We start from the raw sequence: 56,345 nt of genomic DNA on the forward strand, positions 1-56,345 counted from the left end.
GCGTGTCGGGCCCGGTGGCGACCCCCGCACGCCACGGTTGGGCGGCCAGGTGGCACCACCGGCGGGACCGGAACGGCGCCGCGGCCCTAGGATCTCTGCGCCGAGGCCCGCGGCGGGAGTCACGATGGCCATGACCACGCTGACGCCCAGGCTGCGGACCCCTCGCCCGGGCGGCCGCCCACCCGGCACGCCGAGGTCGCACCTCGGGGTAGCCCCACCCGCGACACCGGCCGCCTCCACTGGTCACTCGCGGGCGTGGCCTCCGCGCCCAGGCCCCGCCCCCGCGCCTCCATTGGTCAGTCCAGGGATGGGGGCGGGCGACACCGACGGCTGAGCCGCGGCAGGGACTCGCGGGAATCGCGCCCCGCGGGTCGCTGCCGGAGCTCGCCCGTCGGCCCTGCGCTGCGCGGACCGCGGCCACAGTCGGACTGGTGGGGACGGCGGCAACAGACGAATTGGCTGACAGTCCCAGTTCGCAGAGTAGTCCCGGCCTTGAGGCGGTGGCGTCCGAGTCCTCTAGTCCCGGAGCTAGGACAGGTGCCGCGCCGGGGGCCCTCCAGGGACTGTGCTGAGGCCGCGGACGCGGCCCTCCCCGCCCCGCCGCGCCGCCCGCCAAGCCCAGCCTCCTTGCCGTCGGGGCGTCCCGGGGCCCAGGGGCGGCCGCGGAGCCGATGCGCGCCCGCTGAGCGTCCCCAGCCCGCCATGGCCGCGCTTCCCGGCCCGCTCTGGCTGCTGGGCCTGGCGCTGTGCGCGCTGGGCGGGGGCGGCCCCGGCCTGCGACCCCCGCCTGGTTGTCCCCAGCGACGTCTGGGAGAGCGCGAGCGCCGGGACGTGCAGCGCGAGATCCTGTCGGTGCTCGGGCTGCCTGGGCGGCCCCGGCCCCGCGTGGCACCCGCCGCCTCCCAGCTGCCCGCGTCCGCGCCGCTCTTCATGCTGGACTTGTACCACGCCATGGCCGGCGACGACGACAAGGACGACGCGCCCGCGGAGCGGCGCCTGGGCCGCGCCGACCTGGTCATGAGCTTCGTCAACATGGGTGAGTGCGGCCGCCCGCGCGGGGACCCTCGGAGTAAACTGGCTACAGGGGAGAGTGCGCGCATCCGCCGGGCCCTGGCCGAACGGGGTGTCACAGACGGTGAACGCGAACCACAGGGGAGTGGGACCGCCGTGGATAGGGAAGGTCTAAGGGTCATGGGGCCCCCTGGGCTGCGGGGTGGTCAGGAGCAGGGTGGGGGGAACTGTGGACTCCCAGGCGCTGCCTTCACCCTGCCCCAAACACACCCAGGAGTAAGAATCAGGTGATGTCCTTGCCCACCTGGGGTGCTCCAGGCAGACAGCCTGGTCCTGGGGAGACAGGTGAGTAAACAGAGGCCGGGATGCTGTCACTGTGATAAGGGCAGTACTGAGGAGAGGGACAAAGTTCAGCGTGGAAACCTGTGGTCACATCATCAGAGTGACCAGAGCTAACTCGCCTGCCCTGAGTCCCCAGCAGGCTCTTCCCTGTGCGGAGCCTGGGTGAGGTGCGGCTGTCAGGGGAGCGGCTGGGGAAGGAGCAGGCTCAGTTCAGTGGGGCAGGGACTGTGGCCTTGTCACCCTGGGCCCAACACCTCGGATGTGATCTGGTATAGGGTGAGTGTCCGGGCCTGTGGAATGGCCCAGTGGGTAGCTGGACCCACTTTGTTCTCCGAGGCAAAGCCTGGCTTTTCCTGTCTGCAAATATCTTGTATCAAAGCCTGGAGCGATTTATTTCTTAAGATCTCAGAGATTTTTTTTTCCAGTACTAAACTCTTTGGTCTATGGTCGTGTAGTTACCGTTGGTCAGGTCCCCCATCTGCTTTGCCTCCTGTCTGTGGCTAGCGACAGGCCAGGGTCTGGGGGCCAAGGACCACAGCTCAGCCCAAAGTAGGGGAGCTGTGGGGCTGAGAGGAGGGAGAGGGTAACTGCCCCATTAATTCTTCATCCTCACGACAACCCTGATAACAGCCACGGTCTTCATCCCCATCTCCCAGATGAGGACAGTGAGGCTCAGAGAGGCAGCGCCATGCCTAGAACAGTGTAGCCTCGAAGCCGCTGAGCCAGGACAGCCAGGAAGCCTGACTGTCCATCCGGTGCCCAGTGAGATGACATTTCTGTTGTCAGGTCAGGTTTTCAGGGTGCAGAGAGCTTTCTGAGGAGTCTGGGCTGAAGAACACAGGGGACTGAGCCGCAGCAGGTTTTGTGGGGCCGTCAGCCATTTGCTTCCTACACTAGGGCAGAAGAGGGCATGGCCAAGCCTCTGCTCCCCACAACCCAAGAGCTGGTGGTGGAGGTGAGCAGCAGGAGACAGCCGTTCACCATCGGTGAGCGCCCAGTGCAGGCACAGGAATCTGGCTGGTGGGATCTGGATGCTGCCTTCCTAGTTAGAGGACAGGGTGGGGGATGTGGGACAGAGGAGACCATCGTGAAGCTGGGACTGGGCCTCTGTCATCAGGACAGGCTGACACTGGGCTCAGGACCAAGAAGAGCTGTGGATGGAGTCATCCAAGAATGTCCCCGGGGGGAGTCGACCATCAGAATGAGTCACCACTCAGCCCATGTCCTGCCTCCCCTGGCATCCCCTGGGTCAGGACATGCCCAGCCTGGTGGGGCTGTTGCTGGGAATTGCGCAGGGCCTACCCCTCTGTGTGACCTTAGGGAAGTTCGTCACCCTCTCAGCCTTGGTTGCTCCTTGTAAAATGAGGTGCCTGGTGATCTGTCCTCAGGGTTGTTATGTGATTGGTAGAGGGGCAGGAATGGAAAGCCTGTGCCATTCCCCCTCAGAAGGTGAACCTGGACCTGGGCACTGTTGTCCCCAGGCCCTCCCAGCTGTGGCCTAGTTTGGAGGTGACAGGAACATCTCCATGTGTCTTGTACACATGTAAAACCTAGAAATGGATTCTAAAAGCCAACCAAAAAATGTTTGTGCCTGTTTTTAGAATGAAAAGTAGCATGTGAACTTTCACAGCCTTACCATTCCTCCTTTAATTGATGTGAGACTCTTTTGCCAGCCCTGTTTCATGGGCTCAGAGAGGTTAAATGGCCAGCCCAGGGCCACACAGCACATCCGGTATGACATCCATGGCTGTGGATTCCAAATCCCAGCTTCTTCCCACCCCAGCTCTGGGCATTTCGTGCAGACCCGGGGCCTCCAGCGCTGCGGGATTAACAAGCAGGTTGTTGTTAGTGGAAGCCCAGGCTGCGGGTGGGCGTGGCCAGCTGTCAGAAGGGCTTCTTTATTCTGCTCTGCTAACTGCACTAGTAGAACTCTCTCAGTTAGAGTAGCTTTAACTGGTAATTACTGAGGCCATGGGGCGGGGTGGGGGTGGGGCGCCGATTAGACATATACCAGGATGCTTTCTCCATGTTTGGAGGCCCCTGGAGGTCGGTGGCCCTTCTCCTGCCTCAGCCTCCCGAGTAGCTGAGATTACAGGCATGCGGGCAGAGGCACAGGCCACCACGGGATCTAATAGCAGGGTCGCTGTGGTGACACCGCCCACACCCAGGCTCCCACACCTGCTCCCACCAGCTCCACCTCTCCTATCAGCCTCATCTGGCTCCTGCACAGCCAGGCCTGGTGCCCCTAGGGCCCAACTCTTGATGACAGCCTGTGGGACCCAGGGGGCAGGATTCTCACAGGCCTCCCGCCATGGCTCAGGTCTCTGTGCAGAGCAGGTGCTTTAGGAAGGCAAGCCTGCGTCCTGATGTTCAGAGTCTGCTGCAATGGGAGGCCAGGGCTGGGGTCAGAGCCGGGGCCCCGGCTGGCCTGTCATCCATATCAGCCTGTAGACCTGGGCTCTCTTGGGCAGGACAGTGATGGAGCAGTTGGATTCTGTCCCTGGTCTCTCTGCTCAGGGAGGGGAGAGCCCTGAACTGGGAGGCAGGACCCAGGTTCTTGTGCTGCCTGGGCCCGCCATTAACTCCTGCATGTCCTGGGCCACGGCCCTTCCCTTCCCTGAGCCTCTGCTTTCTCGTCCATTCTACGGTGATGGCATCCGAAAAGCAAGGTGCCTCCCATCCCTGACCCTGTGGCTCTGTGGCAGAGGCGCCTTCTCACAACACCGCCATGGCTTGGCCCCAGTGCCTCAGGCCGGCCCGGCCCCTCCTGAGGGAGGAAGGATGGTAGGAAGGACCACCTCTGCACACTCCTTCTCAATCCTTCTCCACCCATGTCAGCGGAGAGGCAGGTGCCCATGTTCCAGATTGAGAAACTGAGGCATACGCAGGACTAGCAGGCAGAAGTCCAGCCAGGATCAGAATGCAGGCAGCTTCACTTTCGTCCTGACCCCTTCCTGAACCAGACAGATTTGCTCCTGTGGTCTCCAGTGGCCATGGACCGGGGTGTTGATGAACAGAGCCGTCTGGATTTGGGAGAAACAGGACTGAGTGGGAATTCAGGACCTGGCCCGGGTCCTGCTCTGCCCTTGCCAGCCATGTAACCTGGAAGGGTGGCACCATCTCCGTGGGCCCCAGGGCCACTGCCTTTGGTTCTTTACTAGGGACCTGTTTCATTTTCCCATTCATTCATTCAGCAAATAGTTCTGTAGCACCTACCAAGGACCAGGCACAGTTCTAGTTGCTGGAGATACAACAATGAAAAAAGTAAAGTCCCTGCCCTCAGGAAGATTACTCTCTAGTTTGAGAGACACATAATGCATATATGAGCCCTAAAGGTAATTGTCGGGTGACACACACGCCCCATCTGGAAACAGGAGGGGCTGAACAATGGCGAGACAAACAGGGCTAGATTGGGGGTTTCTGACCTAAGACCCACACACACAGAATTTACATCCTGACACCGACACCTGATCTCAGTGTGATCTAGGCTTTCCAGTCAGCCTCCGCAAGCCTCAGTTTCCTCCTCTGTAAAATGGAGATACTCATCTTATGGGGCTGTTCTGGGTTGGTGTGAGATGATACCCAGCGATGCCCATGTGCCCAGAGCCTCCACGTCTGTTCCTTCATTGGTATCTCACGATTGCCGTCACATCTGTGTGTGAAAGAGAAGAGAGAGAGGCTCAGAGCAGGTTCGTGGTTTTCCCAAGGCCACACAGCGGGCTGTCTCCCTGCCTCTGCATCCTCTGCTCTTCTCCAGAATAGCAGCTGCCTCTCCACACAGCCCAGGGCCTGGCCCACCATTAAATGCAGTGTGTGCTGCTGAAATGGACTGTGTTGAATGGGAACCTGTGATGTAAACTGAGACTACTGCTTAAAAAATATGTTTGTTTTGGGATTTATAGAACTACTGCATGTTCCTTTTAGAACACTCAAATCATATAAATTAATTATATAATTTCCTTATAGAAAGCTCAGACCATATATTCAGAAACATATGATATGAAACCCCAAGTAATCCTCCCTGTACCTCAGAGAATATCAGTGTTTTAATCCTTTAATGCAGCACTCCCTACCCCCAACCAGCCATGATATTTTATCAATACAAATATTAACACTTGTATATTATTATTATTTTCAGAGACAGGGTCTCTGTCACCCAGGCTGGAATGCAGTGGCATGATCATAGCTCACTGCAACTGCGAACTCCTGGGCTCAAGCAATGTTGTCACCTCAGCCTCCTGAACGGCTAGAACTACAGGTGTGCACCACTATGTCCAACTAATTGCTTTAAATCTTTTGTAGAGATGGGATCTCACTGTATTGCCCAGGCTTGTCTCAAACAACTGATCCTCCTGCCTCTGCCTCCCAAAGTTCTGGGATTATAGGCGTGAACCACCATGCCCAGCGTTTTCTTTTCTTTCTTTTTTTAACTGCATGGGACATTAGTGCTCACTGTTTTGCAACTTTGTTGTTTTTCAATTTAACAATAAATCTTTTATCCATCTTAAAAGTCAAATATTAGGGTGACTGTATGCCCAAAGGTATTTGCCTGTCCAAGAGTTTAAGGTGGGTCCCTTTTCCCCAAAGTTCTGTCTGGCCACCAGAACGGTGCATACTTTGGATCCCTAGTGACTAGTCCTACCCATTTCTGCAGTGTTTTCTCATCCCTGGAGTAAGTGATTACGACTGCCTTCATTCACAGAGGAGGAAGCTGAGTCTCAAAGAGTATAAGTGACTGGCCCCGGGTCCTGGATGCACAGACCCACAGGAGCAGATAGCAGCTACACAGCTGTAGGAGGGTAGGCCCTGGGGGTGGGGCAGCAGAGTGGTGGTTAGTGACCCTGGAGTGGGGCTCACTGGCTTTCAATTCTGGGTCTACTGCTTGAGAGCTATGAGCTGTTGAACAGGTCATTTAAAGTCTCAGCATCTCAGTTTCCTCATCTTAAAAACTGGGATAATAATGCCTGTATCTGGCCAGGTGTGGTGGCGTGCACCTGTAATCCCACCACTTTGGGAGGCCTTGGCAGGTGGATCACTTGGGGTCAGGAGTTCCAGGCCAGCCTGGCCAACATGGTGAAACCTTGTCTCTACTAAAAATACAAAAAAAATTAGCCGGGCATGGTAGCGCGGACCTGCAGTCCCAGCTACTCGGGTAGCTGAGGGGAGAGAATTGCTGGAACCTGGGAGATGGAGGTTGCCTGGGAGAGTGAGACTCTGTCTAAATAATAATAATAATGCCTGTATCATAATACAATGATTAAATAGGTTATAGCACATAAAAACTTAGCAAGTGTCTGGCCAGGCACGGTGGCTCACACCTGTAATCCCAGCACTTTGGGAGGCCGAGGAGGGGCAGATAACCTGAAGTCAGGAGTTCAAGACCAACCTGGCCAACATGGTGAAACCCCGTCTCTACGAAAAATACAAATATTAGCCAGGTGTGGTGGCGGGTGCCTGTAATCCCAGCTACTTGGGAGGCTGAGGCAGGAGAATCACTTGAATCTGGGAGATGGAGGTTGCAGTGAGCCGAGATCGTACCATTACACCCCAGCCTCGGCAACAGGAGCGAAACTCCATCTGAAAAGATAAATAAATATATAAATAAAATAAAATAAAACCAAAAACAAAACTTAGCAAGTGTCTGGCACTGCTCAATAAGTGACTGTGGGTATTATGAGGGAAGGACCTGTGGGATTATGCCCCGACCCCCAGTCATTTACTTAGGGACCTAGAGCAGAGTAGTAAAAAGCATAGCTCCAGGATCTGACCCAGGCTGCCTGGGTGAAATCCCCATTCCACCTAGGCCTCCTTGTAGTGGATGCTGTGGGGGGCTTCCCAGAGCTTCTCTTCAGCATTGAGTCGCTCACGACCCAGCTGCCTGGAGTGCTGGCTGCTGACAGCTCACAGGGGAGTCCTTCTCTAGGTTTTGTTTGTTTGTTTGTGTTTTGAGATGGAATTTCACCCGTCACCACACCCGGCTAATTTTGTATTTTTAGTAGAGATGGGGTTTCACCATGTTGGTCAGGCTGGTCTCAAACTCCTGACCTCAGGTGATCCACCAGCCTCGACCTCCCAAAGTACTGGGATTACAGGTGTGAGCCACCATGCCTGGCCCTTCTCTAGGTATTGATTGACTGAGCCCTAAGAAGCTGCCCGAGGTTAGACACCATCCCTGGGGACACCCCACATCCAATAGCTGGTCTATGGCAGTATCGGTGCCCAGCCCCCTTGCCTTAAGGAGAGACAGCTCTGAAGGGCCACCAGCCCCAGAGCTCCCCGTGCGGTCACAGTTGTCTGAGTCCTTTGTTTTGGTTGTTTCTGAAACTTGCTCCCTTTATTCACTACAAAAAGCAGTAAAGTTTCCAGTTTTCCCAGTAAATTTTCTGACTCAGTGTCTGTTGCCCAGAGAGCTTAACCTAAGATACAGTTTATACGATTATAGTCTAATTTATTTAATGTTCTGAGCCTCAGTTTCCTCATCTGTAAAATGGGAGAGCTACCTCATTGGATGATTAAGAGTATTAAATGAGTTAATTTGTGTAAAATTATGAAAAGAGTGGCTGGTCAGTGCTCAATAAATGTCAGCTTTATTTGTTTTTAGCCCAAGGCCAGCTGGTTAGTGGCAAGACCAGAAGCAAAAGTTGGTAATTTCCTTTAACTGCTGGCTCTATCTTGAGCAGCAGCCGTTCCTTCTCAACAGTCCTGGACCCTGCACACCAGGGTTCTGGGGAAGTTGATGGCAGCAAGACCCGGGTATGGAGAAAGTTGACTCGTTCAGGGCTTTAAGAGCAGTCTATGAACACTCCTTAGCAAGCACTGCTGCAAACCTACTGTGTGCTGTTCCCCTTCCTGTTTATCTTGGGGGCTAATAAAAGCACAGCCCCAGCCCAACCCAAAGTCTACTCATTTACTGAGAAAGAGAGGCCCAAAGACTACTCAATATAAATGATCCCCAAATGGGAGAAATGTCCATTACCCACTTGGCAAACATGGGTGTGAGGGTTCAACAGTGCAGAAGACCGACAAGATCCTTCTCTCATTTTCTGGGAGACAAACAAGGCCAAAGGAGAGGAGGCATGGCTCCTGGCGGGAGATGGGGTCTCGCTGTGTCACCCAGGCTGGAGTGCAGTGGCACGATCACAGCTTGCTGCAGTCTCAACCTCTCAGGCTCAAATGATCCTCCCACCTCAGCCTCCCAAGTAGCTGGGGAGTACAGGTGCCCACCACCATGCCCAGCTAATTTTTAAGCACTTTTTATAGAGACGAGGTCTCATGATATTGCCCAGGCTGGTCTTCATCTCCTGGGTTCAAGCCATCCACCCACCCCGGCCTCCTAAAGTGCTGAGATGACAGGTGTGAGCCACTGCGCCTGGCCTCTTGCATGTTTTTGAAATGTCAGTTCTTGAAGTGAAAATCCCATTATGGCTTTTCCTGCTCAGGAGCTTCTGTGTGTCCCTTCAAGCCAGAATGGAATTCAGGTTTCCCCAGCCTGGCATTCCGAGTTCAGCGTTCTAGTCAACTGCACCGCTTGGTGTTCCCTTGACATAGCTGCAGCTTGGAGAGGCCGTGAATGAGGAGAAACGAATGTGGACTTTGGAGTCCAGACAGACTTAGACCTGAATCCCACCTTGGATGCCTCCAGTTGCGGCCTTGTGCAAATCAGTTAACTTCCGGGATCTTTAGTGCGCTCATCTATAACCTGGGATGAATAATGTTCCCTACAGGGTTGTCGTGGTGCTGCCTTCACCATGGCCTTCAATGGTCCCGCCTCCTGGCATGCGCAGAGTTCTGTGTCCCCTCCGACATGTGCCAGTGCTGGTCTGTGTGACCAATAGAATATGACCCTAGTGATAGGTCCCTGCCAGGATTAGTCTATAAAAGACTGTGGCTTCCATCTCTCAGATGCCTCATTCTGGGGGAGGTCATGAGGTGAGCAGCCCTGTGGAGAGGGCCACATGGTGAGCAGCTAAAGACAGAGCTTAGAAGTGCATCAGTCATCCCCAGCTAAGTCTTCAGAGACTGCAGCCCTAGCTGACAGCTTGACTGTGACCTCATGAGAGACCCTGATCCAGGCCTACCCAGCTAAGTTCCTGGATTATTGGCCCTGAGAACAATGTGCAACAATATGTGTTTGTTGTTTTAAACTGCTACATTTGCATAATGAGTTACCTAGCAACAGATAACTAACACAGTCAGGTTAGCATGAACAGAAAGGAGGTACCACATGTGCCCAGCATGGTGCCTGACACACAGGTCAGTGCTTCAAAAGTGCGACCTGGAACAGCATGTCCCGCCTCTCAGCCTTTCCCTAGGTGACTCTTCAGTTCTCTTCCTCAGAGTTCTTCCACCCCTCTTGAACATGTTTTCAAGGAAAGTTTTCTCTGCCTCCTTCTTCCAAAGCCCTGTACGTGACTACGACCGTCACCAGAGCACTTGTCCTGCATTGCGTGCACTTCTCTTGGGATTCCAGTCGCTTTCTGTCTGTGTGATGCAGGGGCACACCTAGCCCCCTTTCTCCTACTTCCCAGCATCCCCTGAACAACCTGAGAATAGAGACCAAGTCTGACTTTTCCCGGCACGCCCCCATGGTGCACCCAGCCCTTGAGTGGCAGGAAATTGAGGGAAAGAGGAACTCAGCAAGAGGCAGGGAGTGTCAAGAGTGGGGAGAAGGCTGGGCCTGGTCAGGTGGGACAGAGTGGGGCCGGCCCTCCCTGTCTGTGTGGGGGCTAACAATGGGTGCCACAGCTCCCTGGGCCCTCCCCTGGGACCCCAAGACCCCGCAGGGCCCCGCCTGGAGGAAGGTGGCTTCACGGGCATTCTCAGGTGTCTGTTGACAGGAGGGCCTTGTTGACGGGTGACCCCCCCATCCCAATATGTCCCATTGAACTCCAGGGCCACTCGTTTCACACTGGCCCCAAGTGTGAACATCCACATCACGGGCCTCTAATCTGACACGGGCCTCTAATCTAACCCTGGAAACCCTCTGCCCCTCCTTGGCCTCAGTTTCCCCATCTCTGCAGGGTTGCCTGAAGGCCTTTCCAGCTCTGACCGAAGAATGTGCCCACCCCCTGCCTGCTGATGGGGGCTCCTCTGGGGTGAGGCACAGGGTGGGGAGGTGCACCCAGCCCCCCTCCTCCCGGAACCTCTTTCCCACAGGCAAGAGAGGATGTGTCACTGACCACTTCTTTCTGGAAAATTCCCACAGTTCAGTTCTTTCCTGGGATTTCACTGGAGGAATTGCATCTTTCTTGCTTACATCTCCTGGGATCTATTCTTGGCCTTGGCGGGCTTGATGTGGTGGTATGTGTGGGTGTTCCCTTTTAATTTGGGGTCCAGAGCCGTCTGAGGCCTGGACTGGTAATTATGAGAGCAGCACCATTTATGGAAACAGCCCTTGAAGCAAGCCAGTGATGAGACCCGGCTGGAAATACCTCAGCATGGAGGCCTGGGCCTGCCTGGAGGCGGTGCTGAGATTTCTGGGTGGGAGAAGCCCCTTTAGGATGTAGAACCAACAGGTCATGAGTCCCACCCTCCCTTGGCCTGCAGAGGCTGTGGGGCCCAAGCCTTGTTTTGGGTCTGAAGTGGCCCCTCCCAACCCCCGCCTTTGCTGCCTGTGGGACCAGCCAGGCAGGCCCATCCCATGTGCCCTGGGCTCTGGGGGAGCCACTGTCCACCTTCAGGGGCCAGGCCGGGAGAGTAGGCAGGTCCACAGCAATGGGAATGTCGGTGGCTTCTGACGGAGTCACACGGGGACATGGTAGCCACACCCAGACTGGCAGTGATACCCAGCGCTCTGAGTGCCGGACACTGAGCCGCTGTCCTGGGGACAAGAGGCCCTTGGGAAGAAGGTGCTGGGGCACCCCCGCTCTGGGGCCCTGGAACACAGCGGCCGATGAGCTAACATGTGAGCCTCCCGTGTCCACCCACGTGGCTCCATCCCAGCCCTCCAAGGGCTCACTGTCCAGAGGAACAGCTGAACCAGAGACAGCAAGCCCTGGCATGGGGGCCAGGAGAGGTTGAAAGCCTGACCTGCCTGGGGTCTGAGGACTGGGAGGCTTCTCAGCCGGACTGAGAGGGACAGGGCCGCCTGGGGAGAGCAGCTTCCAGGAGGGACTCTGCGGGAGGCGTCTGCAGGCAGAAGGCACAAGAGGCCCGAGGGACAGATGGCAGGGCCAGCGCAGGGAGGGCCCTGGGACACTCTTCCTGTGGGCCCTTCGGGGCTGGGGAGGGTCTGAGGGGAGGTGGGACCGCTCACAGGCCACAAGATTCTGTTCTGAGCTGGAGGATGAGGGCGTCTTTTGAAGTCCCATATTTTTGGTCAGAAATAAGACAAATTTAGGTTGTCTGGGTGAGACTAAATTGCCCAGAGCACAAAAATAGCCAGAGTTCTTGTTGATGTTGGGCTGAGGGTCGCAGTTTGGCATCTGGAGGCCTAGACTGGAGTGGCAAGCACAGGGCCCCACATGTGGCCAGTGGAAGCCACCTGCTGCCCACCCGGGCCTTTCCTGGAAGCATGGGGTTGCTTCCGAAGTTTGCTTTATCCGAGGCTGGAGGAGGAAGCTGAGGGTTCCATCAGCACAGGTTGGCGATTCATGATTGTTTATTTTCCCGGGAGTCACATTAAGGTGGTTTAGGTGGTTTAGAAAGCAGATTCATTTGCTGCTTCCCCAGACAGAAGCCGGTTCAGCGTTAGACCATTTGGGGCAGCTTTTATGATTTTGTAGGAAATAAACATTTAGAGGTGCCTGTGGAACCAGGTATAGCTTGGTCTGTTTCCTGTGACCAACGAATTGCTCTCTGCAAATGTCTTTTCATATTTTTGCCAATATGTCTTTGGAATTCTTGTGTCAAAGGGTAAATTCATATGTAATTTGGCTAGGTGTTGCTAAATTCCTCCTCTACACAGCATTCCTATCAGCAACGCCTGAGAGAATAGTCTGATCTTAATCTTTTTCCTTCTCCAAGGCCATGCGGAGCCCTGTGAAAAGCACCCATTACTCGTAAGCCCATAACCTTTTCTGTTTCCTTCACAGCATTTACAGTAGAACCAAGAAACGACATCCTATATTTTACTTGCTTTTTGTTGATATTTCATGTCTTCCATTAGGCCATAAACTCCATGTGTGTGTCCATGGACACATTGTGTGACAATGTCCATCTTGTTCATTGTTGTATTTTCAGTGCCCAGAACAGTTTGTACACACAGTAAGAACTGGATAAATGTATTTCTAAATTAAACATGATGAACTTATTAGATGAGTGAAAGAATACATTTATTTAGAAAAACATAATTCAAAGTGTTATTTCTGACCAAAAAGTAAGACTTCAGAAGACACCCTCGGGTGCTGTGGAACAAGGCACGGTCATTCCTTCTCCGCCCTGGGCTGGGATGAGCGGCCACCTCCTCCTGCCCACACACGTCTGACCCCGTCCCCTGCCCTGCACAGCTGTTCGCCTGCCCATGGCTGGACCAGGTCCCCACTGCGAGGACAGGAAGTGCTCCCCACATCCGCCTCGGCCCGCACAGCCTGGTGCTTTTACAAACCTGACTGTGGTCACTGAGCCCAGTAACCAGAGAACATTTTTTAAAAGACTAACATATCATTGAAATCTCAGTGTTGGGTTTTGGGGAAGGCACTGGGCGGCTCCCACCCCTGCTTTCCGGAAACACAGATTTCTAGAGTTTGAGAGGGACAGGATGCTAAAGTGAGACTTCCCTAAATATAGCGTCCCGGGTATTTCCAGACACTTGGGGAAATGTGGGCTTTATTCCACAACTGCAGCCTTTGTTTGATTGGCAGGCCAGCCCCCGCCACGGGGCCCTGCTGCCCATCTCACCTCCAGCCTGGCCTCTACCCTCGCCTCCACCGTGTCTTCTAATTCCCCGCCCCTCACGCCGCCCCCCTGCTGCCCCCATCCCCTGTGCTCCCCACTGGCCAGAAGCGAAGCCCAGGCTCCTGGCCCGGGATTGGCACCCTCAGCAGGCAGGCCGCAGCAGAGCTCATGTGCTGTCCCCAGCATTGCTGACCTGTGGGCGCCTCCACCCCTGCGCATGTGAGGTCCCCTCTCCCTAGAGCACCCTCCCCGCCACCTTCTCCACCTACCAAGACCCCATCCTACCCTTCAAAGCCAGTTCAGATGCCACCTGCTCAGATCCCACCGCCCAGTGAGACCCTCCAACTTCCCCAGCACCTGACTGGCCTCTCCGGGAGTTGTCACTCCTGCCCTGGTTTTTCTTGTTCCTTTCCACGTTTCCCTCCTTCCTCCTCCACCTTGTTCCAGAAAGGAAATGTCGGTCTCCTGCCCTCTGCTGTTTCCTGGTGCTTGCTTTCCCTGCCTTGCCCTCAGGCCCCTCTGCTCTGGCCCTCTGCCCTGGCTGGCCGGCCCCTGCAGGGCCCGTCTCCCTGACCCATGGCAGATTTGCACTCATGCCTCAGCCCAGCTCAGCTGTCAGCCCTGAGCCCTCCCCTGCCACACCTCCCATCCAGGCAGTGGGCAGGCTCTGGATGGCTTGTGTCCCCCGAGATGCCGTCGGTGATGTCGGTTTTGTCCCTGTCTACCAGGTTTCCCTGCAGGGCCGGGGCCCTTTTCTGCCTTGGGTCCAATGTCCATCTTCCCTTTAGCCTGGAAGCTCCCAGAGGAGGCCCCCTCCTCTGTCTCATGTCCGGGTCCCAGGATCAGCCAGATCGAGAAGGGGAGCATTGGGAGTTTGGGGTTTGGAGCCTGGGGTCTGTTGAGCACCAGCCAGGTGCAGGGCTCAGGCTGAGCCTGGCTGCAGGGCCTCTCAGCCCTGTCTGCTCCCTGGGACCAAGCCTGGAACAAACATTTGCACAAAAGGAAACCGGCCCCGCCAGGCCTCCCTGGGTCCCCTCCACCTTGAGTGGTGGGTGGCTGGGGGCGGTGGCTCACACCAGCTCTGCCCACTCCAAAGTCCGAGCCATTCCGAGCGCCAGCCCAGCTCTGCTTTGTCTTCTAGTGGAGCGAGATCATGCCCTGGGCCACTGGGAGCCCCACTGGAAGGAGTTCCGCTTTGACCTGACCCAGATCCCGGATGGGGAGGCGGTCACAGCTGCGGAGTTCCGGATTTACAAGGTGCCCAGCATCCACCTGCTCAACAGGACCCTCCACGTCAGCATGTTCCAGGTGGTCCAGGAGCAGGCCAACAGGTGCCTTCCCCTTGGCCCAGGTGCCCCTGTCCCTGCCCGCCTCACAGTCTCATGGTCAAGGCAACCCAGCAGGGAGTGGGGGTTGGTGGAACACTTCCCAGAGGACCCGAAAGAGACCCTCAAAGACGGGAAAGATGCTTGGCCCGAGCCCCCTGCACTGCGGGAAGAGCCCCAGTGACAGTCCTGCCTTCAAGTCCCTGCCCTGCCATCCTGGCTATGGGGACTTGAACAGCTCATTGAACCACTGAGCCTCAGTTTCCTCATGTGTACACCTCTGTGGGCTGAGGCGGTGAGATGAGGCTCAGAAGGGGCACAGGCAGAGTCAGGTAGGAGATGCCCCGGTGACAGCCCCCAGCGGGTCCTGAAGACACAGAGGCAGCTGTGCCGGCCGCCGGTTAATTGTTCTTTCGTGTCCACAGGGAGTCTGACTTGTTCTTTTTGGATCTTCAGACGCTCCGAGCTGGGGACGAGGGCTGGCTGGTGCTGGACGTCACAGCAGCCAGTGACCGCTGGTTGCTGAAGCGTCACAAGGACCTGGGACTCCGCCTCTATGTGGAGACTGAGGACGGTGAGGCTGGGGGCTCTGTGGGAGCAGCCCCTGGGGCTTCTCTGTGCCAGCACAGGCAGCAGCTTCCTGTGGCCCTGGGCTCCCGGCCTCACCAGCTGTGCCCGCTGCGAGGGTCACTGAGGTCCAAGGCACAAGGTCTGGCCCAGTGGGGGCGCTCCCTCCTCTCCCTCTGCTTCCCAGGAATCAGGCGGTTCCTCCCACAGAGGAGCCTCCACCCTGGGAGTTTCTGTCCTGGGAAGGGAAGGAGGGGAAGTGGCTGTATCCTCAGACACTGAGGCCAGGAGGCTGGGTTTGAAGCCCAGCTCGGCAGTGCCCTGCCTCAGTGACCTTGGCTGGGACTTACCTTTCCAGACCCTGTCTTCTCTTCTGTAGGATGGGGATTCATGCCCTTGTTCATTCCACAGGTGAAATTGGGGAGAGCCTCTTTTATGCCAGGCAGTAGGAAGACAAAGGCCAAAGTGGGCATGAGATGGGCGTGTTTGAGGCCCGGCAAGGGGGCGCCATGGAGCAGCAGTGAGGGTGGGGGTCCCAGGGGCCATTCTGAGTCAGGGTGAACCAGGGCCAGGCGGTGAGGTTCTTAGCGTCGTTGATTTTATTTAATAGCGGTGGTGGACGACAGGATCTGATTCAGGTTTTAAAAGAGAACCCTCTGAGATGACCCCCTCTCAGGGTGGAGCAGAGCTCCCCACCCCTTCCGTGGGCCGCACAATGACTTGCTTCCTGAAAGTGCCCTGTGGACAGGGCGTGGGGTACCTGACGCGCAGCGCCTCAGCCAGGTGAGGAAGCCCCACTGCAGTGACTGGCACGGGGCTAGCATGTGCACTGGGTGTAAGGGAAGGAGCAGACCACTGAGCTTCAGAGGCCCCCCCGCTGTGAACCTGAAACCCCAGTCCAACCACAAGAAGACCATCAAACCCAAAGAGAAAGGCGTTCCGCAGAATACCTGGCAAACACTTCTCAAAACCGCCAAGCTCATCAAAAAAAAGGGAAGGTTGGGAAATTGGAAGAGCCCAGAGGCACCTAAGACGACCAGCTCAGTGCATGTGGGGTCCTGGGTGGAATCCTGGACCAGCAAAAGGGCATTAGGGGAAAGTTAGGAAATCCAGATCAATCATGGTGTTTACTTAATAATAAGATATCAGTATTGGTCCATTAGTTATGAGAAAGGTACCCTACTAGTGTAAACTATTAACATTTCCCAGGGGAAACTGGGTCCAGGTATATGGGAACTCCTTGTGTGGTTTTTTTTTTTCTTTGAGACAGGGTTTGGCTCTGTTGCTCAGGGTGGAGTGCAGTGGTGCAATTGCAGCTCACGGTAACCTCCAACTCCTGGGCTCCGGCGATCCTCCCACCTCAGCCTCTGTACTATCTTTGCAAATTTTTATGTAACTATCAACTGTTGTAAAATTAAAACTTTACTGAATATATGCATAAAATAAGGAACCCCCTGACTTCAGTGGGGAGAGCAGACTGAGAGGGACAAGAGTGAAGTCACAGAGACTCGTGGGGGCCCCACAGTGGTGCAGGTGGGCGCTGTGAGCGGCCTGTTGGTAGCAGTGGAGATGGAGAAAGATGAGTCGATTTCAGTGTCAGGACATGCTTATAGCTGGCGAGGAGGTGAGGGAACGGGAGGAAGCCTGAATGATGTGTGGATGGAACCAGTGGATTTTTTCCAATAGATTTTTCTTTTTGGGGAAAGATAAATGAAGGGCACATTTGAGGTGTGTGGCCAAGGGTTCTTTTTTGGCTGGAATATCACTGAGCCCCCTGGGATGTTACTGAGCTCACTGGTCCTCATGGAAATGCCATTCCAGGGACAGGTGAGTGTGAAGACCCAGGCGAGGGAAGTGCTGGCATGTAAGTGGATTTAAAGCATGGGGTGGGACCAGATCATCTAGGGAAGGAGGTAGTGATGGAGAAGAAAGAGGGCCTGGCCCAGAGCAGTGGGACCTCCAACATCCAGAGACCTCACAAGGAGGGGCCACAGCGAGCCCACAGAGACCAGCCAGGGAGGGAGCAGGACACCTGGAGGACGAGGTGACCAAGACACCAGAGTCAAGTGTTTCCAGATGCAAGGGTTTGTCGTTTGTGTCCAGCTGTGGGCACTGAAGGCAAGAACAGAGAAGTGACCGAGGGTTTTGCCATCACAGAGGTTGCTGATGGCCCAAATCTCCGTGGAGTGTGGGTCTGACTGGGGAGGTGGAGGGAGACAGGCAGTGGAGGCAGGAGACAGCTCTTTCCAGAACCTTTGCTGGGGAAGGGGAGCAGAGACATGGGCTGGGGCTGGAGAGAACCCGGGACAAGGCAGGTCCTTTACAGGTGAGGAGACGCCTGCACCCTGCTGTGGTGATGGAGTGATTCTGTGCAGAGGGAAGAAAACTGCAAAATTCCACACAAGTTGGAGCAGGGAGCTGGAGTGGGGGAGGTGGAGAGGGCAGGGGGATGCAGAGGACAAGGCTGGAGACTCTTCAGAGCGGGGACCCTTCCTGATGAAGGTGAGGGATAGTGTCCCCACTCTCACAGTGAGGGGTGAACCTGAGCTCTGGGGGACTGTAGTGGGGGGGGCACTCACTCTCCGTGTTGTCACAGGATTAAAGGAGGGTGCTTGGCACAGAGTGATGCCCAGTGAGGGTGGTCATGACTGTCGGTGTCACCCAGCAGCGCCTGCTCATTAGATATTTGCTGTCTCTAATGAGCTGGGGAAGCTGGGGGAAGCTTGGGCGGGGCGGTTGGAGTTTGTGCCTGAGGCTCCACTGGGGCAGAAGGGGATCAGGCCGGTGCCCTCCACGTGGAGCTTGACCTCAACTCTGTCCTGCGCCCTGGGCCTGTGCGCTGGACACGGAGAACTGACACGGGGGCCCCCAGCCCAGGGCGGAGCGGGGGAGCGGCCCCCTCCCTGTGGTGGGTCGCGGGCCTGGCCTAGAGCCTGCGCCTGGCGGGGGAGACCTGCTGGGCGGGAGTGCGTCAGGGCGCTGGCGTCCTCTCTGCTCTGTGACGCGGGACCCCGGGGCGCACGCGGGGCGCACACCGCCTCTCCTGGCCTCTGACCCGGGCCAACCATGGCGGCGCTGCGGCTCCTGGCGTCGGCGCTCGGGCGCGGGGTTCCCGCCCGCGGCTCAGGGCTCGCGCTATCCCAGGGCTGCGCCCGCCGCTTTACCACCAGTCCCCGGCCCCGCGCCAAGTTCTACACGGACCCGGTGGAGATGGTGAAGGACATCTCTGACGGGGCGACCATCATGGTCGGGGGCTTCGGGCTCTGCGGGATCCCCGAGAACCTGATCGCCGCGCTGCTCAGGACCGGCGTGAAGGACTTGCAGGTGGTCAGCAGCAACGTGGGCGTGGAGGACTTCGGCCTGGGCCTCCTGATGGCCTCCAGGCAGATCCGCCGCATCGTCTGTTCCTACGTGGGCGAGAACACGCTGTGCGAGAGCCAGTACCTGGCAGGAGAGCTGGAGCTGGAGCTCACACCCCAGGGCACCCTGGCTGAGCGCATCCGCGCGGGGGGCGCCGGGGTACCCGCCTTCTACACCCCCACGGGCTACGGGACCCTGGTCCAGGAAGGGGGCGCCCCCATCCGCTACACCCCGGACGGCCACCGGGCTATCATGAGCCAGCCCCGAGAGGTGAGGGAGTTCCAAGGCGACCACTTCCTTTTGGAGCGCGCCATCCGGGCGGACTTCGCCCTGGTGAAAGGGTGGAAGGCCGACCGGGCAGGAAACGTGGTCTTCAGGGGGAGCGCCCGCAATTTCAACGTGCCCATGTGCAAAGCTGCAGACGTCACGGCGGTGGAGGTGGAAGAGATCGTGGACGTGGGGACTTTTCCCCCAGAAGACATCCACGTTCCAAACATTTATGTAGATCGTGTGATAAAGGGGCAGAAATACGAGAAACGAATTGAGCGCTTGACGATCCGGAAAGAGGAAGATGGAGACGCCAAAATCAAAGAGGACGCCAGGACGCGCATCATCAGACGCGCAGCTCTGGAATTTGAGGACGGCATGTACGCCAATCTGGGCATAGGCATCCCCCTGATGGCCAGCAACTTCATCAGCCCCAGCATGACCGTGCATCTTCACAGCGAGAACGGGATCCTGGGCCTGGGCCCGTTTCCCACGGAAGATGAGGTGGATGCCGACGTCATCAATGCAGGCAAACAGACCGTCACGGTGCTTCCCGGGGGCTGCTTCTTCGCCAGCGACGACTCCTTCGCCATGATCCGAGGGGGACACCTCCACCTAACCATGCTCGGAGCCATGCAGGTTTCCAGATACGGCGACCTGGCAAACTGGATGATCCCTGGCAAGAAGGTGAAAGGCATGGGCGGTGCCATGGACTTGGTGTCCAGTCCGAAGACCAGAGTGGTGGTCACCATGGAGCACTGCACAAAGGACAACATCCCTAAGATCATGGAGAAATGCACCATGCCACTGACCGGGAAGCAGTGCGTGGACCGCATCATCACTGAGAAGGCCGTGTTTGACGTGCACAGGAAGAGAGGGTTGACGCTGACGGAGCTCTGGGAGGGCCTGACCGTGGACGACATCAAAAAGAGCACGGGGTGTGCCTTTGCTGTGTGCCCGAACCTCAGGCCCATGCAGCAGGTGGCACCCTGATGGGACCCAGATCTGGGGGGGGGGTGCACTCCTCAGGGGGTCCCACCGGGTTCCTCAGGGGACGTCGGTTACCGCAGGAATGCATTTACCCAGCGCAGGGAGGCGTTTGCTGCTGGCCTCCAACTTTCCTCCCTAGGTGGACTGTGCTCCTCCAGAGAGCTGCGATTTTAATTAAAAACAACAGGAAAACAGATCAGCTCCTTACTGTGTTCCTCGAGCACAGCAAGGCGCAGGTCTGCAGTGGTGAGGAATGGGTGTCCGCTTTGCTCTGTGATGTTTACACAGAGCGTGCACAGCGCCAGCGCATAAACAGCAGGATTTCATTCAAGCGCCTCCCTGGTACTCGAACCATGAAATGGGGATAAAAACTGATGAGGGAGAAAATCACTCCACCCAGAGTACACCTAAAGAGCCATTTTACTACTGCAGTGAGAAATAGGCGAGCAAAGATGTGAGTTTGTGATTGGAAGACATGCTGTCTTAACAAGCTTGTTTTTTTTTTTTCTTTGTTCTTTTTTTTCTTTTCTTTTTTTTCTTTTGAGACGGGATCCGGCTCTCAGGCTGGAGTGCAGTGGTGTGATCTCACTGCAACGTCTGCCACCTGGGCTCAAGCAATCCTCCCAACTCAGCCTCCTGAGTAACTGGGACTACAGGCACACATCACAATGCCTGATTATTTTGTATGTTTATTTATTTTGTAGAAATGGAGTTTCACCATGTTGCCCAGGCTGGTCTCGAACTCCTGAGCTCAAGTGATCCACCTGCCTCAGCCTCCCAAAGTGCTGGGATTACAGACATGAGCCACTGAGTTGGACCAATTAACCTTAGCTTACTGTAATTTTTTTTTTTCTTTTTTAGACAGAATTTCGCTGATATTTCTTCTGGGGCCTTTCTTGTTAAAATTTGTTTCCATGAAGCCTCCCCTCCTCCTCCCACATCTCTCCTCCTGGGACCTATCAGATGTCAAACTTCTAGATGTCTCTAGAAGGAAAGCAGGACCATCTCCAAGGGAAGGGACCGGGTGATGGGAGAGACTGAGAGGGGAGAGGCTGCGGGTGCTGAAATCCACCAGGAAGCTTCCTCTATCTGTGTGTGGCCAAAGGCTACAGCCTAGGACAGGAGGAGTTCTAGAACCCTAACCAAGGGACTAGATGAGTTTTCTCAACTTCATTTGAATTGTTCCTGCGTCATCCAGACCAGACATTTAGGCCTTCCTCTCTGGGATGGAGGCCCAAACTGGCCGCTTGTGTGATGAACCGTTGTAACCCAAGAGGCTGTGAGGCATTTCCTCCTGAATCTATAGTCTGAAAAACTAAAATTAAGAAAAGATTGTGTGTGTGTGTGTGTGTGTGTGCGCGCGCACGTGTGGGCGCTTGCTGTTGACAACCAAGCCTGGCATGGTGCATGCATGGCGTAAGTGTAGCTCTGGGGGTTCCCAGGCCAATGGGGGAATGTGGTCAGAGCAGTAAGTTCTCGCTGGTCAAGGACAGATTTTCCAAGGGGCCCATTGGAGCCCCGCCCTGCAGGAAAGGCCAGATCCTGGGAAGGAGAGCGGGGCAGGGAGAGTTGGCACTCATGGAGGGAACAGCCTGGGGGTGTGGGAAAGGGGCCAGGGACTATGGTCTGGGTCGGGGCTTGAAATGAAATGTCATCTAGTGGGCAGTGGGGTGCCTTTTGGGGCTCCTGGCGAGGGGCACCTGATTTGCCCTAGGTGTCAGGAGTTTCCCAGAAGCAATGTGGAAAAGGCCGAGGTATCTAGAAGCAGACAAGTGACCCTCTAGGCCTCCGCCTCTGCCTTTCTAGAAGGGGTCTGCCCACAGCTGGGCAGCCTGAGAGCCCCCCACCTGGACTGTCTGGCCTTCCTTGCAGCCAGCTGGAGCCAGGGAGTCCTGCCCAAGAATGGGTGGGAAAGAAGCAGAGCTGATGGAGAAGGGAGGCTCTGAGCTCTGGAAGGAGAGGGCTGGGGGTGGGGAAGCTTCTCCAGGCCTGCCAGATGCAGGGCTCTGAACTGAGACCAGCTTTTAGTCCCCTTCGCCACCCCCATCTCGCCCAGCCATACCCAACTGTGCCCTGCTGTTTGCTGGAAAATTATATGACAATCCTGGCTCCGACCCACCTTGGTCTGGGACCTTGGACATACAGTTGCTACTCTCTCTGGGCCTTAGTTTCTACTTCTGTAAAATGGGAACTGGAATTATCTGCTTCCAGCGGTCCCCAGTCAGGCTTGCCTGGCCTGTGAGGCCTACAGAGGGGTTCCCAGCACCCAAGCCAGGCCTGGCTCAGAGGGGCTCTGTGAGGGTTTGTGGTGTAACTGATCTAATGCGACATTCTATCCTGTGTCTGGGACACCACCGTAAGACCCTTGAACACAGCTGCACAGAAGCAAATAGTGAGCAAAGCATGCGGGACTGATGGCCCCTCTGGCCCCAACGCTGCCAGGGCTCCCCAGGGAATCGCAGGACAGAGCCGCACATGCAGCCTGGAGGGCTGCCCTGGGCCCCAGGTCGTCCCCATGTGTCAGCCAGTCCGCAGAGTGACACTCCAGTGCCCGGGCTGGTTACTGTCACCAGCCCACTCAGGCTGCTCTGTTCTCTCCCCATTGTGACCTCACTTACCTTTTCCTCTGTGCCCTGGCTCTGTTCCTTGTATTTCTGCTGCTTCCCCATAACCTTGACTCACCATGACTCAAGCCCTGCCCAGTGGATTCTCTCTGGGCCTCCTCTCCATGTTAGCATCTGCAGCTCACAGCCTCCCTGTCTCAGCAGCTCTTGTCCATGCTCCTGAGAGGGAGGGAGGCTCTCCTGCCAGCGCATTTGTTTGTGGCAGATGATGTCACACGTCAAAGGTTAGTCTCTGGATTAACTGGTTGTTCAATCAAGTGGCCAAGGGACACCAGGGCTGAGGCACAGCTGCTTAAGGGCTGACCTTTGAGTGGGACTGAGGGTGGGGCAGGCAGTGTCCTTGACCTGTAGGGTGTACTGAAGAACTACGTAGGAATAAATACATCTGTATGTATAATTTCTAAGAGTATGTGCATCTGTGTGTTTATACAAACATATGCATGTGTGTACATACGTGTGTACATCTGTGCTTATAACGTGGAGGTGAAATGTGCTCTCGTATAAAATGAACAACTGGCACTGTTTAAGGAGACATGAAAGTGAGCTGGTAATCATGCTTCTGCAATTCAGTATCAGGAAATTTCACCCATGCACGGAGCGAGGAGGCTCCATTGCACTCCATCTTTATCATGAAAGCCAGGAAATAACCTACATGTCTAATGATGAGCCAATATCAAGTAAATTACAGTGTACTGCTCCAAGGGATTTTATACATTTGAAATGTTTATTGTGGAGACTTCTTTAAACAACCAGAAAAAAGTTTTTTGTTTTTTTTTTTTTTCTTGAAACAGACGCTCACTCTGTCGCCCAGCTGGAGTGTGGTGACACAATCACACCTCACTGCAGCCTCAACCTCCCAGGCTCAAGTAGTCCTCCCACCTCAGCCTCGCGGGTAGTTCACCACCATGCCCAGCTAATTTTTGTTTTTATTTTTTTGTTGAACCAGGGTCTCACTATGTTGCCCAGGCTGATCTCAAATGCCTAGGTTCAAGCAATCCTCCCACCTTGGCCTCCCAAAGTGCTGGGAGTACAAGCGTGAGCCACCTTGCCTGGCCTCAAAAGTTTCTTAATTGCTTTTACAATAGAAAGGTTATTGAAATCCAAACAAGTATAGGAGGATGCACAGTTTTATTGGTGAGGCTTGGTGTCTCCAGGGTTAGTTATCATGTTTTTAGTGGCATCCTCAGTCTGGAAGCAGCTGTGGGGGACAATCCCCTGTTTACAGGCTTCACTTCTCCTGGGGCTGAGGCCCAGGTCAGATCTCTGCTTCAGCCTTTTCTTTCTTTCTTTTCTGTCCATAAACCCAGCTCGTGCATAAGAACTTGGGGTCTGGAATGGGACTGCCCCAGGCTGAAACCTGGGCTCTGGGACTTGATTCCAATGTCTATGCTTTGCCTGGCGTCTCCCTTATGGGCATTAGGGAGACAGTTAATGCCCTGCTTTTGGGCTGTGCCCAGCAGAACAAGCACTCACTAAACTTGGCAGATGCTGCCACAACTGTCTCGGTGATAAATTTGACATTCACACCCCAGAAAGTGCGGGATGGAAGACAGAACACAGGCCTCGGGGTCCTTTGACCGAGGTGGGAGCGCTGGTTCTCGAAGTCACTGGCAGTAGGACTCTGGGTCTCCTGTGAAGAAGGAGCTGCAGGATTACTGTAAGGACCCAATGAGGTGATCCATAGGAAAAATCTTTAAACTTGTAAAACACTTCACAAGTGTCTGTGTCACGGCTGTCACTAATAACACCGCCCGCAGCTCACCAAGGCCCCCCTCCCACCCTCCAGATCTGCCCCCAGGAGATGTGGATTGGCTGAGGGTGGACCAAGGACTCCAGGCTTCAGATGTGGAAACTGAGGCTCAGCAGGGACCCTCGGGTCCTCAGCCTTCACGCTCCTGGACCTGCCCAGGCCCCGGCAGAGAGATCCCTGCTGTGTCCGCTGCAGGGCCACTGCCCGCGAGTGACCCCTCTCTCCTTTCTGTCGCAGGGCACAGCGTGGATCCTGGCCTGGCCGGCCTGCTGGGTCAACGGGCCCCGCGCTCCCGACAGCCTTTCGTGGTTACTTTCTTCAGGGCCAGTCCGAGTCCCATCCGCACCCCTCGGGCAGTGAGGCCACTGAGAAGGAGGCAGCCGAAGAAAACTAACGAGCTGCCGCAGGCCAACCGACTCCCAGGGATCTTTGGTGAGGGCTGGGCGGGGTGGGGCCGAGGCCCTGCGGGCTTCCAGTTGAGAGAGGCAGGGTGAGAACCAAGTGGTGGCCCAGAGCCCTCAGGCTCAGGTCGGTTCAAGCTGACGGCCACTCTCCAGCCACCTTTCCTGACCCCATCTTTTGCCCTGATGCACCCTGGCGACCGGCACTCCAGAGGCCTGTCCTGGCTGTCCCTGCCACCCAGAAGGCCCCTCTCTCCCCCTGGCTCCTCCAGGTCTTTCCCAGGAGCCTCCATCAGAATGAGCTGCCCCTTCCCTGGGAGCCGCAGCCCCTCGTGACCCGCGGTTGTGCCTGGGCACCCCGCAGTATCCTCGGCTGCTTATGTGAAGTTTTCTCCCCAACTGGGCCAAGCCCTTCAGGATCGGGGACAGGCCTGACCCGACCCTGTGCCCTCCTTCCCAGGGAGTCGGCCCTTGACTGGCCTGGTCATGAGCCACTTGAACCTGAGGAATGGGTGTGGCAGCAGAGGATGGGCTGGAGTCACAGGGGTCTCTAGAGAGGAGGCGGCACAGGATGGCCGAGGGTCCTGCTGGGCTGTTTCCTGGCGCGTCCAGACGCTCACAGGCTGAAGGACAGGGGAGTGCTGAGCAGTGTCACTCTAGCCGTCGGGAGCCATGGCAGGCTCTTCAGCTGGGTCACGGTACAAGCAGAGTTCCAGGGATGGGCTTTATGAGACCAAATGGTTTCCTGTCATTCGTTTATTTGACAAATGACAAATCAGGGCATCCCCCGACCCTGGTACCCCATAGTAGCTGCACAGAGCAGGAACCCCAGAAAAGACCTTGCCCTTCTGTCCCTGCAGATGACGTCCACGGCTCCCACGGGCGGCAGGTCTGCCGTCGGCACGAGCTCTACGTCAGCTTCCAGGACCTTGGCTGGCTGGTAATTGCTGACTCTCCTTGTTTCTGAAATGACAATCACCACCTGTAGATCAGAAGTGAATCTGCAGGGAGGACATAGAATCATGAGTGACTTCAGTTTTTCTTATTTTTTTTTTCTGTTTTCCAAGTTTTCTAAAGAGGGAATATGGTGAGAAAGGGCATTTTATTTTTTAACCATGAAAACGAAGACTGCAACTAAGCTGTCAGCTTTGCAGCAGGGAAACTGAGGCCAGGCTGGCAGTGCCTCCCTGCATCGGCTGCAACTGCGGCTCTGGGAGGTGCGGGCAGGAGAGGGCTGGCTGGGAAGGGGGACGAAGAGCGAGGATGGGGGATGTCGGGCCTGAGCTCCCACCCAGCCCTGTCTGCTGGGGTTCCTAGGTGGATTCAGACCTCCTAGGGGAGACTGCCTTGCAGGGACCGAGGGTGGGTTTGGGCCCTGAGGCTCAGGGAGGTTCAGGGGCACCCCTGGGCTGTCCTGTGACAAGTCCAATGACAGGATGGGGGCTCAGGAGGGGCACATGGATGGGACTCACCTTCTCCCATGTCCTCTAGGACTGGGTCATCGCCCCCCAAGGCTACTCGGCCTATTACTGTGAGGGGGAGTGCTCCTTCCCACTGGGCTCCTGCATGAACGCCACCAACCACGCCATCCTGCAGTCCCTGGTCAGTACCATGTCCATCCTGCCCAGCCCCCTGGGGTGAGGGTCTCTGTGGAGAGGGGTCTGGTCCAGCCGGCTGGGCGGGCAGTGAGGCCACCTGCTCCACATCTCAAGGGGCTTTCTCTGCACGGAGTCAGTAACATGGGTAAATTCCCACAGCTCTGCTGGAACTTGTCGTCACGCAGCCACACTAATACATGTAGACTCACACCTGAACACAGAAACACCCCACACTGACACTGAACAGTTGTGTACACGTGCTTGTTCTATGCACTGCACATGCTCCTGTGGGACACTTATGCACCTGCATGTGGTGCCCAGACTGACGGAGGCACAGCTCCTTATGGTCAGAGGCACAGCACATGAAATGGACATGCATGCCCGTGTGGGGACTGTGTGATCTTCACACACACGGGCCCCTGAGTACGCTGGGAAGTCTGGCCGCCCACGATATATGCACACGGTGTGTGGGACGTGTGTGTGCTATCACCCACCTGTGCCACACCGCAGGCACGGAGCATCTGGACGGTTTGGCTCTCAACCTTTGGCTTTTCCCCCAGTTTTGCTCTTGGCCATTTGTTTTTCTCTGTATCCCCTGGCTTTTGATGCTTCGGTGTCTGGGGCAACCTTCAATAATGAAAGCAGGCTTCTGATGGGATCACTGGTGCTGCTCACCGCGGAGTGCTCTGTGTGTTTGTGGATTCTGGCACCGAGGCTTCCTTCTATAACTTTTTACCTAGAATCCCAGTTCCTGGTATTCCACAGCCTTACGTTTTTCTCGCAGGAGGTTGTTCAAAGGCGATGCCTTGATGTGAGAGAAAAGGAATTACCTAAAGCAGCTCTAAGGCTATGATAATGATTCCTTTCTGGGTGGTCAAATGGCATTTGCTGGACACCTGGAACTGCCTCCTTGGAAAGGCTCAGGGGTGATGAGGACGCGTGGGGCAGCCCAGCCTAGCCACCCTCTATGCATGTGTGGGAGCTGCACGGGAAGGTGACTGCACCTGCAGCTCCCGGACTCCATCCTCTCTGCCCTTGCCCCTGCCCCTCAGGGGCTCAACTAAAGTGAGTGCCCACAACCTGCTGGGCAGCAAACAGGTGCTGCACTCTAGGGGAGGCTGTCAGTTTGTCGGTTTGTCCAAACCAAACCAACCGTGGAGCTGACACCTCCTGTGAGAAAGAGCAGAGCGGCTGCCTCATCAGTGGAGAGAGACTGGGCCTGGCCTCTCCACAGAAGGAGGGGACCAGTTAGCAGCTGGAGGAGGAATGTTCCAGCAGAAGGAGCAATTCCAAGGCCCTAAGACAGGAGTGAGCGTGGCAGGTTCAGGGTCAGCAGGGAGGAGGGGCTGCGTGCAGTGAGTAGGAGGAGGGCAGAGGGAGGTGACACCAGGGTGGGCAGGGCCGGCTCCCCCAGGGCCTGGGGGTCCGAATGAAGGTGGATTTTATTTCCAGTAACCCAATAGGCTGTCGGAGCTCTTTAGCAAAGCAGTGTTCTGGTCCACGTCACCCTTCAGAAGGACCTCTCTCTGGCTGCTAGGGGAGACTGGGAGGGGGGATGGGGGCGGCAGTGGAAGGTGGAGCAGTTGGGGATGAGTGAAGGCTGCTGTGGTCACCTGGCAGGTGATGGCAGCTGGACGGGGCAGGTGGTCCGAGGCAGCATGGAGGTGGAGGTTGAGCCAGGGGCTGCTCCCAGGGAAGGGAGAAGGCGAGAGGAGTCATCCAGGAGGCCTCCCAGGTGGGGACTATGATGTCAGGGCAGGAGGAATTCTGTGTTCTGCTGAGGCCCCGTTAGACCCCAAGTGCAGAAGTGGGGAGGGGAGCAGGATCCGCAAGTCTGGAGTTCAGAAGAGAGGTCCAAGCTGAGCCCGGGGAGTGGAGAGGTGCAGGCACGTGCAGGGCCTTGAAGTGCTGAGGGCAGATGCAGTCCTCTGGGAGAAGGAGCAGCACAGGAGAGGGGCCGAAGCCTCGCCTCCCAGAGCCTGGGAAGGGAGGCCAGGATGTGGGAGGCAGAGCCGCTGGGTGTCTTAAGGACAAAAAGAAGAAAGTGGTCCTTCCAGGCTCCCCCTCTGGGACCTCACTAAGGCACAAACCTGGCCATGCGGTCTCCTTCCCATTATCCCCAGGAGGAAGTCTGAGCCCTTGGCCTGGGACTTGAGGCCCCTCATTAGTGCCCTGCCCACCTGCCCCACACCCCCTGCCATGTGTCCCTCCCTGGGCACTGCAGGTCACCATGGCTCCCACTCCTGGAGCCCTCAGGGATGCTCTTATTCCTGTTAATAGTTATTATTATTGTGCTGCTCCCATGTGGCCTGGAGATGGCCAAGGCAGGGCGCAGGTGGAGCTGGGGCAGGGATGGGTGGGTCCTTGGAGGAGGTCATTGGGCTCATGTCCCTGCCTGTGCCCCCTTCCTGGCCAGGTGCACCTGATGACACCAGATGCAGTCCCCAAGGCGTGCTGCGCGCCCACCAAGCTAAGCGCCACCTCTGTGCTCTACTATGACAGCAGCAACAACGTCATCCTGCGCAAGCACCGCAACATGGTGGTCAAGGCCTGCGGCTGCCACTGAGTCCACCCACCCGCCTGGCCCTGCTGCAGCCGCCCTTCTCATCCGGATTGGGCCCCTCAGAAGCAGGAAACCCTCAAACCCAGTCAGACCCCAGGCCGGGGCATTGCCAGGGAGGACCCTCACAATCATGTCCATGACCCTTTCTCCTTCATGCCAGGCTCCTATGCTCCCCTTGCCTTGCCAGGCGTTTGTGTGACTGTCCTGTCTCCAGCGCAGGTGGTCTCAATCATCAGGCAGTGTTCTACCCAAACCCCTCCCCCGAAGGCATGTCCTGGCCGGTTCTTCAGGGTTGGCACAGAAGTCCTGTCTGAGGTCCTATCCATGCCCCTTACTGGCCCAGGTCGTGAGATAGATGTGGAATGACCTGAGAGGCACTTGGAGCCCACTGTTGGCCACCTCAAGCTCTTCACCATCCATCACAGGGTGTGGTATGTGTAGTCAGGGTCTGATTGGCTCCCCATTGCCTGCCCCTCCGAGGTGCAAGGCTGGGTTTAAAACTGGACGTCCCCTAAAGTATTGTATATTCATAGATCTGAAGCACTGATCCACTGGCCACAGGTAGGCATGTGGAGTCAACTCAAGAAAAAGCTGAGTGAACAGCATTATTTAGGGCTAAAGCCAATGGCATTTATCTTCCCTTGTCTTCCTGCTTTGCATCTGCCTCTGCCATCTACGAAAGCCATATAAGTGCATGGACATTTTGTTTCAGAGAAACAGAAAAATCTTGGGGCTTCCAATTGACCCATCTATCTGCCACCATGTTGCCCCATCAGGAGCTCAGTTCTGTGGAGTTTTCCCTTTGCTGAGCAAGCATGAGGTTGCATTGGGTGGCCCAGGATGACAATGCACAGCACAGATGCCATCATCTCCCTTTCCCCTCTGCATGGCAGACATCAATAATCAATCTGGAATGTTTTTCTTCCAAATCTGAATGGAATTTTCAAATGGTCAGCACAGCCACTGCCAACAGATATGATGTAAAGTGAAACCTGGTTGCCATCTTCTGCCATGCTGAGGAGCAGTCCATCCCCGCCCGAGCATGTATCGGCAACATGGGCAGCCTGTGGTCAGGTCTGGGGCAAGGCCAGGGGCCATCAAAAACAGGCTGGTTACCAAAGTCAGTGTCACCCTGGGTACCCACCAGCGCTGTCCTGTGTCAAAGAAAAGGTCCCTGTCCCAGGGAGTGACAGGCAGTAATTAGGCTGAGTTGGGTGGGGAGGTTTGTCTCAGCCTCTGTTGTTCCTGGAAACCGCTGTTCTCCTTGGAGCAGCCACTGGGAGTTGGAGTGTTTATTTGATTTCTGACTTGCTAAGCCTGTAATTTACCTGCTGGAATAGACAGAGTCCAGCTGCCCAAACCGTGTCATTAAAAGCAGATCCTGGGTCCGCCCCATCCACAGGCACAGCCCGGCGGGGTGGCTCCACCTCCCCATGTGCCCAAGGATGCGCCTCTCTGGAGTTCACATGCTGCACCCCCAGAGAGGGGCCTGGGGAGAGCTGGTCTGGCAGCAGGGGTGGAGGCTGGCGCCACGCTGCAGGACAGCAGCCCCTCCACCTGGACCAGGGAGGGCCTCCGTGTGCAAGCGCAGAGGAAGAGGCCTTCCCATGTATGCAAAGGGCGGCCCCAGGCTGTCTGGAAGTTGGTGAGTTCCCTATCAGCACAGGGATCTCAGCTCTGGCCTGGATGTGAGGAGACCTGCCTTGTAGGTGGCTTCCTTATCTGGGCCTCCATTTTCTATCTGCACTTTTTGATTTCCAAACAACCTTCAGCCAAAGAATCTGTCTACCAACTCCTCACAGTGAGCCAGAAGCAGCCTCATAACCCTGAATGTGGGGCACCAGTGGCTGTCACGAAGCAGAGTTGGCACATAACATGGAACCTGGCCAGGCACGGTGGCTCACGCCTGTAATCTCAGCACTTTGGGAGGCCAAGGTGGGCAGATCACCTGAAGTCAGGAGTTCAAGACCATCCTGGCCAACACGGTGAAACCCCATCTGTACTAAAAATACCAGATTACCTGAGCATGGTGGTGCATGCCTGTAATCCCAGCTACTCAGGAGGCTGAGGCAGAATTGCTTGAACCTGGGAGGTGGAGGTTGCAGTGAGCGGAGATCACACCATTGCATTTCAGCCTGGGTGACAAGAGCAGAACTGTTGTCTCAACAAAACGAAATTATGAAACCTGTTTGCTATCCTAGTATTTACTTAACAGTTCCTTCTTAACATCAAAGATGGTCTTCTAGGCAATTGTAAATTTTAAATTAGCCAGTTATTTTGACAAGTAATTTTTTACTCCACCTATATCTTTAGTGCCCAGCCAATGATCTGGCATAGTTAGGTATGCACCAAGAATGTCTGTAAACTACCTGAAGGTTTGTAGATACGGAATACACCTTACCCATTAATCAAGCTGTGCACAGCAGGAACCAACAGGAGCTGTGATCCGCCTGGTTCATACAGAACAATGGAAAAATATAAGGCTTTGTCTACCTAGTTGGCCAGCAGACTTTCAGCAACTTTTGTCATCCAGATGGTCACCAAATGAAATAAAATAGAAAAATCCCTTGAGCAATGAAACGATTGTAAATGAACACAAAGCCCATGAGTTTAATCCTTGAGTTATCTGTTTGCTGAGCCAAGCATGTGCATTTGCAGCGGGTGGCCCAGGTCGGCAGCACAGATACTGCCATTTCCCTTTTCTTTGCTTAGGGCATGGCCTGTTGCACCAGATGAGGGTTGGAAGGATGACGGTGGTGGTCATTTCAGATCTACTGACAGCAATGAGAAATCAATGACAGTTGACAGGAAGAGAGGACACACACAACAGGCGAAGGAGGAACGCCCAGCAGTCTTGGTCCTTGCAGTGCAATACTGGCCTTGAGGCCAAGTCAGCAGGGGATTCGTAGTCACTAACTTCTAACTGAGACAGGGAAGTAACATGTTCTGGAAAAGGTCCAAAGAAACAGGAATAGAGGCAGTGTAGCAAGAGGCAGATTTTTGGTGCCAAATAGATTTGAATCCTGGTTCTGCTTTCTCCTTTGTAGAGTATGATATTGGTTCTTTCCTCCCAAAGTTATTATAAAGATTAAATATGTACATAAATCTTGAGGATGTCTGACCTAAAAATGCTTAACAACAGGTACCTGCTGGTATTATTACAAATGAATTTGCTTATTTTTGAGCCACTTCTATGTCGTCCATTAAACCAAAATGTGTTCTGCAGGGGATGAATTTATTTCAGAGCTGTGCTTTTTCCTAAACAATCTACACATGGCATCCCTCAGAGGGCAGGACTTGTATTCTTATAGCCTTTAAAGGCCTAGCAAGTGTCACTTGTGGCAGTAGATGTGAAACTTTGCTTGTGTTCCCAGACACTGGGATCCCATGTCCTGCTGAGAGAGGTCTGTACCCAGCAGGTGTCTTGGGTGGCAATTTGCATGGGGGAACTCCCCATCCAGGTCAAGTGCTTGACCCCCTTTTTGAAAGGAACCCTAGATGGGCACTTGACCCCCTTTTTCAAAAATGTCTTTCACTTCTCAAAAAAAATAATGCAGTTTTGGAGGAAAGTGGGATATATAAAAAATAAAATACAATTCAAATTACCGTAGTCCCACAAGTCAGATAAATACACTATTAATATTTTGGTGACTTTATTTCTAGGCTTTTTTTCTTAAGATATACAAATACCTATGCTTACATATAACAGATATTTTTACAAAATTGTACTATATATGTTTCTTTGTGATGTGCTTTTTCCACTTTAGTTTCCCATCACTGAACTCTACAAGACTCCATTTTCAACAATAAAAAGTTGGTTCCATAATTCCTTCTTCAGAGGTTGCTGTGAGGCTGCCATGACTGCAACAGATGCTGGGAGCACCTGGAGGTGGCTGTCACGCTGTAAGAGAGGAAACTCCAACAGCCACAGCACTCATCCTGGGCCTGCCTTCCCTGGTTTCGGCTTTTGCAACTGTTTCAGGGCCAGCATGTGGGGACTCAGATGGGGCTCAACTCTGAATGAGTTAGTGGGTAAATGAATCAGCAAAAGGAAGCCCTGTGCCCAGTCCTGGTGCTGGTCCAGCAAAGGGAACGTGGATTGGAAGGCCAGTTGGGACAGGAGCCACACAGTGCCAGGGAAAGCCGCTTTGCTCTCCAGGCTACAGGAAAGGGCACCCACAGAGCCACTGGGTCCACTTCCCAGAGAGGTCAGTTTTCTCGAGGCAGCCAGGGGCAGCTGCTGCATGGTGCGTATCCGAAGCAGGTGGCCAGGCTGTGGGGCATTCCGCTGCCCAGCTCTGGGGCTCCCCTCCCGGCCTGGAAGAACAGGGTCTTGTCTCCTGTGTCTCTCCACAAAGGTCCTGGCCAATCATGGGAACCTTGACGGTGTCACTCCCCAGGGCTGTGGACTCTGCCTGCCACAGATTGAGGCTAAAGCCTAGTAAGCCACCCAGGACTCCGTTACTACTGAAGAGAGACAGGCTGGGCTTCTAATCCCAGCTCTGCCAAACCATCCTGTGTGACCTTTGGCAGTCATACCACTAAAGCCTCAGTTTACCTGTGCAGGGTTCCAGTGTGCATTGAATAACATCTGTGGACACCCAGGTGGAGCACTGAGAGAGAAGTCCACACCCAGTGGCTCCAAACCTGCTGAGCTTTCAGAACTGCCCACTGGCCTCCACCTCCCCAGAATATCAGGGAGGAACAGAGTGACAAAATTGTCACAGGAGTCTGTCCTTTTATGGGAGGCTGGCTGTGCTTTTTCTACACACTCTCTCTTGGTTCTCATCCAAGCACTGAAGTCAGTGCTATCATCCCCAGCTTCATAGATGCCTGCCTAACACCTGTGACTGACCTCTGATGGCCATAATTTGCACTGAGAAGGAGCTGTGCTTTGAGGGACAGTCTCTTTTGGAAGCTCCACAGGGGTGAGGGGTAACCACGTGGTACATCCCAGCTACCTGGAGCCCGAAACTCAGCCAACTGTAGCAGTTGGAGCTCAGAAAGTCCAGTCGGCACATGGGAGCCACAGGCAGGGCCAGAATGCCAACATCCCTCAGCAGGAGCTATCCTAGGCTCATGAGGACCAGGGGGCCTCTCCTGCCTCGCGGCTCATTCAGATCTCAATCCAAGATGCAAAAGCTCAGCTCAGTGGATTCTGAATGGTCTGAGCGACCCAACCCACAGGAGGTGTCCAGCAGCTACAGGGCTCAGTCCCTGCTAAGAGCCTTCAGCAGATGAGATTCTTTACAAGCGCCTGGCTGACCAGCTCCTGGAGGGGAATGGAGAGAAGCCAGCTCCAAGAAGTGGCTGCACACAGGAGAGCCAGACTGTGAGCCCAGCCGGGGGTGGGACCATTTGTTCTCTTCAGTGGCCAGCAATCCTGTTTTGTAAAGGCTCAGATAGTATTTTAGGCCTTGGGACTGTGATGGTCTATTTTGTGTGTCAATTTGACTAGGCCATGGTATCCAGTTTTTAGTCAAACACTAGTCTAGATGTTGCTGTGATGATGGTTTCTTTTTTTCGAGACAGGGTCTCACTCTGTCACCCAGGCTGGAGTACAGTGGCATGACCGTGGCTCAACCTCCCAGGTTCAAGTGATCCTCTCACCTCAGCCTTCTGAGTAGCTGGGACTACAGGCGTACACCACCATACCTGGCTTTTTTTTTTTCCCCCCCTAGAGATGGGGGTCTCACTACATTGCCCAGGCTGGTCTTGAATTCCTGGGCTCAAGTGATCCTCCTGCCTCAGCCTCCCAATAGTTGCCTGGCCTATTTTTTAGATGGATTCATATTTAAGTCAGTAGAAAGTAAAGCAGATTACCCTCCATAATGTGAGTAGGCTTCATCCAATCAGTTGAAATTCTTAAGAGAAAAAAGACTGAGATCACTAGAGGAAGAATTCTGCTTCCAAAGTGCCTCAGACTTGAACTGCAACATGAGTTTTTTTCCTGAGTCTCCAGCCTGCTGGCCTGTTGTGCAGATTCCAGATCTGCCAGCTCCCACAACTGCCTGAGCCAGTTCCTTAAAATAAATCTCTCTCTCTACATATATACACATCCTATTGGTTCTGCTTCTCTAGAAAACCCTAATACAGGGACCATAGCCTGCATTGTGTCTACTACTCAATTTTGACACTGCAGTGAGAAACCACCATGGACAATATGTAAACAAATGGATGTGGCTGTGTTCCAATAAAACCTGATTCATAAAAACAGGCAGTGGGCTGGATTAGGCACATGTAGTTTGTTGGCCTTATGTCTCCTGACAAACAGGCATAGTACTTGGCACAGAGAAGGCACTCTGAGTTATAAAAATTTCATTTTTTAAAATCTGTAGGGCGAAAGTGAACAAACAAACAAACGAACCACTGAGAGTATACTTGCTGGCTGTAAGACTGGCACCTGGGTTTGGGAGCAGAGGTAGCAGAAGACCAAACCTTCCATAGTCTTTAATTTCCGTTGCCCTGACACGGATGCCTGGTGTGAAGATACATCACCTGACATCTAAGGGGATCAGCCCAAGGGAGGAAATGAAAGCTGTGGAAAGATACTCTGCTCTCCCCACTCACCAGCCTGCCTCAGAGGTCCAGCTTAGCCACAGACACTATCTCTGGCAACTCCCAAGAACTAGCAGGAGGCAGCAGCATAAGAACAAGGGTTTATTTTAGCAAAGAAAACACCTAAGAGCCACACTGGTAGTCCCAGGACAGGCCCAGCAGCAAATGCTGAGAAAAGCCAGTGGCTTTTTACACAGCCTGCCCATGGTGGAGGGGAGCACCTGCGCTGGCTCCTGGGCCCACAGCCGCGCTTGGGAATAGTCCAGGCTGTGCCTGCAGAGGAGCTACTCCAAGCGGACCCTGAGGAAGGGCTCATACACCAAATGCTGCTTCAAACAGGCACCCTCGGTGCTGCCTCCTCTGAGGCTGGCAGCTCCTTCCTGGATGTGCAGGGGCAAGAGCGGAGGGGGAAGCAGAGAGTGCCGCCTCACACGTACTCCCCACAGTCGGCGATGATCACCTTCTGCTTTGGCTTCCCGTCCTTGCTGCCCTGGGCCTTTGTGGGCAGAACAGAAGTGAGGGAGTAAGGCGGGAAACTAACAGTAGTTTCGGGATGCCAACCCCTGCCTGCCCATATGCCCACTTCCACCCCAGAACCTGGGCAGCAGCAGCCCCTCCCGCTGGACACAGCCCCTGGCCATCTCTCTGAGGCCACAGAGCCTTTCCAGCCCTCCCACAGGGCTGTGCTCCAAGGGCCTGGGTGAGGAGGAGGCCCATTCCTGGCCACATACCTCAATTTGCCGCAAGACATCTAGGCCTTCGGTGACCTCTCCAAACACCACGTGCTTGCCATCCAGCCAGTCTGTTTTGTCACATGTCAGGAAGAACTGGGAGCCATTGGTGTTTGGGCCAGAGTTGGCCATGGAGAGTAGACCTGGGGGACAGAACAACCATCAGCTCCCCCAACCCTGGCTACCAGCCCTTAATGGACGTCTGTGCAGGCTGTCGACAGCCCTTCAGTCAGGCAGGCTCAGACTCCGGGATGCACAGACCACATGCAAATGTGGCCACCTTGTCTTTGATTCAGTTAATAGTCAGTGAAATGGTGAATGAGGTGTTTCAATCACTTTACACTGGTCTGTTCGTTCAGTAATTCATTTATTTAACAATTAAGTGTCTACTTGGCAACCAGGTCCCTGTTAAGCCCTGGGAACACTGATGAGCTGAACATAGTCCAAGCTCTGGTGGAGCTCACAGTCAGTGGAAAAGAGCCATTCAAAATGACAGCTATGACACAGTGAGGCCTGGTAACATGGACATTTGTCACATAAGAGAATGTACATATATATGTGTGTGTCTGTGTACATGTATGTATGTGTGTGTGTATGTGTCCACAATGACTCCTAAGTTTCTGATCAAGCGGTGGAGTCATTTATTGAAACAGAGAAGAGGGGGAGGAGGAAGAGTTTAGGGGAGAAGGCCAAGAGCTGTTTTAGACGTGTGAAGTGTGAGATGCTCCCAGGATATCCAGTAAAGACAGCTGGACAGGAGTCTGGAGCTCAGGGAGCCATCAGCATGCAGACGCCAATGTGCACAAGCTTAACTCAGAGATACTGCTGAAAGCTCTGGGACCGGGTGTGACTGCCTAGGGCACTGCTTCTCAGTGGGGTTGGTGTCCTGTCCCTAGGAAACCTTTGGAAATCTGAATTTATTTTTTTTGAGATGGGGATCACTCTGTCACCCAGGCTGGAGTGCAGTGGTATGATCGCAGCTCACTGCATCCTCAATCTCTGGGGCGCAAGCAATCCTCTCACCTCAGCTCCCAAGCAGCTGAGACTACAGGCATGTACCACCACACCTGGATAATTTTTTAATTCTTTTTTTGGTAGAGACAGGGGTCTCACTATGTTGCCCAGGCTGGTCTCAAACTCCTGAACTCACGTGATCGTCTGGCTTTGGGCTGCCACTTCAGACTCCCAAAGTGTTGGGATTACAGACATGAGCCACCATGCCTGGCTTGAAAGTGTTTTTGACTGTGTGAAACACTGTGCGGGGGGCTACTGCCATTTAGCAGGTGGGGGCCTGGAATGCTAGATGTTCTGCAATGTCTGGCACAATGAATTGTCTCATATCCTCTTGGTCTTTCAAACATCCTGCTAGAGATTGGGTGCAGTGGCTAATGCCTGTAATCCCAGCACTTTGGGAGGCTGAAGTGGGAGGATCACTTGAAGCTAAGAGTTCCAGACTAGCCTGAGCAATACAATGAAACCTCATCTCTACAAAAAAACTTAAAAATTAGCCGGGCATTATGGATGGCGTGCACCTGTAATCCCAGCTGTTTGGGAGGCTTAGGCAGGAGGACTGCTTTAGCTGGAGAGGTTGAGGCTACAGTGAGCTGTCTTGCACCACTGCACTCCAGCCTGAGCAACAGAGACCCTATCTCAAAAAAACAAAAACCAAACAACAACAACAAAACAACGAATAGCCCATTAGATATCGGTATAGGGAAAAAATGTGTTTACAGTTATCTGCACCTAAAACATAATTGCATTATACATATAAGCCCAAAGTTTTGGAGTTCTTTTGGTTTTGCATGGAATCTTCTAGGAATGTAACTACTATGTAAATAAACAGATTATTCTTTACTTTGGAATCTAATCAACTTTACCATTTCACAAAGTCGTATCACCAATAGCATCATTGCTAGTGGTATCCAAGTTATCAGTTGACACTCCCGTCTACACTTCTAACTCTGCATTTGAGTACAGGTGCAGACGCCTGAATAACTTCACTTTGTGTTCTGACACAGCTGTGCTTAAGCATGTACATCTGGAAACACATTCGATTACTATGCAAATTCATTTATTTCCTCTGATGTTCTTCCCTACTATAGTTACAGATATATTGAGTTTTAAAATAATGGTGTGGGTCAGTGGGCTATATCACCTACACATATCGGTTCAGTATAGTAAAGAGGGGCTCTACAAACCACCAGTTAGAAAAACGGAGCACAGGGTAACAGGCTTCTGGAGAACAAAAGAATGGGCTCTGAGCCACTTCAGTGTTTAAGGGTCAGGAAAAGAAGGAGACAGCAAAGACAGACAAAGCAGCCATCTAGGTAAAAGGAGACAAGAAGAGGTAGGAGTCCTGCCAGCCAAGTGAAGGAGTCAAGGAGCACACAGTTAGTATAGGCTGAGCATCCCAAATGTGAAAATCCAAAATGCTCCAAAATCTGAAACTTCGTGAGCACCGACATGATGCTCAAAGGGAAATGCTCACTGGAGCATTTCAGATTTGAGATATTCCAATTTGGGATGCTCAACTGGTAAATATAATGCAAATATTTCAAAATACAAAATACTTCTGGTCCCAAGCATTTCAAGAAAGGGACATTCAACCTGTAGTATGAAATGCTCCTGGGAGATGGGATAACATCTGGGAGGTGGGATAAGATGATCGCCAAGAACTGGCTACTGGTATCTTTGAAGAGTGGTTTCAATGGCAAGATGGGACTAGAAGTCTGGCTAGAAGGGATTAGAGAAAACGCGAAGGCAGCAAGTCTGTACCATGCTTTCAAGAAGTTATGCTTTTACTTCTTGAAAAAAGATGGGGGACCAGAGGCATGGGTGATAGCTGGAGAGGGAACAAGAGTACTAAGATGAAGACTTTTTTCTTTTTTTTTTTGAGATGGAGTTTCACTCTTGTTGCCTAGGCTGGAGTGCAATGGCGCCATCTTGGCTCATCGCAACCTTCGCCTCCCGGGTTCAAGTGATTCTCCTGCCTCAGCCTTCCAAGTAGCTGGGATTACAGGCACGCGCCACCATGCCCAGCTAATTTTGTATTTTTAGTAGAGACGGGGTTTCTCCACGTCAGTCAGGCTCGTCTCCAACTCCTGACCTCAGGTGATCTGCCTGCCTCTGCCTCCCAAAATGCTGGGATCACAGGCATGAGCCACTGCACCCGGCAACCGGATGCAGATTTTTTTAAAGGTTGATAACTGCATGCTTTCTTGCTAATGGACTGAAGGGGACAACTTTAGAAGCCATGTTCCTAACTAGAGGAGAGGGATGGGATCCAGTCCACAGGTGGAGGGGCTGGCCTACGAGAGAGAGCTCATCCCCTGTAATTGGAAGAAAGAGCATGCACGAGTGGAGAGATGCAGGAGGCGAAGCACTAGATGAGGTGGGAAGGTGATGATATAAGGCTTCAGAAGTGAAGACAGGCATGGACACATCATCTCTGGCTGGGACTGAGCATCAAGTAGGGAAATCTGGTCAGGTTGGCAAGGGCCCCCTTAAGAACTATAGTTATAAATTTCAAGTGGGATCGTTCAGTACAATTCTGTGTTTTTTCTCTAGTTGCTGGGGGACTAACCACCGAGCTTTTACTAAGTAAATCTGATGGCAGGGGCAGGGAGAGCAGTGGGGTTGAGGGCATATGCGCTTGCAACGGCAGACCACAGAATCCAAGCTGGGATAATGGGAAGTGTGGACACAGTTGGGGGATGGATAATACCTGAATATAAGCAAGCCAACTCCACCCTAGCAAGGCTGCATGGTTCTCCTGCGTCTGGTGGCTGGGTCACCTCCAGACTCTTAGTCCCGTCAGCCAGAACCACAACCTGTCCTTTCATCCTGCGTGGCCATCCCACCCTTGCTAAGCCTCCCTCATCACATGCCAGCTGGCTCCCACCTGGTCCTGTGTGCTTGAGGATAAAGTTTTCATCATCGAACTTCTTCCCATAGATGGACTTGCCCCCAGTACCGTTGTGGTTTGTGAAATCACCGCCCTGGCACATGAACTGGGGGATGATGCGGTGGAAGCTGCTTCCTTTAAAGCCAAAGCCCTTTTCATGGGTGCACAGGCAGCGGAAATTCTCTAGAATTGAGAAAGGAAAAAGCGCTGGGGTTAAAAAACAGAACAAAATAAAACAAACAAAACCTCAAAAAAACTTGTTTAATGTTCATATTTTTGTTTTAAAATAAGGGATACTCATTATAAACCTTTGTGATAGTAACCTTGTAAGGACTAAGGGATTCTTTTTCTTTGAGATGGAGTTTCATTCTTGTCGCCCAGGATGGAGTGCAATGGCACAATCTCAGTTCACTGCAACCTCCACCTCCTGGGTTCAAGTCATTCCCCTGCCTCAGCCTCTCGAGTAGCTGGGACTATAGGCATGCGCCATACACCTGGCTAACGTTGTATTTTTAGTAGAGATGGGGTTTCACTATGTTGGCCAAGCTGGTCTAGAACTCCTAACTCAGATGATCCGCCTGCCTTGGCCTCCCAACGTGCTGGGATTACAGGTGTGAGCTACCACACCTGGCCAGGACTCTAAGAGATTATGATGAAAGGGGATTGAATATACATGTTCTAGCTCTTTTCTCTTCCAAAACCACACTAAATTGGTAGGAAACTGATTTTTTAAAAGAAAAACCAAAGGATCTTAGAAGAAAACATAGGGGCAAATCTTCATGACTCTGGATTTGGCAATGGTTTCTTAAATGTCACACCAAAAGCACAGGTGAAAGAAAAAATAATTAGATGTGAATTAAAATTTAAGATGTGCATCAAAAAACTGTACCAACAGAGGGCAAAGCAACCTACAGAACAGGAGAATGCTGATTTGCAAATCATATTTAATATGGGTTTAATATCCAGAATATATAATGAACTCCTGTAATTCAACAACAAAATGGCCAGGCAAGGTGTAATCCCAGTGCTTTGGGAGGTCAAGGTAGGAGGATCACTGGAGGTCAACAGTTCAAAGCTACAGTAAGCCATGATCTCACCACTGCACTCCAGCCTGGGAGACAGAGCAAGATCCTGTCTCTTAAAAAAACAAAACAAACAATCCAGTTAATATATAAGCCAAAGATTTGAAGAGATAGTTCTCCAAAGAACATATATAAATGGCCAACAAGCACATGAAAAGATGTTCAACATCATTAGTCGGGAATAAAAATAAAAACCACAATGAGATACCATTTCACACCTGTGGAGATGTGTGCCAGGCGCGGTGGCTCACGCCTGTAATCCCAACACTATGGGAGGCCAAGGCAGGCAAATCACGAGGTCAGAAGTTTGAGACCAGCCTGGCCAACATGGTGAAACCTTGTCTCTACTAAAAATACAAAAAATTGGCTGGGTGTGGTGGCAGACGCCTGTAATTCCAGCTACACGGGAGGCTAAGGCACGAGAATCCCTTGAACCCGGGAGGCAGAGGTTGCAGTGAGCCAATATCGCACCACCATACTCCAGCCCAGGCAACAGTGCGAGACTGTCTCAAAAAAAAAAAAAAGAGAAGATGTGGAAAAATTGAAGCACTCATACATTGCTGGTAGAAATGTAAAATGGTCCAGCCACTATGGAAAATAGTTTGGCATTTCCTCAAAAAGTTAAATATAGAGTTACCATATGACTAAGCATTTCCACTCCTAGGCATATATATCCAAAAGAATTGAAAACAGGGATTTAAACATATACTTATATGTGGATATTCACACAGGCATTATTTACAGTAGTCAAAAGATGAAAACAATGTGCAAGTGCCCATCAACAAATGAATAAACAAGATATTTATCCAAATATGATGGAATATTATTCAGCCACAAAAAGGAATGAGGCACTGACATATGGTACAAGGATGAACCTTGAAACCATTATGCTATGCAAAATAAGCAAGATGCGAAAAAGGACAGCTATTGTTATGATTCCACTTACATGGAAAATCTAGGATAGGTCAATTCATAGACAAAGATTAGCGGTTATCAGAAGGTAAGGGGAGGAGAAAATGGGGAGTTATTATTTAATAGGTATCTTTCATAAGTGGTTTTGTTTAGGGTGATTCAAAAATTTCAAACAGAGGAATTACCGCTAACAAACGGTACACTTTAAAATGGCTAAAACAGCCAAAAATAAACTTATAAAGCGGGGAGGAAGAGACAACAGCAACAAAATTTCTGAAGGTAGAAAACAAATGAATCCCAAATGATATAGCAGACCCAAGAAAGCTGAATCTTAAGCTGGTAAAAGCCAAGAAGCAACTCAATTTGCACTCCAAAAGCTCAGAGGAAAGAGTGCAGGTAATCCTGGAGACAGGAAGTTTGGCTGAAAGCCCGTTTAAGAAAGTGGTTAATCTTTGGGATCCTCTCCCTGACTCTGAAGCTGGGGGCTACCCCTTCCCCACCTGGTAGCCAACTGGGGGTCTAGTCTTTGGTAGGTTAAAGCAGGGGGTCTCTGGACTAGGACATCCTACACATAGTGAAGGCTGAGGTGACATAATGACAAACGGAGACTATGTGAAAGTTTATATACTGAACGTTGATGCATTCAGCCTCACCCTCATCTCCCCTTAACAAGATGCAGACACCTGGATGCAAAGCCCCCAGCAGGAGAATCTGGGAGAAAATCAGGAACGATTACATAGAAAACTATGCAAAAACAAGGCAACTATCAATTCCAGGCAAAGCAAAATGCTGTGCATGATAGTTATCACATGATGCTTACATTGTTAAAATAACTTAGGACCTAACCAAAACTACGGTACCTATACAGGGAAGATGAGGGGGCAGGGGATTTTAAAAAACTAATTATTTGTCCTCTGAAGTAGAAAATCAGAAGATAATGTTTAAAATGGAAAACAGGAAGTAGAAATATAAACCTGTTATCTATCAACATGGAAATAAAAATCAAGACCTAAGAGTTGAAATCGGCTCCGAGCAGCAGCAAATGGTGTCGGCAGCAGGGCATAGGGACAGCACTGGGGGACGACTGTTCTTTCAAAACAAGCTTTGTGAAACTGAATTGACTGTTTCTATGTCTAGACAATAAAATTTAGATTAAAAAGAGAATAAACAGAAGTCAATATTTAATAAGTTACAAAGAATACTCAATAAAAGCACTAGTTACTTCTAGAATTCAGGATGATGTAGAGAGGGGAAAACGAATTTTCAATTTATTGTCTTAAATATTATTGGAATATATGTGTATGGTATTCTTTAAAAAAAAAGAATACATTATTTACTTGTATTTTTAAGAAAAGATTATTAAAAAGTAGTAAGCCAGCACTTACAAAGCTTCAAAAACACCTGCTCTGACCCATCTGTTACTAGATCCCAGGATCTGAGATGCCTCAAATCAACTTAAGTCAGAAGCAATATCAAGGACACAAGAAGTGAAGCGGCAAGAACCTGGGAAAGGCTCACTGCTCAGCCACCAGCGTCCCGCGGTTCTGACCACAGCATCCCGCTCACCTGCTGTCATGGGCACGACGTCGGAACGCAGGAGCATCTGGATGCGGCCGGCCGGCTTGTTTCCAATCTTGATGTCCATGTACACCTGAGGATTTGACCGAGCCTTTTTAGCAGCAGGCTCTCCCTAGATGCAGAAGAAATTGCTAGTTAGAGAGCTCCTTCACCCCCTAAGTAGGAGTGCGGGTATTCTACACACCCACCCAGAACACAATTCCAGTGAGTAGGCTGGAGCAAGTGCTGACGGGGAAGGCCTTGGTCCCTGACAGGGCTGCAGGAGGCAGGAACCATGGTCGTAGCACCCAGCTGGATGCCCAGGGACAGGAGGTCTCAGCACTGCCTGAGGCCCATACACGGGTGTATTATCTCATCATGCTCGCCCTCAGATGCATCTGCTTCCTCCTCTTGCTTCAGTCACAGAACAGCACTTTTCTGGTCCATGATCCACAACTCTCAATATCTTCAAATGCCAGTTCCAGCCCACCCACTGTCCTCTAGTTAGGCAGATCCATCCAAGTACCACCACCTCCTCCCTCTATGCTTGGCCCTGCACATACGCTGGCTGGCTACATGGAAGCAAGGGGGCAGCCCTCTTGCTCAGGCCTAAGTGCTCAGAAGACAGTGGAGAATGTTGGGCCTTGCTTTGTGCTCCAAGTAGATAAGACTAAGCAGAGGATACAGGATGATCCAGGGGGACTCCACTGACTGTGATGGCCACTTTATGAGTTCTGCTTTGCATCAAAATTTCTGGTGTGGGTCAATGTGTGGATGAATGGTGGCAAATTAGCCAAGATTGAGAACACAGGAAGACAGGATTAGAGAAGCGGGGGAATCCATTTTAGGCAAACTTAAGCTGCCTGAGACTTACAGGCAGAAATATCTGAAGCTCAGGACTAGAAAGAGACCATGAAGTTCAACAGCATAAGAGAGACTGCATAAAATTAGAGACTGACTGCTACTGTTTCAGCTGAGAGAAAAGAGAGAAACCATGAGCCAAGAAAGAAATACAGAAGAATGACAACATTCACAACGTATCCAGAGGAGGGGAAGCCCAGAAAGCAACTGTCAGAGACCTATGGTGAGAATCAGGAGGAAGTGCCCTGGCAGGTTCTCTTAGGGCTGGAGAACTCAGAACCCATGTATAGGTTGAAGGAAGGTACCACTACCCTATCCTGTCTCCCCTCCATTAGCACAGGAATAGAAGACCATGAGCCTCGTGGCAAACTCTTCAGTGACGGAGGGGGACTCATTAGGAGGGGTGAAGAGGAGCACCTCAGCTTCCTCCCTGTCAGCTGACAATCACAAATCCATACCTGAGCAGAGCTGAGACGCTCATCACATAGAACACAACATGGACGAGATACCCAAATCTTCACCCTAGAATTCACTCAATATTGACTTAGCAAAGTACTAAGAATTCATTATTCATTCCCTCTGCTTTTATATATACACACACACACACACACACACACACACACACACACACACACATATATTCGCAAATTTCCATTAAAACTTAAAAAAATTTTAAGTTTAAGTTCTTCTGGAAGCAGGAGCCTTCATTCTCACCTCCTGGGTCTCTGCTTTGGGAGGCTCTGACCCTTCTTCCTCTTTATTCTCTTCAAGTGTCTTCCCAGAAAACTTCTTCAACCAGTCATCATCTGACCAAACTGAAAGGAAAGAATCAAACAAATGTTCATTCAAGCTATCAGCTTGAACTGAAAAGTAGCTGCTTTGCTCAGCAAAGTGGAAGATGCTACGTGGCCTCTATGCCAGACAGTTCCCCACTGAGAACTCCCAGGGGTAAGGAAAATTCCAATCCAGAAATGACGGCCCTGAAGTCCAGCTCTCAGGAGGGCTAAGAAAAATAGCTATGTGGAAAGCAATGGTATAGCCTTTGCTGGTTTCAGCCCTTGATGGAGCACCCCAGAAATGGAGTATCAAGAAAACTGGGAAAGATGAGCTCAAGCAGGAATTTCTCTCATAACAGAAACAATTACTCTGGCTTTGCTGAGAAGCTCAAACTCACTTTTTGTTTCTCTATAAAGGAGGTGCGTGCCCTTCCCGATGTGAACCATCTCCTATCTACCAGGAAGCAGAATTGAGCATCTACTTCCAAGTAAACAGAGACAAAAAATGCAATTAAGGCTAAACTGCAGAACATCACAGGGAATCTGGAAGTTGCTCCTACTCACCTGGCCTGGAAGAGCCTTCCTTAATTCTCATTGGTTTGGCCAAATTGACACGAATTGTACGTCCAAAAAGCTCAGATTCATTCTGAAAAGATTAAAATCCAGCTGTTTAAACTCTCTTAGATTAAAAGAGGGCCAGCCAGCTTTCCATTTACTTCTGAGACACACTCATGATTTGTCCTCCCTTAATCCTTGGGCCCCTACGAGTAAGCTATGCACCCACCCCAAAGCCACCTGTGGGTTGCAGGGAATTCTAGAACCATCACACACACCCCTTTCTTTCATAGCAGCACGCAAAGACCTGTATTACCAAAAGTAACTCTGGGTTCAGAACACTCCAAAATTACAAGAATAAATGCAGTTTCCCAGCATCTGAGTTCACCTTCAAAAGTCAAGATAAGCTTTGAAATGAAAGAAAAATGATCTCTGACAGTTGAGGAATATGTTTGGTGAATGGATAACAGAACAAGGAATAAAAGAACATTTCATTATCCATAGATAATCAGTACCAGGAAAGTTTACTTAAGGTGAATCCACTTGAAGTGCTGATGAAGATTTCATGGTAAAAGTGAAAAATTTAAAAAGGTTTGACAGGGAAATGACTGTGATGAAACTAAAAATAATAAAAACAAGTTTCTTACAATTAATATTCAGGATTAACTCTGCACTAATCGGTAGAAAGAAATGTAACAGCCCTGTTGGCTTGAGCCTGTAATTCCAGCTACTTGGGAAGCTGAGAAGGGAGGGCTGCTAGAACTCAGGAGTTCAAGACAGACGGACGGACGGCTGGACGGAGGGAAGGAAACAGACACTGAAGTATTATTTTTCCAATAAAATTCTATCAACAGTATATCTTTGCACTTCGTATCAGACATGAAAACTAAAAGGACCTCAAGGAGGGCACAAATACTAAACAGCATCATCATTTTTCCCAAGGACCTTTCCAGAACATCCAAATCATTTGTATCAGTGATTTGCACCTGCCATAATTAAATTTCTCTTCTCAATTGTAAATTGGTCATGAAATCCTATTTTGCAAAATATGCAGTTAACTGTGCAATCAATTTGCACTGTGTTTTCAAATTATCTTAGACATGGGACAGCCAGTGAGAGACTGGTCAACAAGGATGATGAGGACTTACATTATTATTAAATGGGGAAGGAGTCTGAGTAAGAACTAATTTTATAAGTGATCAATTCACAGTGAATATTTTCACGTGAGAATTTTTACCTCCCCATGCAACCTTGTAACTTTGGAAGTCCAGAACACTGATATATGAATAAGGACCCTCTGTACCACCAAAAAGCAACTTTGGTTAGAATGAAGATTCCCAGTCATACCATGTTGTCGATAGCTGCTGCAGCATCCTGCCAAAGAAAGACAACGGTACAAGTTTAGGCTTGCAGCCAAATGCTTATGGTGTCTAAACATATGTTCAGTAGCAAAAATCCAGAAAAATGCCGCCTCTACATTTCTTGCCTAGGTTGTGTATGTTTCTAACAAAGAGCACTTCCTGGCTGATTTTAGAGCTGGTGGTGCAACAATTTGCCATATGGTTGAAGGCACAAGAAATAATCACTACTGCCAGGCAAGAATGCTCAATGAACAGGGGTGTAGGAGCTAGCTCCTCTGCAGGGCAAGAATGGCAGGGCCTGGCAGAAGGTCTGACGTGTTATTCACAGTTCAGTATGATTATGTGAGAGAAGCTTTCCTTAGAACAGTACTTACTTCTGATCTCTCTGGCAGCATCAGCCTAAGGCCCAACAACCTAACCAAATGGTGAAAAGCTTCCTTTTTAATCTGTAACATCACAAACCAAGGACTAAACACCAGTAACACAGACTCTCACCTCTGCCAACTCAAATTCAACAAAAGCAAATCCTCGGTGCTTTTCTACAAAATGGAAAAACAAAAACAAGTAATTACTATGTGGGGCAGTGGGAGGAAACAGGATGGTCACAAAGTGAAGTCAGTCACATGCCATATCCAAACACCAGAAGTTCTATCCAATCACTATTTAGGAAGAAGGAATCTCATTCTTTGATTCTTCTTATACAATATTTTAAGCAATAATAAACTTTGTTTTTTTAATGGACATAGCTGAATAATAAACTGTATTGTTAATTAATAAGTATTCAACTAATCTACCAAAGCCAAACTTAAAACCTTAACTATTAGGCCGGGCGCGGTGGCTCAAGCCTGTAATCCCAGCACTTTGGGAGGCTGAGATGGGCGGATCATAAGGTCAGGAGATCGAGACCATCCTGGCTAATACGGTGAAACCCCGTCTCTACTAAAAAATACAAATAACTAGCCGGGCGCGGTGGCAGGCGCCTGTAGTCCCAGCTACTCGGGAGGCTGAGGCAGGAGAATGGCGTAAACCCGGGAGGCGGAGCTTGCAGTGAGCTGAGATCTGGCCACTGCACCCCAGCCTGGGTGACAGAGAGAGACTCCGTCTCAAAAAAAAAAAAAAAAAAAAAAAACAAAAAAACAAAAAAACCTTAACTATTGCATGCAACGCAATTAGAAAACTAAGGTCATTTGACCTATCAATTACCTATCCAATATACATTTTGTGCATCAACTGTGCATAAAGCATGAATACTAAAACCTGATAAAGATGCTCAGTCTTTATCCTCAGGAAAATGCTGAAGGAACTGGAAAGACCAAGCACAATAATGTTAATCATAGAACTCAGAGACTAGAAGGGCCCTTAGAAAGCCAATAGGCCGGGCGCGGTGGCTCAAGCCTGTAATCCCAGCACTTTGGGAGGCCGAGACGGGCGGATCATGAGGTCACGAGATCGAGACCATCCTGGCTAACACGGTGAAACCCCGTCTCTACTAAAAAATACAAAAAACTAGCCGGGCGTGGTGGCGGGCGCCTGTAGTCCCAACTACTTGGGAGGCTGAGGCAGGAGAATGGCGTGAACCCGGGAGGCGGAGCTTGCAGTGAGCTGAGATCCGGCCACTGCACTCCAGCCTGGGCAGCAGAGCGAGACTCCGTCTCAAAAAAAAAAAAAAGAAAGCCAATATAGGCCAGGCTCAGTGGCTCATGCCTGTAATCCCAGCACTTTGGGAGGCCGAGGCGGGCGGATCACAGGAGATTGAGACCATCCTGGCTAACATGGTGAAATCCCATCTCTACCAAAAAAATACAAAAAATTAGCCGGGTGTGGTGGCGGGCGCCTGTAGTCCCAGCTACTAGGGAGGCTAAGGCAGGAGAATGGCGTGAACCCGGGAGGCGGAGCTTGTAGTGAGCCGAGATCACGCCACAGCATTCCGGCCTGGGTGACAGAGCGAGACTCCATCTCCAACCAAAAAAAAAAAAAAAAAAAAAAAAGCCAATATAACCTTATCATTTTGCAAATAAAGATTCCCCAGGCCTTTAAACTCTCTGGAGAGTTTAAAGACCTTGCTAACAATCATATGCAAGGTTGATGATAAAACTAGACCTAAAACTATAATCTTAAAAATGACAACAAAGGTAAAACAGAAAACTGAACTGTGATTGTGATACCAGTCAAAGGGAAACCCACCCAGGTGTGTAGAGGCCAAGAATCCCCACCCCTGTCCCCCACTCCCCGCTCCAATTATAGGGTTAGGCTTTCCTGCTGCCCCATTTAACAGCACAGCTGCCAAGAAGGAGCAGGTGGGATCAGGTAGATTAAAACAACATTCAAATCTCAGTGTAGTTCAAACCTATCTCCCTACTGGTCTATTGAAAAATCTGTCTTATCTCAACCCAACAGCTGAAGACTGAAAGTATTCAGAGTTCACAACCACATTGCCTCAGAACATTCCTTCTCCATCAAGATCACTGTCACCAGGCACCTTCATGAACTTTCCTGTAGTGTATACTAACCATATTTAGAATGCATATTTAGAATTGCGATGTGACTTTAATTTTTTAAGGTCTTTTCCTAATAAGAGGATTCTGGATGTGAGAGACGCTAACTCACCTGTTTCATAATCCAGAGGAATCTGAATATCTGTGATATCTCCAAAAGGAATGAACGCAGCATGAAGAACTTTGTCGTCCACCTCCTCTGCCAGTCCACCTGCAAATAAGCCAAGGGCCTTCTGAGCCACTGATCTCCATACTCTTGCAGAAGTCACTGCAGCCCAGTTAGCATGCTAGCCAGGGGACAGGATCCTTCCATTCAGTTCTTTGGGTACACAAACATCCCCCTTTCATCTCTGCCCACCCACACTTATGAAAAATATTCCTCTCTTCGCCCTTCTTTCAGATTCTCATCTAGTCCTGGGATTACTGCAATAGCTTCACAACTGACCCTGCCTCCACTCCATCAACTCCACAAAGCCAACTAGAATGATCTTAGGAAAATGCAGATTTGAACCCGTAACTTTTCTGCTTAAACTCCTTCAAAGACTTCCCACTGTCCTCAGGATAAAGTGCAAACTCCTTAGCAGTATCCACTTCTCCAGCTTTTTTGCTTTGCTTCCCAATTTCCTGGGTCTCCTGAATAATGACCCACTTGCCCCCAAGTGTCAGGCTATTTCTCACCTTTGCGACTCCCTTGCAGTGAACAGCCCTGCCTCTGCTTCGGTTAGATAGCTAACTCCTGCTCATCAGCTCTGGCATCGCCACATCCAGAGTTTGCCCTCACTTCTCCAGATGCATGGGTCATTTGTCCCGCAGCCAGGCCCATATCATCATGGTCCATCCTCACTACAGCGCTTATCAAAAGTGTGCTACTGAGGTAATTCCACTTTTTTTCTGGCTAGTCTGGGAACTCCTTCCTTTATGGCGGGGGCTAGGGCTGGGGCTGGGGCTGAGCCGTCGCTGCACTGATGTTTGTAAAACAAATGAACGAGAGGATCTGGAGGACCATAATATTCCTCTACCGCTCCTCGGGGGCCGTGGAGCTCAGCGGGCTAGGAAGAAGTCAGAATAACCATGCAGTCTCGGGTTCACACACCTGAGGTGTGTGGCAAGGCTGTTCACTGAAAGAGAGTCGCAAAAGCAGAGGCCCAAGGTTGTTAAATAACCTGACCCTTGGGGGCAAGTGGGTCATTTTTCGGGAGACCCAGAGAATTGGGAAGCCAAGCAAAGAAGCTGAAGAGGTGGCTACTGCTAAGGAGTTTGCACTTTTTCCTGAGGACAGTGGGAAGCCTTTGAAGAAGTTTAAGCAGAGCCAGAGCTACCGCCAGCACTACCTCCAGAGACCCGGCCTTGACAGCTGCTCGCCGTCCTCCTGGTTCAGAGATGCGTCCCACCCCACGCCCGACCCTCTGGGGGTCGCATTTACCCAGACTCCGCCTAGCAACCCCGCCTGCTCACCCACGTACAGGACGCGCTTGGTGGTAGCCATCTTGCTCGCGCGCTTTTCCGCCGGAAGCCAGCACTCGGCCCGCCCTCTTCCCCCCGTTCCGCCCCCTCTGGCCCCGCCCCGCCCCCGCAACGCTTAGCTCTCAGACCCCGCCCACCCTCGCGTTGGTCCAACCCTCATCCCGCTACCCGGAAGCACCGGGAGCCCTGTGCGGTACGCAGTGATAAACAAAGGAACGTGGTCGTCGCGATTCCTAGTGCTTACGCTGTTGGGGGAGGCAAACCTTGGCCGAATCAACCCTATTATTATGGGCAAACGATAAACTATGGTGCGTGGTCATCGTGCGCGTCTGTTTTTGGACAACCCGGAAGCTAAGAATGAGTTTTACCTTTTGAAATAGTTGGAAAAAAATTAAAACAAAAATATTTTCTTGGCCGGGCTTGGTGGCTCATGCCTGTAGCCCCAGCACTTTGGAAGGCTGAGGCGGGCGGATCACCTGAGGTCAGGAGTTCGAGAGCAGCCTGGCCAACATGGTGAAACCCCGTCTCTACTAAAATACAAAAATCAGCCGGGCGTGGTAGCGGGCGCCTGTAATCCCAGCTACTCCAGCTACTCAGGAGGCTGAGTCTGGAGAATCGCTTAAACCCAGGTGGTGGAGGTTGCAGTGAGCAGAGATTGCGCGGTTGCACTCCAGCCCGGGTGATGAGAGCAAAACATCGTCTCAAAAAAAATTTTTTTTTCTTTTCTTAGCACATGAAAATTATGTGAAATTAAAATTTCAGTGTCCATAAAGAAAACTTTATGGGGACACAGCGACGTTCATTCCTTTAAGTATGACTGTGGCTGCTTTCCTTCTATAAGGGCGGAAAAGCTATAGCCTGCAAAGCCTGCAATAATATTTACCATCTGGCTCTTCAGGAAGAACGTTTGCCGACTCGTGTTAGGTTTTGAAAAGAAGGGAAGGGTTAAAGAAAGACACACACACACAGAGAAAGAGGGCAGCTCAACAGCAAACGTAGGCTTTATGTTCAGCATAATAACCTACAGAAGTAGGGAACCAGCCTAATGCCAGTGCCCACCACTGCTTACCGACTGGGCAATGTATAGGTATGAGCGGGAGGCGTCTGGGCAGTATGGCTTGCTGCCTGGCAGGATATTGATATAAAGATGTTCTCATGATGAGGCGGTTTGGCCCTTGTTCCGGTGGGATGTCATCATGGTGTCCCTTGGACCTTTGCCCAGCAATGTATGAGAGGGATGTTTCTTTAGTTGAGCCTTTGTCTGCCTTGTGGTCAGGGGGTTAGGCAGGATGTTTCTCACAGCCCAAACCCCTGTGAAATATTTCACTTTGACCGAGGTCTGCAGAATAGCAGGGAGCTTACAAAATGGTGCCGTTTAGACTAATATCTTGGACTAAACCCACTAATACATAAATTACAGGTTGACATAGTGGCACGAAATAATGGGATCGTCTATTTTATATGGAGCAGGGGGTTAAGACCTTCCTGAGGTGATAGTTAAGCTGAATTCTGAAGGAAAAGGAGCCAGAGAGAGGAGGAGGCAGCTTCTGCACACTCAAGGAACTAAAAGACCAGAGCCTGGGGTAGCGGGGTGGAGGGCATATCAGGTGGGAAAGGTGGGCAGAGGGCCACATCATGAGGGCGCTGTAAGCCACCTGGAAGATATGGGGGCTTTGAGAAGCTGCGGAAGTTACAACAGGAGAGTTACATGATCACATCATTTTAAATAGTGCTCTGACACTAGGCCCAGAATGGATTGATTGGAACCCTGGAGACCAGGAAATTAATGTAGTAGGCTAGGGAGGAGTTGATAGTGGCTCTGTTCCTTCAATCCACTTGTCCAAGGTGATTTTTTGTTTGTTTGTTTTTGTTTTTTGAGACCGGGTCTTGCTGTCTTACCCAGGCCAGAAGGCAGTGACATGATCATGGCTCACTGCAGCCTCAGCCTCACAGCTTCAAATGATCCTCCCACCTTAGCCTCCCGAGTAGCAGCTGGGAGTACAGGTGCACATCACCATGACCAGCTAACTTTTTTTTTTTTTTCTTTAGAGACGGGGTCTTACCATGTTGCCCAGGCTGGTCTCAAACTCCTGAACTTAAGCAATCCTCCCGCCTTGGCCTCCCACACTGCTGGGATTATAAGTGTGAGCCACTACACCCGGCCTAGGGTGATTTTTCTTCAAAATAAACCTAAATTCTCTAGAACTCCCTACTTAAATCACTGATGCTGCTCACAAGGTCCTTGACAAGGGGTCCATGCCTACCTCAAGTCAACCCTGACCTCCACATCAGCTCCTCACCTACTTACCACGGGCTCTTTTTCCTTGCTTCTGCTTTTGCTCATTGAGTTCTTTCTTTTCTCCATCTGGAGGCACCCACCAGTCCTTGTCAGAGGTCCTAGTTAAGCTTCACTCACCCAAATCCCCTATAGACAGAGTCCATAGTCCCCAAGTTTAGAAGTCAATTGACACACACCCTATAACTATAGTCAGGTATGTCTCTCTGTCTCCCAGTAGATGGAGATATTTGACACCACGGCCTGTACCCATTGTATTCCCAGAGCTAAGCAGTGGCTGCACACACAGTTGATCTTACCAACCTCATGCCAAACCAGGGAGTCGATGCTTATAGGAATGAGACTATGAGATCTGATTAGGAGAGCTGTTTGTGTACCCCTCACTATTCCAAACCAAAAGGTCACTCTCAAGAAGAATCTGACCAGGCGTCCTTTATGTGGTGTGGTATAATAAAAAATAGATATTTGGTCTTCGTCCTAGTTCCTGGCACAGAGCTTCTAAAACCATTGGAATATCCTGAGTGCTGTGTCTTTTGTTATTCATAATGAGCCCATTTTGACCATACCTAAGTTTATGCTAAGCAGATGACTCAAGATAGAACCCCTAGCTCGCTTCAGGATGGGGGTTGGTCACCAGAGAAACAAACCACGTGATTAGAGGGTTGGGACTTCCAGCTCCCGCCTTCAACCTCTGAGGAGAGGAGGGGGTTGGAAATTGGGTTCAATCACCAACGCCCAATGGTTTAATCAGCCATGCCTAGGTAATGAAACCTCATATAAACACTCTTAATGCGGTTTGGGGAGTTTCCAGGTTGGTGAACACATTGATGTGCTTGGAACGCAGCATGCCTAGAGAGGGCATGGAAGCTCTCCAGCCCCTCTCCATTCCCACCTTGCCCTGTGCATCTTTTCCTATAATCTTTACAGCCAGGTTTGAATGCATTGTTTGGATAAGCAGGAACAAACTTCTCCTGTGGGGAAGATAGTTCATAAAAAACCAGATGGAATCTCAGTAACCCTGGTGTCTGGGTCAGCACAAGCTTCTGGCCCTCTCTTCTTTTGTAGGCACATGCGTCACTCACTCAGCACCTGCTTCTGTTCTTGGGAAAGTATTGCTGCCAGCATGGAGGCAGTCAGGGGTTCCTGGCCTGCACATGGACAGCAGGCTGGGGTGCCTGGGAACCAGGAGAAGCAGTGGGTTAGCACCCAAGGAAAGGATAGCACTCGATGGTGGTCAAAGTTAGGACACTCCAACCACTTGACACCTGAATGCTACCATTCAGAATCCAGGGGAAGGGGAGAAGTAATGGTTTTTGACCAAATTCAGCCCATTGTGAGGGGAGTGGTGGTGATACAAAACTGTATAGATTCTCGTCCAAGCGCAGTGCCTCACGGCTGTAATTCCAGCACTTTGGAAGACTGAGGTGGGTGAATTTCTTGAGCTCAGGAGTTCGAGACCAGCCTGGCCAATATGGCAAAACCCTGCCTCCACTAAAAACACAAAAATTTGCCAGGCGTGGTGGTGTCCGTCTGTAGCCTCAGCTACTCAGGAGGCTGAGGCAGAAGAATTGCTTGAACTTGGGAGGCGGAGGTTGCAGTGAGCCGAAATCGTACCATTGCACTCCAGCCTGGGCGGCAGAGTGAAACTCCGTCTCAAAAAACATAACTATGAGGCTGAGTGTGGCGGCTCATGCCTATAATCCAAGCAATTTGGGAGGCCGATGTGGGCGGATCGCCTGAGGTCAGGAGTTCAAAACCAGCCTGGCCAACATGGTGAAACCCTGGCTCTACTCAAAACATGAAAATTAGCTGGATATGGTGGTGCACACCTGTAGTCCCAGCTACTCGGGAGGCTGAAGCAGGAGAATCACTTGAACCCAGGAGCCAGAGGTTGCAGTAAGCCAAGATGGCGCTACTGCACTCTAGCGTGGGTGATAGAGTAAGACTCCATCTCAAAAAAACAACCAAACAGAAAAACTATATAGATTCTCATCATATGTATAATAACATGCAACGTAATTAGAAAGGGGAGGTGAAAAGAGCCCATACAGAGCACACCTACTCTGTGTTGGGCCTAGTGCTAGGGAGATATTTCCACAGACATTTAGTTGTCACAAACTTGAGATAGAGATTATCTCCCCATTTTACCCAGGCCACCCAGGGAGGTCAAGCAATTTACTCACATTAGCAAAGTAATAACTGAGTATTTAATTTGTTGATTGAATATATAAAGCTCCAGTAACTATCATTAGCAGTACAGCTTTTTTCTAAGGACCACATTATCTCCTTTGGAGGGATGCCCAGAAATGATTGGACCAAAAGGTGTAAATACCAAAACAGTTATAATTATTATATGCCATAATGCCTCTTTCATTAAATGCTCTAGAAACATTAGCATACGATGTCAGTGATGAGCTCCAGTCTAGAAGCAGGTCCCTGAAGGCAGCAGAAAGGCTTCGTATCTTTTCACGTGGCATTAAGTTCTGGAAATCGCTTTAGAAAGCTAGGTGAAATGTAGGTGAAGTGAATGGGAAGTAAGGTGAAATGAATTTAAGTAGGTGAAATGAATGGGAGTGTGGGAAGCATCATTCTCCTATATTTCTGAGGGGAGTAGTTAGACATCATAGTCACACTTAGCACAATTTGTATTTACATTTACTTTTTATGTTTTTGAGACAGAGTCTCACTCTGTTACCCAGGCTGGAGTGCAGTGGTGTGATCACGGTTCACAGCAGCAGCCTTAAGCCTCAACCTCTGGGCTCAACCTCCTGCCTCAGCCTCCCGAGTAGCTGGAACTAATGACTAGTGTGCACCACCACACCTGGCTAATTTTTCCGTTTTTTTTTTTTTTTTGTAGAGACGGGGTTTTGCCACATTGCCCAGGCTGGTCTCGAACTCCTGGGCTCAAGCGATCCTCCCACCTCAGCCAGCCAGGGTGCTGGGATTATAGGCATGAGCCACAGCGCCTGGCTGCATTTACATTTTTAAAAATATTCAAAAATAGAGGATGCATTTACTTTTTAAAACCCCTTCTCTCCAACCAGAGAAAGAGCATTTTGAAAGCAGGGACCATGTCAGTTTGCTTACCACTGTAATCCCATACCACTGCACAATTCCTTGGTATTTAGTAGACTTTTAATATCTGATGAATGAAATAGAG

The 56,345-nt window shown here is 51.6% G+C and overlaps 3 protein-coding genes and 1 long non-coding RNA gene across 20 annotated transcripts; 2 read left to right on the forward strand and 2 right to left on the reverse strand.

Annotated features, from left to right (window-relative positions):
- Positions 1-354: 354 nt before the first annotated feature.
- Positions 355-32,456, forward strand: BMP8B (bone morphogenetic protein 8b). Of its 5 annotated transcripts, XR_012422067.1 has the most exons (8): positions 355-1,036; positions 14,330-14,519; positions 14,939-15,087; positions 24,309-24,503; positions 25,333-25,412; positions 25,964-26,074; positions 28,487-30,278; positions 32,401-32,456. XR_012422067.1 is itself a non-coding variant. In XM_045373849.3 (7 exons), exons 1-7 carry the CDS (start codon positions 703-705, stop codon positions 28,634-28,636), a joined length of 1,209 nt encoding a protein of 402 aa, XP_045229784.2. In that variant the 5' UTR covers positions 355-702; the 3' UTR covers positions 28,637-31,792. The 5 variants fall into 5 exon arrangements, 4 of the variants coding, with proteins under 4 accessions (XP_045229784.2, XP_045229791.2, XP_073867393.1 ...); XM_045373849.3 differs by lacking the exon at positions 32,401-32,456 and having other exon boundaries at positions 28,487-31,792; XM_045373856.3 differs by lacking the exons at positions 25,964-26,074; positions 32,401-32,456 and having other exon boundaries at positions 28,487-31,213.
- OXCT2 (3-oxoacid CoA-transferase 2) lies at positions 18,133-22,725 on the forward strand. The gene has a single exon (XM_005595945.5). The coding sequence runs from the start codon at positions 18,147-18,149 to the stop codon at positions 19,698-19,700; it is 1,554 nt and encodes a 517-aa protein (XP_005596002.3). The 5' UTR covers positions 18,133-18,146; the 3' UTR covers positions 19,701-22,725.
- PPIE (peptidylprolyl isomerase E) lies at positions 25,211-50,930 on the reverse strand. 13 transcript variants are annotated; one of them, XR_012422078.1, is made up of 12 exons: positions 50,881-50,930; positions 49,538-49,636; positions 47,426-47,469; positions 46,917-46,943; positions 45,579-45,660; positions 44,953-45,053; positions 43,387-43,510; positions 39,824-40,009; positions 35,923-36,065; positions 26,565-26,875; positions 25,945-26,193; positions 25,211-25,435 (listed from the first exon to the last, which is right to left on the reverse strand). XR_012422078.1 is itself a non-coding variant. In XM_015451846.3 (10 exons), exons 4-10 carry the CDS (start codon positions 46,917-46,919, stop codon positions 35,619-35,621), a joined length of 708 nt encoding a protein of 235 aa, XP_015307332.1. In that variant the 5' UTR covers positions 46,920-46,943; positions 47,426-47,469; positions 49,538-49,636; positions 50,889-50,930; the 3' UTR covers positions 35,281-35,618. The 13 variants fall into 13 exon arrangements, 8 of the variants coding, with proteins under 8 accessions (XP_015307332.1, XP_045229801.1, XP_073867434.1 ...); XR_012422092.1 differs by lacking the exon at positions 25,945-26,193 and having other exon boundaries at positions 50,889-50,930; XR_012422091.1 differs by lacking the exon at positions 25,945-26,193 and having other exon boundaries at positions 25,211-25,473; positions 50,889-50,930.
- LOC141408322 (uncharacterized) lies at positions 27,961-31,158 on the reverse strand. The gene is made up of 3 exons (XR_012422093.1): positions 31,035-31,158; positions 30,654-30,768; positions 27,961-28,093 (listed from the first exon to the last, which is right to left on the reverse strand). It is a non-coding gene; the product is annotated as an uncharacterized lncRNA (long non-coding RNA).
- Positions 50,931-56,345: the final 5,415 nt, after the last annotated feature.

This window comes from Macaca fascicularis, chromosome 1 (assembly GCF_037993035.2).
Source record: "Macaca fascicularis isolate 582-1 chromosome 1, T2T-MFA8v1.1".
Taxonomy (NCBI): domain Eukaryota; kingdom Metazoa; phylum Chordata; class Mammalia; order Primates; family Cercopithecidae; genus Macaca; species Macaca fascicularis.

What these genes read in the sequence shown, in the direction of transcription:
- PPIE (XM_074011305.1), bottom strand. Translation starts at nt 50,911, where the DNA reads ATGGCTACCACCAAGCGCGTCCTGTACGTGG. An exon ending in CAAGCGCGTCCTGTACGTGG is followed by an intron (nt 49,637 to 50,880) that starts GTGAGCAGGCGG and finishes GCTTATTTGCAG; the next exon opens with GTGGACTGGCAGAGGAGGTG. An exon ending in TTGAATTTGAGTTGGCAGAG is followed by an intron (nt 46,944 to 47,425) that starts GTGAGAGTCTGT and finishes TTTCTTTGGCAG; the next exon opens with GATGCTGCAGCAGCTATCGA.
- BMP8B (XM_045373849.3), top strand. Translation starts at nt 703, where the DNA reads ATGGCCGCGCTTCCCGGCCCGCTCTGGCTGCTGGGCCTGGCGCTGTGC. An exon ending in CCGACTCCCAGGGATCTTTG is followed by an intron (nt 24,504 to 25,332) that starts GTGAGGGCTGGG and finishes CTGTCCCTGCAG; the next exon opens with ATGACGTCCACGGCTCCCAC. An exon ending in ACGCCATCCTGCAGTCCCTG is followed by an intron (nt 26,075 to 28,486) that starts GTCAGTACCATG and finishes CTTCCTGGCCAG; the next exon opens with GTGCACCTGATGACACCAGA.
- OXCT2 (XM_005595945.5), top strand. Translation starts at nt 18,147, where the DNA reads ATGGCGGCGCTGCGGCTCCTGGCGTCGGCGCTCGGGCGCGGGGTTCCC.